At 39.1% G+C, this 72,089-nt stretch overlaps 2 protein-coding genes and 1 long non-coding RNA gene across 6 annotated transcripts; 1 reads left to right on the forward strand and 2 right to left on the reverse strand.

Annotated features, from left to right (window-relative positions):
- Positions 1-2,173: 2,173 nt before the first annotated feature.
- On the forward strand, positions 2,174-14,777 carry tnnt3a (troponin T type 3a (skeletal, fast)). Of its 4 annotated transcripts, XM_047391802.1 has the most exons (14): positions 2,174-2,291; positions 4,148-4,188; positions 4,388-4,401; positions 4,991-4,999; positions 5,407-5,559; positions 9,325-9,343; positions 9,450-9,495; positions 9,585-9,701; positions 10,283-10,360; positions 10,558-10,671; positions 10,764-10,876; positions 11,176-11,266; positions 11,900-11,940; positions 14,470-14,777. In XM_047391802.1, the coding sequence occupies exons 2-14, from the start codon at positions 4,169-4,171 to the stop codon at positions 14,504-14,506; spliced, it is 852 nt and encodes a 283-aa protein (XP_047247758.1). In that variant the 5' UTR covers positions 2,174-2,291; positions 4,148-4,168; the 3' UTR covers positions 14,507-14,777. The 4 variants fall into 4 exon arrangements, with proteins under 4 accessions (XP_047247758.1, XP_047247768.1, XP_047247776.1 ...); XM_047391812.1 differs by lacking the exon at positions 4,991-4,999; XM_047391820.1 differs by lacking the exon at positions 5,407-5,559 and having other exon boundaries at positions 2,180-2,291.
- Positions 14,778-18,413: 3,636 nt separating this feature from the next.
- Positions 18,414-21,510, reverse strand: myod1 (myogenic differentiation 1). Its single transcript, XM_047384313.1, has 3 exons — positions 20,780-21,510; positions 20,089-20,158; positions 18,414-19,726 (listed from the first exon to the last, which is right to left on the reverse strand). The coding sequence occupies exons 1-3, from the start codon at positions 21,365-21,367 to the stop codon at positions 19,500-19,502; spliced, it is 885 nt and encodes a 294-aa protein (XP_047240269.1). The 5' UTR covers positions 21,368-21,510; the 3' UTR covers positions 18,414-19,499.
- A 13,351-nt stretch (positions 21,511-34,861) lies between these two features.
- On the reverse strand, positions 34,862-37,167 carry LOC124882327. Its single transcript, XR_007041868.1, has 3 exons — positions 37,082-37,167; positions 35,906-35,954; positions 34,862-34,986 (listed from the first exon to the last, which is right to left on the reverse strand). It is a non-coding gene; the product is annotated as an uncharacterized LOC124882327 (long non-coding RNA).
- Between the last annotated feature and the right edge of the window lie 34,922 nt (positions 37,168-72,089).

A 72,089-nucleotide genomic window follows, 5' to 3' on the forward strand; every position in this document is an offset into this window, starting at 1 on the left:
ACTGTCGCTGCTGGGTAGTTCCCCTGGGACTCTCCACTGCTCTTCTCTGGGGGGGTTGCGGTAGTCCCGGCGGTGGTTCTCCTGGGGTTCTTGTGCTTTGGGGGGCCTTTAGATGTCTGTGACTCTGTTCTCCTCAGTGTCCGTCCAGGGACCATGGGGCAGGCCTGTGGGTCCTCACACTCGCTATTGCATATTTTTGTGGAGAAACCTTGTATACAAAAGCGCGTCCACACTCATACTCACAGGTGTTAAGCTTCAGGTGTTGACAGATACACAGATGTTCTATTTTGGGCAGCACCTCTCACTAAGTACATTTTACATTTTACACTCTTTCCTCCTTTTCTCCCCTTTTTCCCCATCTCTCTCTTTTTTGAGCTTAATTTTTCCTTTTCATTTCAGTCTCCGTGTCCGTAACAATTGAAATATTCCCAAAGAAGTTTATAATAAAGTTTCTTCTATAAATATCAAGCAGAGCTTTAAAGCATTAGCTGTGATGCTCTGCTTGTGAAAGTAAATCTGTTGGGCAATTTCTTGGCACTCAGACAACAATTCTGAGCGATACTCTGCCGGACAGGACACGGTAAAAAAAAAAAAGAAACAATCATCTCATCTTGAACGTGAATAAAACAAAGGAGATGATTGTAGATATCAAGAGATACAAGAATAGGTCAAACACTATTTCCATCATGGGAGAAGAAGTGGAGGTGGTGTAGGAGTATAAATACCTCGTCGTTCCCCTGGACAACAGACTGGAGTGGAGATGCAACTGTGAAGCCATCTACAAGAAGGGACAGAGCAGACTGCACTTATTGAGAAAGCTTAGGTCCGTCGGTGTTTGCAGCAAGATGCTGCATATCTTCTATAAGTCTGTTGTGGAAAGTGTGATCTCTTCTGCCATCATCTGCTGGGGAAGCAGCATCAGAGCCAGGGACTTATAAAAGCTCAACAAGCTAATAAAGAAGGCTGGCTCTGTTCTGGGGACTCCTCTGGAACCTCCGGAGATCATTGTGCAAGGAAGAATTCTTCATAAAATGAAGAAAATTATGGAGAACCCTGAGCATCCTCTTCATGAGACTGTTGTACACCAACAGAGTGTCTTCCGTCAGAGGCTTCTTCAGATCTGCTGTAAGACAGACCGCTACAGGAGATCCTTCCTGCGCACAGCCATCAGCATCTACAACGGCTCTTTGAAGAATCCTCCATAATATGAGCTAAACCAACATTTAATTTCCCATTGGGATTAATAAAGTATTTTTGAATCAAATTGAATTGAATTTGAATTGAATATCTACAGGGCTATGTGTAGGTTGGTGTTTCTCCAGACCATCGTCAGAATCCCCACCTGATCAGCACTTTGTTTCCCTGCTCTCCTTTTACTATTGTGCTTTGTTTTCATTAGCATGGTAACAGTGTGACTCCTAGTTCTAATTCTATTATTGCAGTACCATCTGGTGGAAAGTATACTAAAATTTAATGTGAGAAGATTTTACAAACCCAACCATATGCTATATACCACGGATGAGATTGCGGGATGCTTCAAGCTGCAGCTCATTTGGACCCTGAGAGATCATCAGAAATGCATTTGTAACACATCAAACTGATACTGGTGATGATTGCTATCATCCCTGTATTCATAAAACAATACCAGTAGAAGATTAACACCTCCACATTAGTCATCAAAAAAAATTAGGTTAACTTATGTCAGTCAAATGAAACCTGAGATGAGAATGAATCCCTACCATCATTCAACATCATATAAAATATTACTGAAAAAGACACATAAACATTACAAGCAAAGAACAACCAAACGAGAAGGTTCAACTTGTTTTAAGAAAATCTTGGTCAAAAAATATTCTGAATATTATTTTCTTTTATGTAAACTGTACATTGTGATTGTGTGACTTAGGTTCTGAAACACCACCTGCCGTGCTCCCTGACGTTCAGCTCTCATCTCTCTCAGATGAAATTTGCTTGCCTAATGTAGCAGTACCAGAATAGTATCCTGTAGGCATCTTTTCTGTTGCTCTCACCAAACTAGAGCCTCCCTCCTTAACATTCGACCCTTCCATCTCCTTATTGAGCACTTGTGTATGGGGTGGGTGTATACTAAAGACATGGATCCTGCCCCATGACAGGGACAGACGTATCTTGAAGTCCAGTCTTTGGCCAATAGGGACGTTGAACGGATCAAGTGTCACTATAACAGAAGGACATAATCATCGTGGTAAGTTTGCAGAACCCTACAGCCTGTCTCGGCCAACAGGGAGCTCACTTCATTCAGCTTTTCTGAGGTAAGGCAAAACCAGAGTGACTGGGTGTGTGGATGATAATGGAAGCTCAAGTGTAATGTCCCTAAAAATCCCCCAAAGTCAGGTGAAAACTAAGTCCATGTGTCTTAAAATCACTGTCACCACCAATTGAGACAGCTAGAAGATCAGTGCTAAAACAGGTTTAACAGATATTTGAGTAATGGATTAATTAGAGACAACGGAATTAAATTTAAACACTACTGTAAGACATTTTTGTGTTTAAGACCTGTTAAGCAAATATCAGATGTGTGCTCCATGCCAGAAGTGCTGATGTTCAATGGGTTTATTGTACTGAGGTCTCTTACTTTGCAGTTGGACGAAATTTTATTTAGTACTTTTAATGAAGTCACAATGAAACCAACTAATACTGAAGTAAAATAAAATCTTATTCTTTCTTGGGAGATATGTAGCTGGACTTTGTTGTTGTTTTTGTGTTGACCTGGTTGGAGTTCAATTTGAGCCAGTGGGGCTGCATGCCTGAGGGATTTACAGATGACTTAAAAACTTTGAAGAAGCTTTCCACTGCAGGACACAGAAGATAAATAATAAACTTATGTGAAATATATGGTGGATGATTTGGTAATTCTCCTTATTTTATGTCAGGACCAACTTTTTCTATACTGCAAGGTTTATCAAACAATTTTCCCTGCGGGCAATGATGCAAGGAGGCATATTAGTTGTATAGATTAAGGCTTACTTGGGATACTTTAACATAATACACTGGTCATAAGAGCTGGACTCAAGACTAAATGTGTTGGCATCATCCAAATGTGGAGCATTATACCTAGGTTACAAATTTATATCAGTGCGTGTAATCTAGGCAACAGACCCTTAACCTTCCTAACCTTACAGGACTTGTTGTAAATCTCAAGTAAAGCAGCACCAGTCAACAGGGCGCCTGGAGGATGATTGAAGGAAGCATGTGAGAGCAGATAAAACACATAAAGGAATGATGCTGGTAGTGGTCCAGGGGACGGAACCCAATCTTTAACATCGTGCAAAGTGAAACTGGATCTGAAACCTTGCAGCTGTTGTATAAAAAAGTTGTAATGTCAAGGAGTTTTCATGGTGGCCGCATACCGAAGAGATTTATAACATAACAAGGCAAATAAACTACAATCTCATCAGGAATTAATTAATCAGTGAGTAACTTCGATTACTGTGTATTATGTCTTTGTTGTTGGGTTTTGATCACACACTGCACTGAGTCAGCTGACTTGCTCCCAGATGAAATGCTGAAACAGATTATAAATGTGAAAGAAATTATGTAAGCCAAGGTAACTTGTAGATGCTAGCTTCATTAACGGCCTAAGATAAAATCATCTTTAACACATTAGATGACAGCTATATTAAGGTGATGGGAGAGGACAGGAGGTTGACATGTAACACTATCACTGGGAGACCATTTTTTCTCCACTGCAATATCTATCTTCTCACTCAGTAGTTAAAAACAGACTATTGGCATAAATCTATGTTTAGTCTACTTCTCACTTATCATGGGAGAAGCAGATTCATGACGGAGGCTCAAATTTCAGTCCAACGTTTTACACTAATTATAAAGCCAAGATGTCTGGATATCAGTATTTTAGGAAACATTGACAATATAGCTTCCTTGGGAAAAACATTTAAAATAAATCAGATGTAATCATGTTTGTTCTATTTATTTTAATTGTGGAGAAATATGTGAAACTAAAGGTTGAAGCTCATTTAGGGTGGGGCATATAGCACATATTTAAGGCATCTGCAACTTAATCCTGTGCTATAAATAAAACAGGCCGGGCAGTTGCTCCTTAAAGAGAGACTTTAATCTTCTGGCTTCTCTTTTCTCTGGTTTTAAGGTTTTAAAGTCCACTGCCACCATGTCTGACACAGAAGAAGTGTAAGTCTTCTCCCATTTCCTCTCGGAAATTCCTTCTTTTTCAGTACTTTTGTGATTATTTTGACACAAAAACTCAGCTTACTTTAAAACAGCTTTTAATTCTTCTTGAGGAAATTTGTCAACATACTTCTATAAACATATTGTCTTATTCTGTAGTGGTATTGTTAATGCTAACTTGTCTTGGTCTTATGTTTTGCAGTGAGCAGGTCGGGGGTAAGTGACTACATTTTCCATATTTGAAAACATTAATTGTCAAGTAATCTTGCCCAGGTACAATTGGGAGCTCCATGCTAAATATAGATGATGTTTCTGGACATTCTCTAACTGACTTTCCATCTCCTATAGAAAGTTAGCCGTGAGCATTGGACAGTTTTGTCTGTTTGCAGGTTTGGCTTGACTCCTCCAGATTGAAACTGTGCAGACAGAAAATAAATGTTACTGTTACTGTAGCATTCTTGCTGGTTGCAACACTGGCAGAAAATGTTCACCATGCTGCTTGATATCAAATTAAAATTCAAATCACTTGGATTTCACTGCCCTTTTTGCAAATAGTCTTTTAGCTCTGCATGACTATCTGCAGTTTGAGCCATCCTTCTGAGCTGAGCACACTTTCATATGAACCAAAAATATTTTGTACACCTGAAGGCCTGCCTTAAAGCTCTGATCAGCCCAAAAGGACTGCTTTGTTTTGCTTAGCATGGATTCCCACTGTACCCATAATTTACATTTATGTTGTATTTGAAATGGGTACAAATGGGATGATATGATAATATTCTTCTGCTCCCTCCTTTCTCGGATGAAGAATACGATGGTAAGACAGTCGGCAAACTACCAACCATAACATTAAATAACTAATTTATGACCCACTTCTTCCAGATATACTTTATGTAGCATGTTACCATTAACAGTCTTTGTGATAAGAAAATAAATAAAAATGTTAAAAACACAGGTGGCAGTGCTGCTACCGTTCCATTTCATCCATCAATGGTATCTTTTTCTCTTTACAATGCTTGCTGGCACACATGCTTTAGCGCCATCTTGTGGAAACTGACCAAACAGTGGCGTCATTAACCTCTGTTTTCTCACGTTCCCTTTCATCTACAGAACTTAAAACATCCACCTCTTTCCCCTTTCCCCTCTCCCCTGCTTCCATTAAATCTCTTGCTACCCCCCTCCCGCCACCTCCATCTCCCCGGTGATTTGCTGCATGTTGTTTAGCTGTAGAAGAGGAGGTAGTACAGGAGGTAGAGGTCGCCCCTGAGGCGGTCCCTGAGCCAGAGCCTGAGCCTGAGCCTGAACCAGTACCAGAACCAGAACCAGTGGTAGAACCAGAGCCAGAACCAGAGCCAGAACCAGAGCTTGAGCCTGAAGGTATGTGACAAGAAGGGGGAGGGGGTATTTTATCATCCCTTTCCATGCTTCAGGTGCAAAAACCCCACAAATATTTTGATTAAGTCTGCACATGAAACCTTCCTTTCACCTCTGGACAAGCTCAAACACATGGCTTTAACTTACCGCTGAAACTGTGCAGGTTGAATGACCTTTGAAGAAATAAACATACATATATTATATCATTTTCCGATTATATGACTTATATTGAAGATTTAGTTTGCATTGTTGTAAAGGGAGGTTCTGTGAAATAAATATCAGTAATAGTTCCCTTACCTGTAGTAGAAACATCTCATTATCCCACTAAGTTTTTTTAGATGTAAGTACATCCTTTGAATGTTAGCTAGTTAGTTGTATGCCAACTGTTTTAACTGACTTTAGCTATTTAAATTATCTTAAAATAAAGCTGTTCATATCAGCAGGACACAGTGTTATGCTACTGGATATTAACAGTCTACAAGTTCCAACAGACTATAGTTACATTCGGTGCTGTCTTGTTCAGCCTAACAGCATCTGTGTTTCTATATAATGTTTTTATGTGGAGGTACCTTGGATTTGGGGATGGGGGTGGTACCAGCCAGACACCAGTCCATCCATGATAGGGCTTCACAATTCAATTCAATTCAGTTTATTCATATAGCGCCAATTCACAACACATGTTGTCTCAAGGCACTTCACAAAAGTCAGGTAAATACATTCCAATTAATTCTAACCATTGAACAGTGCAGTCATATTCAGTTATTTATTCAAATTGGATAAAACGTTTTTCTGTCTAAGGAAACCCAGCAGATTGCATCGAGTCAGAGACTTGTAGCATTCACTCCTCCTGGATGAGCATGCAGAGACAGTGGACAGTCACTGGCATTGACTTTGCAGCAATCCCTCATACTGAGCATGCATGTAGCGACACTGGAGAGGAAAAACTCCCTTTTAACAGGAAGAAACCTCCAGCAGAACCAGGCTCAGTGTGAACCTCCATCTGCCACGACCGACTTAGGGTTTGAGAGAACAGAGCAGAGACACAAAGCATACAGAAGCACTGATCAAGGAGTACTTTCTATGGGAAGGAAAAGTAAATGTTAGTGGATGTAGCTCCTTTAGTTGTTTCATCTAGAAAGAAAGAACAGATAATCTCTGAGCCAGTTTTCAAGGTTAGAGTCTAAAAGAAAGCACATAGAGTTAACAGCGCTTTGAGTGTCTCGTTGCTGAAAAGTGCTATATAAATAAACTTACCTTACCTTAGTCACAGTAGAAGCTCAGTCAGTAGCCATGTCTAGGAGAGAGAAAGGGTTAAACACTGAAAGACAGGGCCAAGTGGATCATCTGTAGAATATGAGCATTAAGTTGTTGCCAGCAGAAGCTTGGACAATGCCCCTCTCCAGAAAGGTGTCACAGGTAGACACAGAGTCAGGCCAGGTGTAGCTTCTAGGAAGAGAATAGAGAGAGAACAAGAAGTTAAAAAAGCAAAATTGGAGAGTAGTTTGAGAATGTAGCGAAGAGAATGAAGGTGGTCATTATGTCCTCCAGCAGCCTAAGCCTATAGCAGCATAACTACACAGATAGTTTCAGTTTATTTATTTATATACCGCTTATTTACAATGTTGTCTCAAGGCACCCCACAAAGGATCCGGAACGGCACGGGGCCGCCGGGGAGGCCAGACCAAACCACCGAGTGCCAGAGCCCGGCCACGCCAAAACGGGCCACGTGTAGGGACACTAAGTAAAATAATAAACTGATAAAGTTTACAGAGACCTAATGGCAATTTCACAGTGACCAGTTACCCTTACTGGTTAACCTACCGATTAACTGGTCACTCCATTAGTAGCTTGAGAAAACTCATGTATGCGCGGGGAGAATATGCTAAACCCATGCAGACGACCCCTGCCCAGATCCAAATCTAGGAGCCATTGCAAGGCAGCAGTGCTAACAACTGTGTCGCCTAGTTGAGAATCCCAACTCCCAAATAAGTTTTCCGTGTGCTTTCATGTTGGAATACAAGCACCACAGTTCTTGGTTAGCAGGAAAAAAAGGCTTTAACTGATATGTATACCAGCTAAGACTTATATTCTGGTCACATTTTGTATGGCCTAACTGACAACACACCTACAAAAGAAGACAAAACATTTGCTTCCTGTGTACTTCTAGTAGGTTGACCCTGAGGCATCCTGCAATCGAACCACAGATTAAATTACCTTTACTTGCAAACCTGGAGGATGTTTTAAAAGAATTTTATAATTTTCAAATTATTTCAAAGGTCGAACATCTAATTTGATTGTAGACCTATTTAATTATGCAAACCTACTTACACTACTAAATGACATGCACTCAGAATGCTTGATGTACATGTTTGTTTTATTCACCATACTGACAGAAATTAATATATTTTATTGCTTTGGATAAAAGCTTATGTTCAACCTCTATACTATCTAACATTTAGAAGTGTTGCACTTATTGTACGTATTTATCCAAAAATAAAAAACAACAACAGAAGTGTAGTCTCACTTAGCCATTGTAAACCACCCAGCTTCCATATCTAATTTATCGGAATGTTTTGAGAATTGTTTCTGAATTGTACTAAATCTTATTTAATATTGTTGCGCTTCAGGATAGTTTTTTGTTTTCTATAGTTTGAATAAAAGTTTTTTTTGTTTGTTTTTTTGGCTTTTTGCTTTTTTAATGCTTGTTGCATGCTGAAGTTGTTGAGTTGAAGAGGAAGGTATGGGGCTTTAACAAACATTCGATGGATATGAAATGGATTCTTCTGGTTTTGGTGGGTTGTCAGTGTTCTGGTTTGAGGCTTGTTTCTGTCAGCAGTTGCTAAGTCAGTCCAAGCGCACTAACTAGTTAATAAGGTACTGGGGTTAAGACATCAGGTTTTCAACCATATAACAAAATTCCTTTTTAGAAGGTTTGTAGAGAAAATTGAAAGTGTTATGAGAGGAAAAGTACAAAAGGATATGGATTATGATTATGAATTGCTTTTCTGCACATCAAACCTAGGGGGCTTTCAAACCCAAAGCAGCACATCAGCCCTGTACCTCAAAATCTATTTGTTTGTATTTTGTACACACACTGCATTGCTGTGTTTGTTCCTGCAGCCAAAAGACACCAGATATCTCATCTTGTTAACAGGACTGAACATAGCTGGCCAAAAACAGAGCTCCTGCTGCAGTTTTATATTATTCTCTAATTTCAATTAAAACATATTTCTCCTGTATCCGTAAAACTCAGCTGAACAGGGTTCTCCCGCTGAAGCCATTTGGTCTGGAAGCCCATCAACATTTGCTCTGTAGCTCATCATATGCATGGTTCAGAGCAACCAGAGTATGGTTTGATAGAAAGAAAACAGAGAAATAATGCTTGTTTTAAATAGTTATGGGGTCAAGCCAAAAAGAAGAAAGAAAGAAAGAAAGAAAGAAAGAAAGAAAGAAACTAACAGATATTTGTTGTATTAACAGTTCAGATTTAACTGCCTCTTGATTCTCACACACTTTTTAATCCATGCTTAAAGTTCAGAGTTCTGCTTTTTTCATCTATCTGTTTAAATTAATTTAGTTTTATTTCCCCTTTGTGACTCTAACCTTTAAGTTAATAAGTCTAGTTTTTCAGAAATTAATCTCATCGCCTATTTAAAATCCCAACCATGCAGTGTGATCTGTGTAATACCTAAATGAACTGAAGTATAGTCTGTGTCCCTCCTAACCCAATGACATGTACTCATCCCCTCTTCATTTCTTAACCTGCAGAGGAGAAGCCAAAGTTCAAGTAAGTTTCCTTACTATGTTCATGTGTGATTATGTTACCCATTAGCCAGAAAGTAACAGTGATAACAAATATTACACACGTCAAAAATGAATCCATTTTGTTTTAGGCCCAGCGCTCCAAAGATTCCAGACGGTGAGAAAGTGGACTTTGATGTAAGTGTGACTGAAATGAGAATAAGAAGGTTTTTGGTTTATCTGCGGTGTTTCCTGCTGACTGCTGGGTCATTTTCTTCACTGTGCAGGACATCCAGAAGAAACGTCAGAACAAGGATCTGGTAGAGCTGCAGGCTCTGATTGATGCTCACTTCGAGTGCAGGAAAAAGGAGGAGGAGGAGCTGATTGCACTCAAGGAGAGGATTGTGAGTCTGACTTGTTAACTTAAGTTCATAATAACTGGAATTGAGGCATACAGAGGAAGTCCAAGAATACATCCACAAAACACTATGCACCTTTGCTGCAGACTACTCAAATTATTAGTTTAAACTAATTATAAATAAACATGACTTTTTCCATTATCTATCTCATTGCTGTATGATCAGCAAACATTTGTTCAGATTAAAAAAATACTTTTTTGATAACCTGACAGTAACAGAAGGAACATAATCTCTTAAGTGCACAGTGTACTAAACCACACTACATTGATTAATACATGCCTTCACTTCCTCATCCCTTCACAAATGGTTCACTTGTTGAGTTTCTCAGTAACATTGCTTTATTTGTATGACGTTTTAAAGAGTTAGTGTTGACTGGTGATGGACGTTACTGAAAACTGTCCGATCACTGACAACATGGGCTTAGATTTCTCTTCGTAAGAGAATGTTGTCCGTTCTACTTGGCATTTCCAAACTCTCTCCGGTTTTTGTTGAACCCTTACCTGCAGCCAGTTTTACAGTGCTGCATCACTGTGACCTCATTGAGTATGTGTTTTGTGACTCTGCAGGAGAAGCGTCGTGCTGAGAGGGCTGATCAGCAGAGGGTCCGTGCTGAGAAAGATAAAGAGCGCCAGGCCAAACGTGAGGTTCGTTGTTTTTAACAGAGGTAGTATTTTTACACATGACCTTTAGCTTTGTGTTCATCATTTCATATATTACGTTTTATACTATGCACACATTGAAAGTATGTGTTCATTAATATCTGTAGCTATGGTATCACCTTGTGGGCTAGCAACTACGAAGCACTGTGGTCTCACTGTGGTTTTATTTTTTGTGAACCTAGGAGGAGAGGCGGATGAGGGAGGAGATTGATGCCAAGAAGAAGGCTGGTGAGGATGCTAAGAAGAAGTCGGCGCTGTCCAACATGGGCTCCAACTACAGCAGCCACCTGCAGAGGGTCAGTACATACATGTTCACACTTTCCATGACAGAAATGGAATCTTTATCCACTCTGAGCCTTCATCTGTATCTATGCATCACACTGAACAGGCTGACCAGAAGAGAGGAGGAAAGAAAGAGACTGAGAGGGAAAAGAAGAAGAAGATCCTGGCCGCCAGGCGCAAGGCACTCAACATTGATCACCTGAGCGAGGACAAGTTGAAGTATGATTCATTTTCTGTCCCAAGAGGCTTCTCTTTGTCTAAACACACTTATTATCTAGGAGTACAACAAACAGAAGTCATTAAAGCTGCAAATGGACACATGAGAACTGATGCTGTAAAACAATATGCTGTAAACATGCTTAGAAACTAATAATGCTTCTACTGAGTAACATTTAGATGTCTGCTCTGACATTTACTACTATTTGCTGTTTACTCTTTCACTTTTGCTTTACATAATGACAACGATGATGAGAGCTTTTGTGACTTCTTTTCTCTAAAGCTAATTGGTTTTCCTGCAGGGATAAAATCAATGAATTTTATGACTGGATGCGCCAGCTGGAGTCTGAGAAGTTCGACCACATGGAGAGACTGAAACTGCAGAAGTACGAGGTGAGACGAGTCTGCATCATTTTCACTGTTTGCTGCCCTAAAGAACGAACTTTTCTTGCTAAGGGGTACATAACAGACTCAAACGAGCAATAAAGCTTAGAATATGGCATCATTGAAATGCAGAATTAATTATTTAAACACAGGTTTTACTTCTTTATCCTATTAGAACAAAACTATTTACTCAACTTAATTGAGTTTATTTATACAGCAGCAATTCACAACAAATGTCACCTCAATGCACTTAAAGTCAGTCAGATCTGATTTATATATAGAAAGTAATCATTAAATCAATCCAATCATATAGACAGATTAAAATCCATTTACAGACATTTCAATTCAATCCTAGTAATTATGTAGGCATCTAAAACTAAATGATTTATATGTCATATGTTTACTGACTTTTTTATGCGATATACAATATAAAAATTAAATCCGGTTATTTTTATGTATTATGTCTGTTTTGACCTTTTGCTGTTTTGTTTTAAGAATATATTATAAAACGGAACTGAACTCTCATATAAAAGGCTACTTCCTTAGTGGAGCATTTGGTTTGCTTTTAAAGGGTTAGTCCTAGGGCAAACTTTTCATCATCTTCAGAGCTTAAAATCTTCTGCATTATTTTATTCTCTCCAGGTGACCAGAATGCGTAAGAGAGTGGAGGAGCTCAGTAAATTGTAAGTCAAAAAACGAAAGTTCTTGTTCACCAGCTTTACTGCATGTAAGCATGAAAGAATGTTAGAGAACAATGTGCTGCCCCTGCAGAGAGAGACACCATAGACATTCCCAAAATCACTTTGTTGTCCTGGGGTCTAAACCCCAAGCATGAGTTAGACAAAACAGCTTGTAATCTGGAGGTTTTGGGTTCCGTTCCAACCTCCTCTTGTCACATGTTAATGTGAACCTGGGCAAGGCACTTAACCCCAGGTTGCATATTTACGAGTTCAATTGGGTGAAAGCGACTTTTGTCTACAGTGCTTTGATTGGCTGGTATGACTCAAAGTGGGTTACATATATTCAGTCTGATTACAATTTAATCATCTTTGTTGACTCAAAATTGTTTGTTTTCAAAACAGGACAGCTGCTGTAGCTGAGAACATCTTTGCATTTATTGCAATTCACGTATTATTTTAAAGGGATAATTGCATCAAAAACTGTCTTTTTGTGTGTCCCTTTTAAAAGAAATGTGGCAAGGTGTTGCAGCACCAAAGTTAAGCCTGTATCTCCTCTTTTAGAATCAAACGTTTAGTCACGAGTCATGTATGCTGGCAGGGACTCAGACACAGCCTGCTGAGGTTTTCACAGCACAGGCAAAACTGGCTGTTGGTTTGTTTTTGAGAAAGCAAGGGTGGAATTGTTTTGTATTTTAAGATTGATGTATTAGGCATAGGCTGCACGGTGGCGCAGTTGGTAGCACTGTTGCCTTGCAGCAAGAAGGTCCTGGGTTTGATTCCTGGCCGGGGGTCTTTCTGCATGGAGTTTGCATGTTCTCCCCGTGCATGCATGGGTTCTCACCGGGTACTCCGGCTTCCTCCCACAGTCCAAAGACATGACTGTTAGGTTAATTGGTAACTCTAAATTGCCCTTAGGTGTATGAATGAGTGTGTGTTTGGTTGTTTGTGTGTTGCCCTGCGATGGACTGGCGACCTGTCCAGGGTGTACCCTGCCTCTCGCCCATAGACTGCTGGAGATAGGCACCAGCTCCCCCGCGACCCACTATGGAATAAGCGGTAGAAAATGACTGACTGACTGTATTAGACATTATATTACTTTTTTGTTTTACACTATAAACCCAGATTTTGATTCAACTCAAAAAGATTGAGTTCCTATTACCTAAATGTGTCAAATCTATTGACATTACTTTTTGATTCAGATTAAGCTGAACTTTTTCATGTCCTTTCTATTGTAATTGTCCAATCAATAGTTTCTATTCAAACAAACTGAGTTTATATTAGTTAAACATGTGTCATTTCTTTTGGGGTCGCTGAGTAAACTGTACTTTTTAATGGCCTATCTTACTGTAATTATATGTTTGAGCTCAAACAACTCAATATCATCAGGTTTTGCCTGTTACCAATGCATTGACTTCACCCACCTGCCAAAATCTAGTTTAAACCAGTTTTAACAGAGTGTTACTGATGAGATCTAAACTTTGGAGACATAACTGAGACAAAGAATGCAAGTGTATTTAAAGTTTCAACCAGTAAAGTTTTAGTAGGTTAGTTATTCGACCCAAGTTTGAGGCCTTTAGTGAATAATCTGACTTCAGCCACAAAATGGTAAATTGGAACTCTTCAAGGTGTAGTAACTAATGTTAGCTTGTTGGCTATTTTGTTCATTTGGAAAATCACACTGCAGTGGTACACAGATTACGGTGACAGTGGTAATAGGGGTTCATCTTGTAATTGGTGGGTTACTGGTTCAAACCTTGGGCAGGACACTTCATGAAAGACATATTTTGAATTTCAGGAACTGAAAAAGTTAAGTTAGGTCATTTCAAATAAACATTTTATATTAATTGTTAAAACTAAGTATCTTCAGCTACTGTAACTTGGCTATTAGTAAATTAAACTCAATTGTTCTCTTCCATTCCATAAGGGCCTCAAGTACATTGAACGCAGGCCACTTCACTTATTCTACTGTTTCATTACTTAAAGTTTTTAAGGCAACAACTTACCTTCATTTTTTAATGCAGATTCTACTTATCTGGGTTTACAGTGTACTCAATTTTAGACCAACTGGGTATCAATATTTCCTAACACAGAAGTGACAAATGGATGAATCTTCAGATCTTTCAAAACTCGCAGTCAGATATTATGACTTTCATATGAATAAATAAACGTGACAGTCTGAAAATAAAGATTCCATAAAATAAAATCTGGATATTTATCATACTACGCAAGTACATTTTCACATTTACTTTATTTCTGTATTTCAGGGTCTTTTCCTCACTTGTCATACTGTATTTTGGCAATTTTTATATTATTTTGTAAATAATAAACAAAAGGCTGGTCCATGTGTATTGGAAGTAACTGTTCTGACACTAAAGATAGTATCTATTTAGTTCACAAAACTACCACTGATGAACGAGAAACAATGGGGTCTCAAGACATCTTCACTCAAAATCTGCCATAATTTGCTTCTATTTAGAACAATGTAAAGCCACAGCTCTGACATGTCTCCATATAATGTGTTTGAAATTACAGCAGCAAGAAGGGAGCTGCAGCCCGCCGCAGAAAGTAGATTGGCTGAACCCACTAGTGCTTGCAAACCAAACTGCCATCATCATGGACACATACAGAATGAAGCAAAGCGCATGGTGGAGAAGGTTGCACCTCTGAAGAAACTAGTAATGCTGAGGTACACCATGTGGTTTCTCAGCCAAGTCCTGAAGCAACCAGGAGCCTTTAGCTGCTGTTTAATTGGAAGAAAAACTACTCAACGTGCCATCATGCTTCATAACCCTTAACTCTGTGGTTCTCAGTAATTTTGTAAATAAAGTGTAACTCTTCAAGCCATGTCTGTAGTTATTCAGAAGTCAATAAAGTTCTGTCTTTTCAGATCTGGAATCTTAAAGTCGTCAGTTTTGAACTGTTTTCTTTTAGCTATGCTGATTCTAGCTATCAGTTAAATGTCTCAGTCATCCTGAAATACAGCTAACTGCATTCAAAGCTTCAAAGGTTTGATTACTGGATCAGTTTAATTCAAAACGTAATGTTGTGTACAAGTAGGAATGGAACATTAAACTTGGTTCTCAGTGTCTCTCAGTGTTACATGGTTGACATATGAAAAGCAGACAATCTGCAACTAAAAGAAAGAAAGAAAGAAAGAAAGAAAGAAAGAAAGAAAGAAAGAAAGAAAAAAAGAAAGAAAGAAAGAAACTTAAATTAGTCTAAATATATGTAGACTTATTTAAATATATATTAAACATAAATATTTCAAATCAGTCAAGTCAAAGTACTGGATGTGCTGTTTAAACGATGGCCTATAGCTGATTCCTATCAAAATTAAAGTTCAAAGAGAACAGAGATGTTTTTATCGCTCTATTGTTGAATGATACCACATTCTACCTAACCAAAAAACACTCGTACTCGTACTCATCGTCTTCCGCTTATCCGGGACCGGGTCGCGGAGGCAGCAGACTCAGCAGAGACACCCAGACGTCCCTCTCCCCAGACACCTCCTCCAGCTCCTCCGTGGGGGAGCCCAGGCCAGCCGAGAGACATAGTCCCTCCAGCACGTCCTGGGCCGTCCCCTGGGCCTCCTCCCGGTAGGACGTGCCTGGAACACCTCCCGAGGAAGTCCAGGAGGCATCCGGTATAGATGCCCAAGCCACCTCAACTGGCTCCTCTCGATGTGGAGGAGAAACGGCTCTACTCTGAGCCCCTCCCGGATGGCCGAGCTCCTCACCCTATCTCTGAGGGAGTGCCCGCCATACTACGGAGGAAGTTCATTTCAGCCGCTTCTATCCGGGATCTCGCTCTTTTGGTCATGACCCAAAGTTCATGGCCATAGGTGAGGGTAGGAACGTAGACCGACCGGTAAATCGAGAGCTTTGCTTTTCGGCTCAGCTCTTTCTTCACCCCCATTACTGCGGCAGCCGCACCGATCCGTCTGTCGATCTCCCGCTCCATTCTTCCCTCACTTGTGAACAAGACCCCGAGATACTTAAACTCCTCCACTTGAGGCAGGAACTCCCCTCCAACCTGAAGAGGACAAGCCACCCTTTTCCGGTCGAGTTCCATGGCATCGGACTTGGAGGAGCTGATCCTCATCCCAGCCGCTTCACACTCGGCCGCGAACTGCCCCAGCGCATGCTGTAGTTCTTGGCTAGAGGGGGCCAGCAGGACCACGTCATCCGCAAAAAGAAGAGACGAAATCCACTGGTCCCCAAACCAGACCCCCTCCGGCCCTTGGCTGCGCCTAGAAATCCTGTCCATAAAAGTTATGAACAGGACCGGTGACAAAGGGCAGCCCTGCCGGAGTCCAACAAGCACCAAGAACTAATTCGACTTAGTGCCAGCAAACCAAACTCCTGCTCTGCTTGGACATAGACCGAATGGCCCCTGATAAAGGGCCCCCGATTCCATACTCCTGGTGCACCCCCGACAGGGCATCGCAAGGGACACAGTCGAATTCTTTCTCCAGCTCCACAAAACACATGTAGACCGGTTGGGCAAACTCCCATGAACCCTCGAGTACCCTGTAGAGGGTATAGAGCTGGTCCAGTGTTCCACAGCCGGGACGAAAACCACACTGCTCCTCCTGAAGCCGAGGTTCGACTATCAGCCAGACTCTCCTCTCCAATACCCTGGCGTAGCCCTTACCAGGGAGGCTGAGGAGTGTGATCCCCTTGTAGTTGGAGCACACCCTCCGGGAGACCACCACCCCAGTCTGCCAGTCCAGAGGCACTGTCCCCGACCACCAAGCAATGTTGAGGAGGCGTGTCAACCATGACAGCCCCAAAACATCCAGAGAACATCCAGAGAAACACACTAAATAAATATCTAAATAAGTTTTGTTTTTGTTTTGTTTTTATCTTACATGACTTGTAGGCTACTTTAGAGACATGTTAAACTTAAATTTCAAGTTTTGGCCGATTACGTCACAGACAATTACGTCACAAACACTAGGGATGGGTACCGAATTCGGTACTTTTATCGGTACCAACCGAATTCCGTCCGTACTACTGAGTGTCGATTCACGTAAAATCGAACGGTACCATGTTTCGGTACCTAAACGCATCATTGTGACACTGAGGAATTGGAAGAATGCCATGCAGAATACGCTCGCTGCAATATTTGTGACGCAAAGTGCAAGACCAGCAGCGGGAATACTTCTAATCTGAGGAAGTTCCTACAGCGTTTCCCCTACCTCTATTGAATGGGGCCGCCCCGCCCCCCAAGAGGATCACGGTAGTAGGCTAATAGTACGTTTAACAGATATTGTCATTTGTTTTAATAGATCATGTCACCTGCGTCGTTGCTACTCTACTTTCTATGGCCAAACTTGACAAAAGCTGGACGAAAACACACTCCTCGGGCGCATTAAGGATTCATGAATTGGGACAGCCTTCGTCGCCGCGCTGTGACGTAATCGGCCTACAAATACGGCCTTTGAAGGATCCAGCCCCTGAATTGGGACATACCCGTGTCACCAACGCTGACTCTGCCACGGAGTTACGTGCGCTCGCACGCAGGTGAACACAGGCTCAGGACAGAAAAACATGCGCTAAAAGCTAGAAAGCAGGCAAGGATATCAGCGGTTTTAAAAAGTGCCAAATTTAGTTTTGATGGCAGCACTTTCTCATGCGAGCAGCAGCAGCAGGTCTAACTTTCCTACTCCTGGTACATATGGCGAAGGTACAAATACACAAAATAGCCCTAGTGTTTCATGCCCTGCCCCTGCTAAAGTCCAGTCACCACCCAATAAAAGATTCTGACCCGGCTTGGCTGTCGGAGGTGAAATTATCCCCCTGGATCTATAAGACTGAGCTTGGTGATTAAATACATACATGATAGATAGAGAAAAGAAAGAAAGAAAGAAAGAAAGAAAGAAAGAAAGGGATAAAAGCAGATAAACGATTTGATAAAGAGACAGAAAGATGGAAAAATAAGAAAGATGGAGAGACAAAGATAAAAAAGATAGACATAATATATAAATACAGTAGTTTGTTTTTTTCTTCGTATTGTTCAGGAAACATTGGGAAGAGTTTATGTTGCCTGGGTTTTTCACCCAAAATCTTTACCTTTATAAAACATTATTTATTCAAAAAGGTTATAGTTGGGTGTCGATGTAGCATCGTATTAATCTATTGCTTTTCAAACACACATCAGTGTGATATGACCTCCAAAACATTTAGGCTGCATTGTTAAACAGCCTCATTTTATACCCACTTACCTGAAATGCTAAACTAGTATGGCAGTGAAAAAAGTACCGGTTCAGTTTTCTCAGCAAATGATATTATTAACATCTCTCCTTTACCTGCTTATGCAGCGCCGCCCTGGGGCCGGATCAAGTTTATTATATTAAAATAAATCATTTAATCTTACAATAAAATCTCTTTTTACTTTAAAACAAAAAGACAGTTATTATTATCAATTTGAGTGTTTAGTGTAAAATAAAAAAATGTCAAAGTTAGGCTTCTTTGTATAAATAAGCCAGTGGATTTTTTATTTATTTTGAATTTATCTTCAGAATTTCACACAATTTTCAGCAGTATAAATATAAAGGTGGCAATTTCTTCACAACAAACAATAAAAACAAACATTAAATACAAATGAATAACTTCACATGAAACAAATCAGCTCTTATTTACATATGTACAGAAACAGAAAAATGGTTCTGTGCTGCAGTGGCTGAAAGAGACTTCTGAATCTGGATCTGACAGGATGCAGACGTGGCCCTGCAGAGGGGATGTAAAAACAATCTCTAGATTCCTTCTCCAAATGCTGCTTAATATGTCGCTCGCCATCATTTTGTCATCAGGTTTAGCTGCAGCAGTGTGTGCTGTGGTTGTATTTTGACTTTAGATGGAAGGGTGAAAATGGAGGAATGTCAGCGGATGGTTTTTTGGCCTCGGTTCATAAAATGAATAAACTGAGTCTTTTTTTTTTTTTTTTACTTAAAAAACAATGTACTGGAGGCTATTGGTTAAACAGTATTGGATCCCTTAACTTTACCAAGCAGTGGAATAATGTAGTCTTTGGAGCGCATCTGTGGTGGAAAGTAAATTATTCTTATCAGTTTAGGGTTTATGCAATCAACCTCATTTGTGTTGCAAACCACTGACAAGTTTCTACTTAGTTCCCTCTTTTACAGGGATGTAAAATGTAAATACTACTACTATAATACCAATAATTATCATTATTATCGTTATTATATAATAGAATATTCTGTTTGCTCTTTTAATTTCGTTTTTTAGTTTTTTTTGACTTGGAACAAATACAAAAATGTTTACGTTTATCAATATATTTAAAATTTAAATTAAGACTAGAGAAATATAAAAAGTACATTTTATTATTTTTAAATTAATATCAAAACTAATAAAAAAAATGCCCAGTGACGAAAACTTTGACAGGCTTAAATGAACAAGTTTTTTTTTTTCCGAGCAGGAATGAGCTTTGACATTATTCAGGCTTCCAGCTGGTTAGGAAATGGAGATGATGACTTATTGTTACAGCATCTTTGTGTAAGACAGGGTGTTCATTTCCAAGCTGGGGTTGTGTAGGAGGCTCTACAGGACTTGGTAGATACGGTTTGGGTCCTGGATGTCGGCGGGGGAGGGGTTCTGAATGGGCTCTGGGGCCTTTCCTGCCTCGCTGAGCGGAGCTGAGGTGGCTGAGGAACCGGAGCCGTCAGCCGCGGGCTGCAGGTTGCTGCTGTCCGTGGAGATCCGCTCCACAATGCTGGACAGGCAATCCAAACTGGAGACCACGGAGTTGCGCTCCCTCTTTGGACCAGCTGCCCATGGAAAAGAACAAACATACATTTTATAGAAATGCTAATATATATTTTTATGGACTTTTACTGTGAATTACTTTATTTCATCTTTCTATAAACGTACTTTAGTTTTTATCTGGTAATATACTATTGATCTATTCAAGCATCTGTTAAAATCGGACTTTATTTCGTTATATTGATTCAAAACATCTTCACTTTAAATTTTCAGCTTATTTAAATTAGTTTGGAATTAGGCGACTGTGCGTAGCTTCATTTCAGGTCCAGTTAAATAAAATATTCCCTAAGACTCATTGTTTGTTTGATCGCGTTTACATTAAGCTCTTTCAAAGCCCCTGATAAAGTGTCTAGCTGTGTGTTCTCACCGTTTGGCGTCTCAGAGTAAAAAGACCTGCTGTCAAAACGTTTTGTTCTGCTCGGCCCATTAAAATCCATCTGAAAGGAGAAGAATTTTTGACATCAGTTCTCAACACGGAACGGCTCCAAAAACCACAAGACCGGCTTTATCATCCGCTTCAATGTTTGACTTTGTCCAAATAATAAAACAGACTACAATCTACGGTGCTTAAGAAAAAAAAGACGCGTTTTAAAATAAAACACTAATGACTGGCGTACTACTGTTTACAAATCAGGTCGCATTTTTATGTCTCATTAATCTGTCTCTGCTGTCACAAAACGTACTTTAAAAAAATATTTTTACAGTTTTCTCAACACTTTCTCCATAAATCTTTATTGTAAACACGCATTTTTAAATAGCATTTTAATTAATCCAGAATACACCAATCAAAAAGAAATATGCGAAAGACATAATAACAATAATAGAAATGTATTATTATTATTATTATTATTATTAGTCTAATATTAAATATTATCTGTCTGTGCTGCAGATAATATCTGTCTGTTTTATAAATCTTCTACTGTGTTAAAAAGAAACGAAATCAGGACAAACAATTCCACGTTAAAGTTAAGATTGTATAACAGGAAAGAAAATCACAGCTGGCCACAGGACGAGTCAGGTGAGCAAAGAAAGTTGGTGGGTGAAAATCCTTAACTCACCATTCCATCGGAGCAGTTGGAGCGGGGACTGGACGCGTCAGAGTCCCCGCTGTAATGCTCCAGCACCGTGTAGAAGCCGTCCTCCTGGCCGCCGCGCAGCAGCGCCTGCAGGGACTCGATGTAGCTGATGGCGTTCCGCAAGATCTCCACCTTGGGCAACCTCTGGTTGGGGTTGGCCGTCGTACAGCGCTTCAGTGTCTCGAATGCGTCGTTAACTTTGCTGAGCCGCCGACGCTCACGCAGCGTGGCCGCCTTCCGCCTGTCCGCGTTGGTAGTTTTCCGTTTGCAAGCTTTGCAGGCCCAAAGCAGGCAGCGGCCGGCCTGGTGGTGCCCGCTGGGGGCGCGGACGTGCTCGTCTTCCTCTGCTTCTGGGTGCTGAAGGTGGTGATGCAGGTGGGAGGACGGTGAGGGGGATGATGATGATAAGGAGGAGGAGGGGGATGAGGAGTCCTCAGGTTTCAGCGGGGCCACATGAACCAGCCGCGGGTCCAGGTCCTCGAAGAAGTGCATGTCACTGGTGTTAAAGCAGGGGTCATCATAGAAATCATCAGCGGCAGGGATGGGGAAGGAGATATCCGACAACTCCATAAGTGAGTCCAACTCAGAGCAGAAGCCAGATCCGCTGAAGCAGAAACAAACAGCCCACTTCCAGCCGATGCAAAGTATTCAGGCTACAGCAAAGACGAAGAAGTTATGTTTGATTCCTGTTCTCATAGCAGCTGTCAGCCGGGGTCCCCTGCGTCTTATACATGGCTCGACCACAGCGGGCAGGGTCAGGGTACTGGGGGTCCACCCGGATCTGACCAATCTACTGCCAGCAGGAGGGGTTTACAGCTTCACGGTAATTAGCTCAGTCCTACAATTAACCCAAGCGGAGGTAAAAAGCGCAGAAAGTGTCAGAAACCTGCAGCTGTAGCCTCCTACACACATTTCATATTGGTCTTGCGTTTTGTTTCATGCTGCAATAATTTCACTATGAGTCTGTTACCTACAGCAATATAAAGAGCTGGAAATAAAAACCGAATAAAGCGTCCAAGGGCTCCAAGAGCAAGTGGATTGCTTTTTTCTAGTTTCTTTATTTTTTTATCATGATTTTAAAACTGACTATGAGTACAAATCGAGTTTAATCGGAGAACATGCTTCAACTGGAAAAACAAACAGTATTTCATTCTGACAAAATTGATTGATATATGATTAAAATATAAACTATAAAAACATTATTATATCCAAATAGCCAACAAAAAATGTCTTCCAGTATAATGGTAAATACGGGGAGAAACAGGAAAAGTTTTAGATAAAACAACAAAACGCTGTGGAAAATTGTTTTTAGTACCTAACGCTGTATTACTTACAGATACAATTAAATTAATTACTTGTTAGCCACCACTAAAGTCAATGTCCATTCCATCCCTCAACAATACACGTGTTCATATGGGAAAACATAGCGAATGTAAATACTGCATGAAAAAATCAAATGTCAGAGCGTATTTTTAGACAGATGAAGGGTTTCTCCCTTGCTTTCTGTCGGGGGTCGTTCTCCTCCCCAGCTCTCATCTCTGCCGTCCACCACTCAGCTGTTACTGCTGCAACTCCACCCCGAAAATTTTAAATGTGGATCTATTTTTCCTTTCCACCCCAGTACAAAGTACACACAGGTCTTCCTGCCGCACCACACACATACAACAGCTGGAGGACGCTGCAACCGACGAGCCCGGGACTCTGCAAAGGTGGCCTAAATGGACTGGGACTGATCCCCCTTGGACCGCGCTACATTCAGGTGTGAATGCAATAAGGACTGACTGAGTGAGGATGTTTTATTCTCCACCTCCTGCAAGGGGTTATCCTGTTAAAAAACAAGAACAACAAAGTGTTCAACGTCTCCTGACAATAAATAAAACCACTTAGAAAGAGGAATTTACTGGTGACCAATAATAATGATTGCATGTTTGTTAATTCATGTTTTCTGACATAAAAATGAATGATCTTGTCTGAACAGCTTCTGGCAGTTACTGTTTGACCTTTATTGATCATCTAAACCGGACAAACAAACACTTTTTCCCCAACCAGAGACACAGATAAACAAATAAAATGCAATCAGCTAAACTTTAGATGGTATCCCAGGGAAAAGAATTCAAATTTTATTGAAAATTTATTTACATTTTGAATAATATATTTCCAATGTACTAACAAAAATATATATTCTGAAAACATATAAAAATATATTAGTTTTACACTTCTACTGTAACACTTTTAATGTACTTTAACATTGTTGCATTAAAGTCTTTGATAGCATATTAAAGGAAAATATACTTTAAATGTAATTTTCTGAAAGTAAATTTATTTTAGGCTTCTTGTAAAATATACCTCTATATGTTAAAATAAAGGGTGATTATAATTATTTTTTAACACACAGATATTGCATTTGTGAAAAAGGGATTTTAAAAGGCCTGAATTTATTTAAAATACATTTAAATGAAATTTTAAATACACGTCCTGTTTCTGCATATTATTAACATTTTCCAGATACTGTGAGGGGCTTAGATAAAGTTCAGACACTCAACAATTCTCTCAGTGTATTAGTAACAGATTTAAATGATGTTGAAAGAAATGTTCTTTCCCGTTTAAACCATAGAAATCTGCTCATCAGCCAGAGAATGGGCCCATCTTAGCTTGTGAAAGTTCTGTCCTCAGTTCTACAAGCCACCTAACTTAAATGCTGAATGCATTATTCCAAGGCCAAATGGGTTCAAGTGTGAGGTAAAGGCAGAGATGTTCATGTTTTGTCCAAGTCAAGTCTGTAATGACTGAAACAAACATTTTCCTGTCAAATCCATGACATCTAGTGCAACTCCAAACCTGCATTGCTCAAGGTTAGGTTTCCAAACCGGTACTGTTTCTCCTTAGGCCTAAAATAAAACATGAACATTTCATAATTATCTTTCAGTCTATTAATATTTATTAGCAGTTATCTTCTGATATTTAAATTGCCATCCAAAAGGCTGCTTTATGTTATATTATAAATTGATCAAATCTAATATTTACCCTATTAGAAATATAAATATGCTCTAAGAAAAAATTGTGAAAAGAGATTCAGACCTGTAATTTTATATTCCTGAAGGAATCAAATAAATTGCTTCTTGTCTTTGTAATGACTAGGTTAACATCTGTTAATCTCTGTTTTCATAATGTCCACTCCATTATATATCGCATTAACAGGGTTTTCTTCTCTTCACGCTCAGCTGGAAAATATTGTACATTCATAATATTTATATTTATATTTGTTTTTTTTAATTCTAAATAGTAAGGATGTTCAGATTTAGGACATCAATTACAACAGAATGTTCTAGGTGACTATTTGAGTTTTAAACGTCTGAATGAACAAAACAGGTAGTGCTTCTAGCTTGATATGATGAAGAAAATGTCAGGAAATCCTTTGAGCGTCTGGTGTTGAAGCATCTGAACGACATCACAGGCCCTCTCCTGGACCTCCTGCAGTTTGCTTACCGGCAAACAGGTCAGCAAATGATGCAGTCAACCTGGCTCTGCACTTTATCATACACCACCTCGACCACCTAGGGACAAACACTACGATCCTGTTTTTAGGTTTCAGCTCAGCCTTCAACATCATAAACTTAGACGGCCTTCACCAAAAGCTCACCAAACTCACAGTGCCACCCTACACTGTTGGTGGATCACCAGCTTCCTGACTGACCGGCAGCAGCAGTTGAGGCTGGGCAGCAGTGGCGATCCGACAAGCCCAACATTATCATCAACCAGCAAACAAAGGAGAAAAAAATAGTCTACAACAGTTTTTGCAGGAGTTGCAAGAGTTCAAGCGCAAGTAGCCAATGCACTTTTCTGTTTTCCCTGCAGTCTTTTCAAAAGTGCCAAAAATGATTTAATGTGGACACAGTCGGGACAAACCGACTTGAAGCATCTCTCCAAACGCATTAAGAAGCATGAAGAATCAAGAGTTCATATGGAAAACCTATCAAGCTAGCTGTGCTAGGAAAGATTAGCATAGGCACAACTAAGAGGTTGTTAAGAATCGTCCTATTTTACCTAAACTCTTTGACTGTATTAAGTTTTGTGGTGCTTTTGGCAACTGGCATTGCACAGGCATGATGAAAGGGATGTTTCGTGTCTTCGTCATCTCACTGTTGATTCCATTTCCATTAGGGCAGCGCCTGTGAGTGGGCAGCAAAGCCTCGGTGACCCGTCCCCCCTTGGATGGGTTGTACTGGAATTCTAATTTCCCCTCGGGGATCAATAAAGTATCTTTGAATTGAATTGAATTTCAAATATTGGAGTAGGTAAAGAAATGTATTGTTACATCAGCCTTACCAAGAATATTTTTCACCAGCAGCTACTGCTGGGGAGCATCTTCTCCCACTAAAGAACCATCAGCACTGACACCCCCCAGGGATGTGTTCTCTCCCCACTCCTCTTCTCTCTGTTTACAAATGACTGTTGAAGTTTGCAGATGACTGTCATTGGTTTCCAGTGGTCTGATCCAGGACAATAATGAGTCTACTTACAGACAGAAGGTGGATCAGCTGGTCCACTGGTGCACTCAGAACCACCTGGAGCTAAACCCGTTAAAGACAGTGGAGATGATGGACTTCCAGAGAACACCCTTATATTGCCTCCCCTCACCATCCTCAACAGCAGTGTCCACTGTGGATCACTTCTGGATCCTAGAAACCACACTTTCTTGAGACCGGAGGGGTCCTCACACATAGACACTGTTCAGAACAAGGCTCAACAGAGACTGTACTTGCTACAGCAACTTAAGAAGTACAACCTTCCACAGGAGCTCCTGGTCATCTTCTACATTGCCATCATTCAGACTGTCCTGTGTTCGTTAATCACTGTGTGGTTTGGCTAATCTACAAATAAGGACAGGTCTAAACTTCAATAAACAATTAGATCTGCAGAGAGAACCATTAGCTGACTATCCCTCTATCGAGGACTTAAACAGGTCTAGAGTCAGCTAACATCTCTGCAGACCCCACACATCCTGGACACAAACTGTTTAGACTGTTACCTTCAGGTTTGCGTTACAGAGCACTAATGCCAAGAAACAGCCGCCACAAAGACAGTTTCTCCCCCCATGCTGGTTCTTTGATGAACACAATGAACACCTCACAGCCCGAAAATTCAGCTCTACTCTGGTGGAAACAAATAAGCTTATTTGCATTATCACAATCTGTCTTCCATCTTTTATGTACATAAAAAATTGTACATACTGTTCTTTGTTTTTATTTATTTATTTTTAAACGTTGTGGTTGCTGTTTGGACTAAAGATGATATGCGATGTGAGTGATAGAAACCAAAGTTAAATTACTTGTTTATTCTGATTGTGATATATTTTCAGCCTTAAGTGTCCTTGTAATGTCACAGCTAGCTTAGCAGTGAGAGCATGTAGAAAGTTATTTTTTCATTTCTAGAGACATTCAAGTGGTCATTATTGTGAGGCTACAGTTAACTTGAGCAGATTGTTATGAGCCATTACAGTCTATAATTAAGGAGCATCAGTGGCTAATAGTCAAGCGCATCTTTTCACCGAAAAACATGGCAGGAGCTGCAGCCTTACACCATGGGGACGCTACATATTTTTCACTGTATAGTGTTTCCACAGAGTTCTTAAGTCCTGTGAGGTGAGGGTTAGTAAATAGCAGACTGGTGAGGAGAATCTGCTTTTATGAGGCAAGCACACAGTAATCACAGAAGAATGGCAACAAAATAAACAATTTTGCACAACACCGGCTTTCTTTCAATCTTCATTGCATGAGAAAAAAAAAATTGTTAATAACACTGGATTCCCAGACAAGGAGTCCAAGTCAAGGTTTAAGTCTTTAGGCCAAAAGTCCAAGCCAACTCACTTTTGGGTCTTAAGTGCGACTAGAGTGCACCTAGAGTGCGACTCTCAAACTCAAGTCGCCATCTCTGGCTAAAGATGATGTTTGGTGAGTATACACACACGCTTCAAGCACTGTCCAAAAAATGTCAATAATAGTGCCACGGATGGCCGCATCTCCTCCATACTACGCTCGCTCACACTTGTGTTTTTTTTCTGTATTTACACTGAACTTTGCTTCTGTACTACAGTCGCTTTCAACAAAGAGCAGCTCCTAATCACGACACAGTCCTGTTTAAGCAGTTTTGCTCTGGCTTTCATCAATCCAGAGAATTTTTCTGAGATTCTGGTTTGAAGCTTAGCAGCTCTCTGTGGGATTTACAAGAGACTTAGACCAGGAGACGTGCACGTATCCTTGTCAAGCTCGGCCAACGAGTTACACTTCAGTCTACATTATCCACATGGCAAATGTCCGCTCCCTAGCAAACAAAACAGACAAGCTGCTCCTTCTCAGCACAAGAAACTCTGACTTCCAAAAATCATTGCTTTGTATCTCGTTACTAAAAGAATAAATTAAATGATTAGTGATCACACTAATATGATTACTTATCAAGGAACACAGTAACAAATATGAAATTTAACCTCTTAAAGGAAATTAAGACGGTTGGAGAATGATCATCCAGGTTTTTTTTAGTTGAAAAGGCATTATTAAATGGTCTCATGGTCGTTTTTCATGTGTCTTGTCTTTGGCACAAAACTCATCTACTATTGTTATTGTCTCTGGAAGAAATGGGTTTGCATTTTTCGAATAAGAGAGACACATCAATAACATATAAAAGAAATTGAGAGGTTATATCTGATGTTTGATTTTTATTCATATATTTGTAATGGTGAACTGCAGCCACCAGAGCTTCAATGAATAGTTAATTGAATATAGCAAATAGTGAGGGGAAGATTGAACAGCCCTGTCTGGTGCCTTTCTTGGAAAAAATCCTAAACCTGGAGATCAGGAGCAAGAAAACAACATCATCATAAGGCAAGAAGGAGTACCTGCAGGTCGGCAGGACGCCCTTTACTTTCTTGAAACCAGCTCTCTTAGCTTTGTTGCTCAAACCCTGGATCACCAGTAACCTGAAGGAACTGCTTAACAAAAAAAAATTGCTTTCTTTGAGGGAGACAGGGAATTATAGAAATTCAATTTAAGGCCAAGATTGGAAACAGCAAGAAGGCATAAAAGCAGGAGAGTATAACGGTATAACGGTAAAAGACGTGTTTTGTCAAGAATGAAGAAGTTCATGGACTTCAGATAGAAGGAGGATCAGCTCAAGGAAAGTCTGGACAGAGCCCATAAACCAAACACCTGCTTCATTTGGTTCAGTTTGGGAACAGGCTCAACATCCTCCTTTCCTGCCCCCAGCCAAACAAGTCTCCCATTCCCTCTTGACTCACAGCTTTTCTGTCACACCTCAAATGTTTTATCTGACAAGTTGGTCATGGAGCTACTGCCCCATCATTGTGTTTTACCAAATCAGGTGTTCTCTTCATCTCCTCCCCTCTGTCTCTCAAAGGCAAGTGAAAATGGAGCTGAAGCGACTGAACCAAAACAAAGCTGCAGGTCATGATGGTGCCAACCCCTGGAAGTCTGTGTGGACCCGCTATGTAGCATTCTGAAGCACCTCTTCAACCTTAGCCCGACCAAGGAGAAGGTTTCAGTGCTGAACAAGACATTCTGCTTTATTCCAGTACCTAAGAAAGCTTATCCATTGGTCATCAACAAATATAGATCTGTTGCCCTGACATCCCACATAATGAAGGTCCTGGAGAGACTCCTTTGGATAACCAGAGTAAGCAATCAAACACCCTTCAGGACCCTCTATAGTTTGCTTATTGCTGAGACTTTGGAGTTGACGTTGCCATCATACATCTGCTTACATAAACCCTGGAAACTATGGAGAAAATAGGCAGTACTTTGAGGATCCTGTTATTTGATTTCTCCAATGCATTAAACAACAGTCAATTTAACTATGTCAAGGATCAAAGACTACCTGACAAACAGACCAGAGTTTACTGGTGAAAGGCTGTATGATGAACCAAGTGCTCAACACCACAGGAGCACCAGAGGAATCTGTACTCTTACTTTGCCTTTTTAATTTCAATTCAGTTTATTTACAGTATATAGTGCCAATTCACAACACATGTCGTCAATTCCAAGTCAGGTACATACATTCCAATTGATCCTAGTTATCAGACAATGCAGTCAAGTTCAGTTTATTTTTCAAATTGGTTGAAAAAATTATTTATAAGGAAACAGAGCAGACTGCATCGAATCAGTAATTTGAAGCATTCACTCCTTCAGGATGAGCATGTAGTATGGGAAGAAACGTGTGCCATCAGAAACTGAATTTGAATTGTTCAGACTGAATCTGTATTTGTGTAATTTTGTGTAATTTGAAATTAAATGCATTGGTTTGAAAATGAATTTCACTAAACTGAAACTGAATGTAATGGTTTGAAACTGAATTTATTTGCTTTGAAACTGAATTTGTTGGGTTTGAAAATTGCTTTGGTTTGTATTGAAAATTCAGTTTAATTATGTTCACTTTAAGTTCTATAATTTAATTTCAGTTCCAAAATTCAGTTGTTTTTTTTTTGTGTGTGTCACACATCCGGGTCCTTGAAGCCACAGATTAATCAAACACAGATTTACCGATTTATGGATGTCATTCACTATTGCTATGTCCACCTTCAGGGACTGCATCCTTTGAAGGTCGGGTTTGTAGGCCGATAACTATGGAAGCAAATTGTTACCATATTTAAAAAAAAAAAAAGCATTTCCACAAATGCTTTTTCATTTTAAGAATGTGGCTGCATTATTTGACCCATAAATAAAATTAGTAATCAATCATCTTATTTGCATTTGCATTTTCTTCTTCACGACTGCACATTTATGCCATAATCAAAAAGAAAACAAAGCAGACATTGCTTTTTCGTTTTCGTAGTCTGCCTGCAAAGTACTGCCCAGAACTTGAAAACAAAAAAGCATTCCGAGCGGCAGGCGCAGCAGAGTGACGTCAGCTGCCGCTCTTTCTCAGCTCCCTGCTGACCGAGCTACCCATCTTGTTCGGTAGGGGGCGCTGTGCACGTCTGCATTGCATTACATTGCAAACGTGCCGAGAAATTGATTGAATTGTGGCAATTTGTGGCAGTGGCAGGCAGAACTGGTAGTTCCGGTGGCAGGCTGTGGTATCCTCGTGGCAGCCTTATGGCCTGGAACATCCAGCGTGTTTTTAAGCATTTATTTATAATTTTCTGTGAGTGACAATTCAGAATAGCTGCTCGTGCTCTATAATAAACCGGCTGTTTGTGCAATACATTTTCGTCATCCTTTCAACACGTCACACATACACATAGTGCTATTTATTTTCCATGTCAAGTAAATACAGTCACCTTATGTTATGGGTCTAAAGCTGTTTATTAAATAATAATCAATAATGAAATCATTATTTAAAGGTAACAGGCTATAACAACAATGACATCCCATTTGCCAATAATCAGTATCAGATTCCACAAAAACAGCGGCAACCGCATTGGCAAGCTTTTACGGCCGGTGTGGCACCTTCTGGCATCCTCGCAGAATCCCCTGCCACCCTGCGGCAGACTGTGGCCGCAGGGTGGCCACAGTCTGCCACCCTGGAACTGTGGCAGTTCCAGTGGCAGCTTCGGTGGCAGGCTGTGGCGGCTACCGGAACTACCAGTTCTGCCTGCCAATGCCACAAACTGAGCTCGGCCCTGCTGCAATTCAATCAATTTCTCGGCACGTTTGCAATGTAATGCAATCCAGACGTGCACACCGCCCCCTACCGAACAAGATGGGTAGCTCGGTCAGCAGGGAGCTGAGGAAGAGCGGCTGCTGACGTCCCTCTGCTGCGCCCGCCGCTCGGAATGCTTTTTCGTTTTCGAGTTCTGGGCAGTACTTTGCGGGCAGACTACGAAAACGAAAAAGCAATGTCTGCTTTGTTTTCTTTTTGATTATGGCATAAAATTTGCAGTCGTGAAGAAGAAAATGCAAATAAGATGATTGATTACTAATTTTATTTATGAGTCAAACAATGCAGCCACATTCTTAAAATGAAAAAGCATTTCTGAAAATGCTTTTTCATTTGAAATATGGTAACGATTTGCTTCCATAGATAACGTCCTGGTGAGGCAACGAAGGCTATCCAACTTCGAAGGCTCCTTCAAATGCGGCCGACAAATGCGTCCTTCTTTTCCCCACATTTGAAGGATGGGTCCGATGTATCCTCCGTGGCCCACCCTATCCCATGATTCATTGCAGGTTGAAGTAGATTGTTCAAATGGCAGTAGCAAAGGCCGGATATATTCCGCATTCTCTGAAACAAAATTAACTTTTACAATATTTTTAGACGAGACCGTAGCTGTGTAAACCTAAAATATCTGCTCGGTGTAACAAGATTAATTGCACAAGTACTTTGACGTGTTCGGAGACGTCCACTGCTCTAGCAGCCGACTCGCCAGCTGTCAGCTGACCGGCTGGTTGAGGTGCGCTAAACCCCAAGAGAACGGCTGACTCCCGGCACAATGTTTTCAAAATCCCGCTGGGTTTTACCAATGGGTGGAAGTTAAACAGATATATTTCAGTCAGACGATATCCAATATAAATGTTTGGTTTATTTATTATAATAATAGTTGTGACATAATAATAACTAATACTTATTATTATTATTCTCCTTTATTTGCTCTACAAATAAACTGATTTAAACTTTGTTACTAAAGTTAATATGTTAGTGTTAAGTTGTTTAAAGCTTTACAAATAATTGAAACAAATGGTATTTGTCATCAATGTATTTTATTTAGTGTTAGATTTTTATATCAATGAACACAAAAATTATTTTGAACATTTAAACAGCTGAATAATGAATAAGATCATAAAACAATAACATTTTAAAACAAAACAGCATTATAAGCCATTAGCAATATGTTAAAGGGTAAATAAAAACCGTGTAGTTATTTACAGTAGAGACAGCGTCATTAACCTTCAGGCTCCATTTGTTCGGCTTCACAGCTCTGTGCTTCACGCTAACACGGTTGCTAGGCAACCTAACTTACGCTGAGGTAAGGGCAAGAGAAACACAGACTAATGTAACACCAGCGGCACACTATGCTAACCTGTCATGTTTAGCTAATAGCTACAGGTAGCATAAATGTTACTGTTTGACCATCATTTGTTTACATGACGCTTCTTATAGACGCTCATTTGACTTGGTAATTGACATCCGCCAAGCTCCTGTATGCTGCGCTGCTCCAGCTCAACATGCCGTAAAGGAAGTTTAACCTGATGGATGTGTGACACAAAAAATTTAATTTCAGACCTGAGTGAAGTAGTCAAACTAAATTTGTAATACAGCGAAATACATTTTAAATTGAAATGAATTCAGTTTCAAACCATTAAATTCAGTTTTAGTTTAGTGAAATTAATTTTCAAACCAATGTATTTAATTTCAAATTACACAAATGCAGATTAAGTCTGAGCAATTCAACTTCAGTTTCTGGCACAAGTTTATGGCACAAGTTTCTTCCCATAATGTAGCGACAGTGGACAGTCGCTTGCATTGTTGTCATTGACTTTGCAGCAATCCCGCATACTGAGCATGCATGTAGCGACAGTGAAAAGGAAAACTCTAACAGGAAGAAACCTTCAGCAGAACCAGGCTCAGTGTCAGTGGCTGAGTGCCACGACCGCCTGGGGATTTGTACACCTCAGCTGTCAAGTACAAGTCAGAGTTCTGTCATATATAGAAATACTCAGAAGACTGTGCAGTTCTCATGTGTATCAGAGAAAACGAGAGAATGAATACAGAGCTGATGGACTGCTTTGGTGGTTTTTGTTTGTTGGAAACAAAACAAAGTCATGGCCAAGGGCGATGTCATATGCAGAAGGACTCCTACAAAGGAAATCAGCACTTTTATTTAACCAAATTCCATTTTATGGGGTAAAAAACACATTGACACAGCTTTGGCACATTTGGCCAAATTGCCAGCTCCGCCTGGCACATTGCCCACTAAACATTTTGTGGAACAAATATGCTTCAACTGATTCAGTCCAAATTTGCTGCAGTTATAGTCAAGATGCTGATGAATACAATCCGAGGCTTCTCCTAGGATTTCAAATTGATTTTCATGGTGTTTTGCAATGTTCATTTAGAAGATGTATTCAGCAAGGCTCAACAAATGTGATTTTTCTTTTTGTTTTGTTTGTTTTATCACAAATAAATCAGACATAGTAACAGTTGCAACAGTGGTTCCACTGGAAAGCAATTTATTATGTCTTACCTTTATACAGGTACCAAAAGTTTGGATTTAGACTTTATAAATGTGAAGCTATACTTGATTTATTTGAGTTTTCCAATTTCATGGGGAAATTGCCTCTAAAATCCCTCAGGGCTGAACAGGTTAAGGATTTGTTTATACTGGGAGATTCCAGGGGAACTAAACAGCAAAGCGCAGACACGCATGTGAGTACTTAAACTGAATGCATGAGGGAGGGCTGGCAGGTTAGGTCCAGGTCAGTATTAGAGAAGAAACGGCATCCGAAAGATAGGCTGGTGGAAAACTCCTTAGTAAAGGTAGGTTTATGGTGAGGGCTCAAGGGCTGGTTTCAGAAGCATGGTCAGTTCTTCCGAAGGTCAGAAGGATGACGGTAGCATAACCAGAAGGGCAGAAAATGGGGAGGTAGTTAGAGAACAGATGCAAATTACAGAAACAATAAAACCAAACACCCTTGATCATGACATTATAACCCTTAAAGCCAAAGTTCACCATATGTTCCTTACAAATCTTCCTACATCCTCAGCTTCTTCACTGTCTCAACTCATCACAACATGAGGAGCAGGCTCCCTTTCAGTCAGATGTCTATATCCAGGGTTTCCTTTCAACATTATTTTTCATTGGTCACTCCAACAAACCTCATTTCAACTCTAAACCCAAATGCTAATCAGAAGTAGTTTTATTATAGAAGGAAAACTGTGATGACTAGTGGGAATTCATTGCGAGGAGACCTTTCACCCTCAAAGACTTCATTACAAAAGAGCTCATCACTTAAGATCGTTAAAATATCAGTGGAAACATGCAAAAAGATTTTCATAACAATGATTTGATTGCTGTAGTGTCAATAAAGATTTTTCAGTTGATTGTCAAGAAGGTAATAACATTTCTTTTCAATATGTAATTTTTTAATAAAATGCAAATAATACCAGACAATGTACAGATTTGTCACCATCCCGGTAGATAGAATCTAACTATTAGGGTTTGATTTCATTTTTGTAAATGTATAATAACACACAGAGTGAGAACTAAGTTTCACACTCGGTTTTTTTTTTTTTGCTCCGGTGAACAATGCTAACAAAAGAACATTAGTATTCTCTGTGTCCTTGTGGATCTTAACCGATTGAATTTTTAGACATACAAGTAATCCATTCTTATTCATTTTTTTTTTACACGGTGACAAAACCCACTGTAGAAAGCAAATCCTGAATTCATGTGTAACTGGTAATTTAGAAGTGAAAAGTTTAATGCACCCTAATTTAGGAAGTGATTTGTTCCTCTCCACTGTTGCCTGCCATTACATGTATGCTGCAGATGTGTATTCGATTTAATACCTTTTTGTAACTAGTCATATAATGTTTAGTTTTACTATAGTATAGTGTTAAATCTAAATTATTTTCTGTTCTTATTTGTAGAAATAAACTATATTCTAATAAGGTAAGTGAAGTATTATTTGGTATAATGTTGTGGTAAAAAAAAAAGGTTTTTTGATATTTACAACAAGTCTTCATAGTTCGAAAAATCCAGTATATAGATGATATAGGACGATTAGGAAATTAGGTATTGACATTAAAGTCAGGTCTAAGCCCATGTTTACTGTTTGTTTACAGCACATAACATCTGAAATGATCTGATGTTTCATAGACACTTCATTTAATCTTAGAATCTTCTGTGGATGTGTCAATACTGAGCTTGTCAAATGGACGTATGGAGGTGTTAAACTGACAAATTCTGCACCATTTGTACAAATAAAAACTGTAGCAAAGTGTCAGGACCACTAAGGCAAAGAAGGCAGGACCCCCCAAGAGCCACTGCTAGTAGCTAACAACAGAGGTGGGTCCAGCCTTTAAACTCTTCAGTCCTGGAACCGTGTTTGGGTTGTTATCAGCTGCTGGCCATGTCAAAGTCCATAGGGCTCCCTCATACTGTGATCCTCAGCCCTGGGTGAGCAGCAATCAGTTGTCAATCTGAGGTTGCAGAGACCAGCAGGAAGAGAAAAATTGTTCTGTGCAAAAAAAAAGCAAATAAAAAAGCAGAACCCCCATGAAATACCTCTCTAGTTTATTCTTTGGATCTCAGTTTTCTTATGAAGCCTGATGAGGGTACACCCCATCTCTCCCTCCTTTATCACTCTTATCACTGCACTGCCCCTTAAGACCCTGGGCATGTTTAAGCAATAAAGTGGATGAAGTAGAAATGTTAAATGGATGGATTTTAATATCATCTTGAAAAGATTAATTAATTTGAGTTAATAAATAATTTCCTAGGAATTATTTAATTGGAAGATTAAAAATTAAATATATGAAGATTTTCAATTTCTTTTTTTGTGCTTTATAGCATATAATTGAGTATTTTTAATAAACCTTCAACTCTAAACACAATAACAATCCTGTATCCTATTTTCAGTTACAGTAGGATATCTTGTACCTCCACAGTTTGAAAACGTCTCCTTCGGTTACCAGTTAGGACTAGCAGGAAAAATTAAATCATTTCTTCAGCTCAGAAACACGGACTTGTCCATAAAATTTCCCCCGAAGTTTGACATGTAATAGTGTTGTACTCATTGTACCTCAGAAGTGGGAAATCCCTTTGGGGTGATATTTCCATCAAATCCTCTAAAATGTTACTTCAGTTAAGTGTACAATATGCAAAGCTAATTACCAATCGTTTGTCTAGCGCTTTGTATTCCACTAAGACAAATTACTTGATGTAGGATGAATATCTGTTTTGTCTGTGAAATGAAATATGCCAAACCACATCTCTGTTAAATTCTTGCAAAAATAAGCAACAGATTTGAAAGGGTGATCTATTTACAGAAGAAATGTTTAGTACTGTCACAGACATTTCAGTAAGACATCAAGAAACTCAACTTGTCAGTTATAATGTCATTAAACATCTTTAAAACTCTATTAAATTATAAGTACCTTACACTGATGTGATGTGGCTCCCCGCAGCAGTGTTAATTGGACCACTCTGTAGAAAACAAAGAAAAAAAAGATGTCAGCTTATTTAAAACATCTATTAAAACGTTTCTGGAATACTTTACTTTTTTTTTCAGATTAAAATGTATTTGTTGGAACCCTCCTTATTGGAAAAAGATGATCTCTTACCACTCGCAGTTTTGCCAATCAGTGGTCAGGACCTTCATGGGTAAATGCATTTCTCTCTAAGCTGACTGAATCTGCTGAGGTTGTCACATTTTAAAATTATTTGTGCACAGACCAACATATCTGGAATGTCCACTTTATGCTGGGCCATGTGTATAATGCTGTTTTATTGGTCAAAATCTCCATCTGCTGATGCTTTATGAAGTTCCGCAATTAGCTATTTATTTTCTGCTTCCTCTCTCGTATCATGTCAGTTAAACTACAAAATTAAACAAATAAAGTGCTGAAATGACAGCAAGTAAGCATCTCTATGCCACCCCAACCCATGTATTAATAGTTCAAGTGATTTAAAGTATCTGTGGTGTTCCAGAAACATCAGAGGACCTGTTAATTGTTGAGCTGACTGCCTGTGATGTGACTATGAGTTTATTTGCATGTGAAAAGGGGGGTTCTGATCAGATCAGAGGCTTGAATGCCAGGTGTAAATTGTCAGAATAGTCTAAATTATACCTGGTCTACTTACAATCAGATCAGGCAGGACGCAGGTCTGTACAGTGCCTTAGGTCATTCATGTCATGCAAGTAGATCCACTGAGATTACAGGGCTGTGTGTGCTTTCAGATCATGTAGCTGGGATTGCAGAATGACTGAGGTGGGGCATGTTACTCAGCAGCATTCACCTGAGCAGTTTGTATCAGATGCATGTCAGAGATTTACCCTAGATCTCGCTGAACTCAGAGTGACGGTCCACCTAAAGGCTTTCCAAATGCATTCGGTGTTTAAAATTCAAGAAAAGTTGCTATGCTCCAACCTCAACAGATTTGCATTAGATCCTGCTAACATATTTCATAGACAACACTGGAGAGTCATCTGGTTTCTCTGTCTATGATGCTGCTATCTTTATGTTATGATTAGGTTTTTGAGGACTCAAACACAGAGCAGAGCAGGATTCTGTTTGAATGATTTAATGATATGAAATAGGAAAAAAACGTACAAAAACAGATCTTAAAGAGATGTGGATGGGAGCACCAGGAACACAGAGCAACAGAGGCATGAAGTCACCAGGAGGATCCATTGGAGAGCAAACAGAACCAATGAGTATATATACACTGAAGCAAGGGCAGAGAAATGACAGACAAACCAGAATAGCTAATCAGAAGGAATGAATTACAGCTGAGGCAGAGAGAAAGCAGAGCAATCAGAGGATAAGTGGAGCAGCTGAGACAGAAGAAAAGAGCAGAGAAGGGGTAAAAACACAAATAAACATGTATGGTGCTAAACAAGAAAACCTGGGGAAAATGTCAAACAAAGATCTATCAGGAATCAATCAAAATGCAAAAGAATCACAAGAGAAACAAAAAGGAACTAAAGGAATACACCTAACGACAATGAGAGCAAGGAATTGAACTATATGGCAAAACCCAAATGGCAAAAATAAAAATATAATCTGGCAAGATCTACAGAACATAATAAACATCTAGGAAAATGCTGGAAAAACATGAACAAAAAAGAAAACCAAACCTAACACCTCAGCATTGTGTCACTTTATCATAAAAATACGGTGAGACGTCTTTTTCCTCATGGTGTCCCTCGACTGTGGACCAGCCCCACTCAAGACCTGAAGGTAGCCGAGAAACTAAAGATGTATCTATTCAGTTTAGCTTACACTTTGGTTTTTTCAGTGCCAGCAACCTTTCTTTATAATGTTCTTGCTGTGATAGTTGTTAATGATCATAGCCCCTACTGCTATATGTTTTAAGAATATAGTTTTTTGCTGTTTTAGATTCTAGATTATGTTTTACATTATAAATGTTTATTATGTATTGTCACAACTTTAGTGTGTATTTAGTCATTTTACTTTTTTGTTTATACAATAAACCTACCTTCAGTGTATCCTCGCTGATGTAATTTTCATGGTTGTGTTTTCACAGTTCCTCCTTCTCTATAATTGATTAGTTTCTCTCACTTATTATTTCTCATTGCTTTATCACTAAGGATTACTTGTCTTTTTCTTGGTTTCTACTTGATTTGATCATTGTGAATATTTCATTGCGCTTATCTTTAGTAGTAAAATGTCCCTCGCAAGATGGATCAATGGTGTTTACTTTAACCCCCCAATATTACTTAATATTACTTTTTATTTAATTATGAGGTCTATAGAACATGTAGATCGTGGATTGAAAGTATTGTTTGAAATATACTATTGCCAATTATTGGGTTAAGTTTCACTTTTAATGAGAGCAAGATGATTTCTTTACACTTCAAGAAAAGTCCTTGGACAATGGCCATTCTGAGCTGAATTAACTTTGTCACTTTGCTGGTCAGCTGAAGGATGATGTTTGGTCTGTTTAATGTGTGAAGAGCAGCAGTCAGGACACAGAGACCGAGTGTGTTGATTCAGACAGTGAAGGTCCTCAGGCCAGCAGGTTAAAGGGTGACAGACCACACAGAGAGCTGGGTACTTCATGACCACACACACACACACACACACATACACTCAGAGAGAGAGAGATGCACACACAGAGACAATGACATAGCAAAGTTCACAAATTTGAAATGTAATTTAAGTGTCATTAGTGTGTAAAGGGTTCATATGATCTAAAGTATGATATAGATGACATTAACTAATGTGTGACACACTAGCAGAGTGTTTAACACCACATGCAAACATGCTGATACCATTAAGATGCATAGTTCTTCTCAAACAAGGATGCTGACAACAGACTGAAAATATATTACCCTTATGGATTAGGATTTGTCTGTGGTTTCTTATCAGTCCCACACATTGCTATTTAAGATACTTCCATATAAAAAGTGAGACATCCCTTTCCACTGCTGCCACCATGCTCAGGAGAAGACATTTTACAGAGAAGACTGCATTTTACTAGATTCTAACTAGGTTTAAACTGTAATGCATGTAATTGATTTTGAATCTTTCTATATTATTGGAATTATTTGATAAAATATTTCAGGATACATTCGGATGACATTTGTTCTGGATTGGCGCTATATACTGTATATAAGTTAAGATAATGTAATAGACTACAGAAAAAATAAATAGAAATAATTATCAGATACAAAAATACATAATGTAAATAGTAACCAATAGTTTAGAAAGCAGGGTCGATGATTTGTAGTACTGTGCAAACGTTTTAGGCAGGTGTGAAAAAATGCTGTAAACAAAGAACACTTTCAGAAATATAAATGATGATTGTTTATTTTTATCAGTTAACAAAATGTTAAGTTAACTGTCATAATGCAGCGTTTCTTTTAACTCTGAGCAGAACACAACCACAAATTCAGGGTAGCGTTTTAACAGATTTATTTTGTGAAGTGAATGAACAGAGGCAAGACAGAAATCCAGACAACGACAGCAAGGGACTGGTTCTTCTCTGGAAAGGAAGGTGACAGGGTTATTGATATCCCAGGAGTATTGGAAGGTGTTTCTTTCTGGAGGATTTATATAGGGACTTACAGCCAGAATGATAGTGGTTTCGCTGGGGAGGTAAGTCCTTCCTCTGTGAAGGAGGTTGGCAGAATGTGTGCAGTCAGCAGCAGTTTTTTTCCCTTAGTTCTCTTGTATAGCTCGAGGTCTCAGTTTGAGTATTCCCACGTAGGAGGGTGGACAGGCAGGTGACAGCAGGAGAATGGTTCTCCGTAAAGATCTTTCCCGAGCCGGGGCCTGAAGCGGAAGAGGCAGGGGGACTCACAGTAGGAGACGAGGAACAAAACTTGAAGCTCACTCGGAACCAGGTCACAGGACCAGGAGCCGTAAAAAACCAACAGGCAAGGTCTAATGAGAAAAAGACAAAAAAACAAAAAAAACAATGAGACTCAGGTTAAATGTATGCTAAAGCACTGCACACCACAGTCAGTTACCACTCAAAATGAAGCGACGGGCGGACGTCTCCCTCCTAGTCTCAGCTCCTTAAGAAGCCCAGTAATTAGGCTCTGATCAGCAACCCCTGCCAAGGAACGCTCTAGAGCTGAGGGTGAAAAGAAACACACAAACTGCACACCAACACAGAGACCTGACAAGAACAAGACTTACTGGAAGTGATGGTATGGCCCCCACAGAGCCCTGATCTCAACATCTTGGAGTGTGTCTGGGATTACATGGAGAGACAGAAGGATCTGACAAAGCCTACATCCAGAGAAGATCTGTGGTTAGTTCTCCAAGATATTTGGAACAACCAATCAACCTTGTTCCTTCAAAAACTGTGCAAGTGGACCTAGAAGAATTGATGCTGTCTTGAGGGCAAGGGGTGGTCATAGCAAATATGGATTTGATTTAGATTTCTCTTTTGTTCATTCACTGCATTTGGTTGATTGATGAAAATAAATCAACAACACTTCCATTTTTGAAAGCATTCTTTGTTTACAGCCTTTTTTACACCTGCCTAAAACTTTTTCATAGTACTGTATATGTCTGAGTTATTGCACAAAATCTTCTTTAGATCTATCAGTGGGACTAACCACGCCACTGCTTTGTATCTCAGGTCAATATAGCAATATTCTGACTGACCTGAAATCAGGTCTCAAAAGATTCAGGTAGGAATTAATATAAGAGTTTAAGGTTTTTAACAAGCCCTAGATTAGCAAAACTACTGAACTGTATTCTTGATTGTTAGGAGTTCCTTTGGTTAATGTTTGGATTGATAAAATAAACTATCTATCAAATCTGAAAAGGGCACCTTCAGTGACCAATGAGACTTCAGGGGTGGCACCCAGTCTTCACTGTGTGGCTATACAGCAGATTAAAATCAGACTCATACAGACATCCTATTAATTTAGTGCTTGGGAAATGTCATGTGTGACATTGGGTGTGTGAGTGTGAATACATGAAGGTTCATATATTTCAGTTAAGACTTGAGGCCTCTGTGCATGATACAGGTTGCTATGCTTTTGACACAGCCTATATGTGCAAAACCAATAGCACAATGCATGCTGTTTGGATGTTATGTGCTTTATCAGTATTGTTCAGTCCTCCCTTTAAATGTGGCTGTGTGTACACCTGTTGGTCCTTGTAGGAAACACCCAAATCAACTGGTGACAGTCACAACTTGTCCTGAAATGCTTGGGGTTTTGTTGCATCTGGGATATGCAGACTTTTTTAAACCGTTTGGTTTGTTTGAAAACAATAAACTGTTTATGAAGTTCCCAGTTGGCTTTTTTGAAATAAAACTTGGAAGCAGTTTGGTATCTTAAAGCTCTTGTCTATACTTACAGGAGTGGGGTTCAGTTTTCAATCTTCAGCATCACACAAGGGCCTGCAATGGTGGTTTTATTTTATTTGAACAAATTTAACAATTTACAATTTAATTAAAATGCTAGAATATGCTAATGTAATTTTTTTACACTAAATGTATTATCTGTGTAAAATAGTTAAGGCAGAAAAGAGAAGAGAGAAAAGTAAGGGGCTTTTTTGCTGTGAAATATATCTTGACAAAGCAACTATATACTTTGTTTGGCTTTTAGCAACTTCTAATAATTATAATTACTGTTTAATAATTATCAACAAAATTATAAATAAAGTTACAATTTTAAATTATGAGTCAGACTAAAAAATCAGTGCCAATCAGACCTCAGTTGGGTAACAGTGGTTGGTTTAACTATCAGCAATTATGAATGATTCTAATCAACAACTACAACTGCAAGCAGTTATGATCGGGTTCCAAGCCCCTCCCAGCAACTCCGCCCCCTGCCCCGCCCATTCCACACTACCACGTCACATGACCACATTTTCCAAAGGATCAGGTCAGATCTTGGTTGCAGAAGCACTCAGACCTCACAGGCTTAGCGGCACGCAGCACAGATGCACTATACCCAGCGGCAAGCACAGCACAAACCGCGTCCTGTCTGAAAGGCCCTTTAGGGATATTAGCAGCTATGGAGGAAGAAGGGTTCTGATACTTGTGTCAGAAAAAAGCAAAAATAAAACAGAGAGGTTACTACTGTTATTGAACCCTGGAGTCGAGAATGGTTAAGCTTAACTCTCTTAACTTTTCCCATTCATTTCCTATGGTAGTTCTTAACACTACGGATGCAATACACCTTTTGCCCACTAGCGTAATTCTGGGGGCGCTCTTTCTTCCGTTTCTAAACGGAAAGCAGTCGGCGAGTTTACAAGTGTGTATGCAGTTTATTGACGTTCCTGTAGTAGATCATTTATATATTTTAAAACCATATTATACATTACAAATGTTGGTATTTTTTCACTGTTTACAATGAAAAGGAAGCTGATCTTCCCTTGGAAAATTCAAGTCAGTTTCGGGAGAAAGGTTTGCACTGCAGTATTTGGAGCCCAGTTGTTGTCCTGTCCCTCTAGACTGGAATAAGCATAGGTCACAGAAAATCCCAGACCTTCACCACTCTGAGCAAACCCTCAAAAGAACAAAGAACTGTTTGGCTTGTGGCCAGCCAAAGTCATGTTTCCTGGGGGATGGATCCAGTATTCATTTTTTTTTTTATCAATTAGGAGACGTGAAATACTTTTACTGTTCCACTAAAGTCTATCAGACCTATGCAGCAGAGAGCCTGGCAAATCCAAGAATGCCATTTGTTGATTTTGCCTGCACTCCTATTTTCAGGAGAGAGCTTGAATTTCTATATAGAAAATTGTTATTACCTTTTACTATGAAAAAAGCATTTTAAAACATGCAGTACAAGTTGCTGTGATTTGTATTTCTTGCTGTGACCTTTTAAATAAACATAATTGAACTGAAACCAAACTATTTTCTTATAGCTGTTTTCTCATTTAAGTAAAATATTGTGCATATGTATATGATTCGTCAAAGGATTTATTCGTAATGCTTTATATAATACAAACTTTAATTTGGTTTTTTGACTTAGCACTAATTCACAACAAAGGTACATTATAAAAAAAATAGGGCCATTAGATATCCTGTCCAAATTCAATTTGTTGTAATCCAAACATGCCATAACAGATAGAATCTGATTTGATTCTAATTCAATACAAAAACTTTCAAAACATTGGATCAAAGAGTAAGTATTTATTTAATGATATTCTTTCAATTTCTATCTAAAAATAAGACATATTTATTGTATAAAAACTACGTTTCAGTTCCTGCCATGACCGGGATTCGAACCCGCGTCAGACAGCGGGCACAGTTTTCATGGCAATCAGTTCTGAACACTACGAATGTAATACACCTTTTGGCCACTAGGGTAACCCTGGGGGCGCTGTTTCTTCCGCGAGCGGCAGATACGATAGCGAGCTTTCTGCAGAATCCATATTTCATCAAACAATTACCAGGGCTGCTTCATTAAAAATGTCCAAAATATTCTCAGTTAACTCTGTTTATATCTGCAATAACATGCATTGTTTATAATGTCCCGAGATGTAATGGGTTTAAAAAAAAAATGTGTTTGATTAACAGGCAGCATTGCGTCTGATACTTGTGTGAGAAAAAAAACACCAATAAAAGGATGGATACACCTGTCATAACAGGGGGAAATGTTGACACATGTACTGAGTTCATTATTCCCTATGACAGTACTTTGACAGTACAAAAGTTTGTTTGTTATTTGTCATACAAATTACCAAAATATCCTCATTTAAACCTGTGTATATCTACGATAATATATATTGTTAATAATGTCCCTAAATGTAATAGTCCTTGATCAAAAAGTGAAAAGGCTTTGTTTATACATTAACAACCTATAATGAACCAAATTTAAATATTTATTAAAAATCAAAATTTCATCACAAAATTCCCAAAATATTCTTAGATCTCCGAGACTATAGAAGAAACAATATAACTATTTATTCAAGTGCCTAAATTAATTATCTTTTATACCAAAAATAATTGACTGTCATGTCCGTAGTAGTTAGCCAAATTGTTTAATTTATATAAAATATATGGTATTTCATAAAATTCCCTAAATATTCTCAGAAAACCACATCTATATGTGGAATGATATTGTTTGTCATGTCTCTAATTTTAATGATTGTTTTAAAAGAAAATGTTAACTATAATTTCAATGATATTAGTAATACTGACCAAAATTGAAAAATTCACATAAAATCCATCCTGTCAGAAAAATCTCAACATATTCACCAAGAACCTCGTTCATATGTAGAATAGGCCTGATTTTCTTCAGCCACCACACTTTAATGGGTTCATCAAAATTAATTTATAACCACCATTGTTGATTAGCATATATCTTTATGAATTAATTGTGCACAAGTGGGCAGTCCAAACTGAACAATGTTTATAGGGAATTATAGGCATTGTCTACTTAAGTAGTGTGCAAAATTACATGGCATTTGGCCCAACAGAACCTGAGATACATCTGCTAGCTTTATTACCAAACTTTGTACACTGTAGTGACGCGCTTTGGGATAGAGCTTCAGCTAGAATAGGTACTTTTCAGGATTATGCACAGAACATATCCTAAAGGTTTGGGCTCTCTAGGTACCACGAGTGATTTTTGGAGAAGTTCTTGATTGAGCTCAAAATGTCGGAGGACTTGTGGAAAATAGATTTTGCCTTTGTCGCAACGTAGCAAAAAATGTAGTTAGGCAGAAGTGGGCGTGGTCAATTACAAAGTGATGAAGAATCATCCAATGAACACGGTAATATAAATCTTTGGAGTGTAGGACTTCCACACATTGCCACTAGGAGGGACTGTGAGCGACATGTCATATGATCTTCGCTCATGCACAGTTTTGGTCTGGCGAGAAGCATTCAAAATTTGGAGTAAATCGGACCTTCCTAGTGGAACCTATACTCATTTGTCTCTTAGTGGGCGGGGCTAAAGTGATGTCATCTATTGACTGTCAACATGTCCATTATTAACTCATGATCACGTATACAACATTTCAAGTGGATCCGATTATGTATGATGGAGATATAGCCCTCGAAATGTCCTAGGGGGAGCTACTGATCTAAATTTCAATGTAATCCAATAGAGCTGTTTGGGGGCTGACAAAGATCAACCATATTCACTTTAGAGTGAATCGGACCATTCATGTGTAATTTAGAGCCAAACGTATGGCCGTGGCGTGACATCAGAATTCGCTATGACGCATAGCCACACCCTCCAGCCAAACCAGTCAGTACTAGACACAAACTTAGACGATCATGTTATCTGTCAATGGGACAGTTTCATGTTGATTAGTTGGAGGGGATCAAACATGTACCACACAAAGTGAAACATTACACTTCCTGTTCTCAGGGGGCGGGGCTTCGATGATGTCAGCATCTGATCAGTGAATATTGTTCAAGGCCAGAGGCAGATCAATCTCAGAAGGTTTCAGGTCTCTGTGACTTTCCGTGTAGGAGCCATATTAATTTAGTCTTTTATGGCGAGAAGTCATATTTTAAGCCGTGGCCACGCCCACATGCTTTCATGTATGCAAAAGCTTTTGATACATTTTGATACCCAATGCCTTAAGAGTATACTAAGATTTTCAAGGCTCTAAGTCAAAAGCTATAGGAGGAGTTTGCTCAGATACATGGGCTAGAAACAGAAAAAATGGGGTCAAAATGGCAACTTCAATCCAAAATGGCCGACTTCCTGTCGGGTTTTGACCAATGTTCCAAGAGACTTTTTGGTAGGTCCTGACAAGTTACATATGTGTACCAAATTTCACATTCCTCATTCAAAGCATGGCTTGGGGCCGATTTTTTAAAAGTTTCTAGGGGGCGCTGTGGACGAACTAGGTCACGCCCACCAAATATGTCATCAGATCTCTGTTGGGGACTGGACTAGCATCAATCACATTGAATTTGGTGCAGATCAGATGATGTATCTGGAAATGAAAGCCAAACGTATGGCCATGGCGTGACGTCAAACTTCGCCGTGCCACCACGACCACGCTCTTTTATGAAAAGTTACTGTGCTTCAAACGAAGTTAGACCCACTTGTTATCTGTCTTCTGACACACTTTCAAGTTGGTTGGGTCAAGAGGGTCAAAGAGGCACCTTTCCAAGTGAAAAAAGTCACTTCCTGTTCTCAGGGGTCGTGGCTTTGATGATGTCGGCATATGACACCATAGGATCATCGGGAACCCGAAGGTCCTCCTTCATGCCAACTTTGGTGTGATTTGGCATTTTTTTGGGAAAGTTATTGCATCTTTTTACTTTGGGCATGAACGCCAAGTTCATGTCCCGGCCACGCCCCTTAAACATGGCCGAAAACTCACGAATTTGTTAAATGTTAATCCCCCATGCATTAATTGCATAATGTTCAAATTTCAAGGCGATAGCTCAAAATCCCTAGGAAGAGTTTGTTAAAGCTCGAGGTGAGTAAAATTGAATTGGCATTTGACCCAAAATGGCTGACTTTCTGTACATTTTAGGGCATACCCTCAAGAGACATTTTTTCTTGGTTTGAGGAGTTCTACCAATGTGCCAAATTTCAGATCTGTACGACTTGCGGTTCGGCCTATCTCACATTTGGGGGCGTGGCTAAGAAGTTTGGTCACACCCACTGACAATGACATTAAGGAACAAGAATTTCACGCGGGGGACAATTTTGGGTAAAATCTTGTGAGTTTTCGTGCATGGCAAAGTCCCCAAATTGCCCCGCAAAGAGGCAACGGAAGAAAGAAAGAATAATTAAAGCTGCAAGCAGCATCGAAGGCCCTCGCACCTCTGCGCAACTCGGCCTGTGCAGCGACCGCGGGAGCCTGGCATCGCCAGCTGCGCATGACCAACGAGGCTGCCATTATGTTCCACACATTGCCACTAGGAGGGACTCTGAGCGACATGTCATATGATCTACGGTCATGCAGAGTTCTCATCTGGCGAGAAGCATTTAAAATTTGGGGGAAATCCGACCTTCCAGATGGAAGCTGCACTGAGTTTTTTATTAGTGGGTGGAGCTGAAATGATATCATGAACTGACTGTGTCAACATGTTCAGCATTGATCAGTCATGATGTATACTGACAAAGATCAACCATATTCAATTTGAAGTGAATCGGACCTTCCATATGGAAGCTACACTCATTTATTTATTAGTGGGCGGGGCTAAAGTGATGTCATCTTTTTCCCTCTCAGGAACAGGAGATCTCGGTACCCTCAGTTCAGCATCATCTTAGGCGCTGTAGGAGGTTTTGGAGGCAGACAAGGGAGGCTCTTGGGAGGTCGTTGGAACAGAATAAGAGACTAGCAGATCGTCATTGGACTCCAACTCCTCAATTCAGGGTGGGTCAGAAGGTATGGTTATCCACCCATGATATACACCTGAAAGATTTTTCCAAGAAGTTGGCTCTTCGATTCAGTGGACCTTTTCCTATCACTAAAATCATAAACCCTTCTGCTGTCAGGCTGCAACTCCCCAGAGCTATGCACATCCATCCTACGTTCCATGTCTCTCAAATTAAACCTGTCATTCAGAGCACTTTAAACCCCAGCAACCATGACCCAACACCTCCTCGGTTGGTAGATGATCAGCCGGTGTACACCGTGAGACGGATCCTTAATGTCCGTAGGAGAGGTCGTGGACACCAGTTCCTGGTCGATTGGGAGGGCTACGGACCTGAGGAAAGAGCATGGATTCCCAGATCTTTTATATTGGACCCCAGTCTCATTACGGACTTCTACAAGGCTCATCCGGAGAAGCGTTCTGGTTCGCCTTGGGGCGACACTTGAGGGGGAGGTACTGTTAGGATTGTGTTCTGTTTGGTGGATCTGTTTGTGTTCACTTACCTTCCAGAGTCAGAGTGGCATGGGTGGAGTTTTCCAATCTACGCACCTGTCCTGGATTCTGCTGATGAGAGCAGTTGGCATTTAAGCTCCTGGAAGTGATCCATTCCTCGCCGGATTATTCAGTGGCACTGGTACTGAGTGAGACAGCCAATAATTTATCTTTGAGACCTTGAGTAACCTGGTGATTTTTATGTTTTCTAAGGACACTTATTGGAGTGTGGAACTCGCCTTTTGCCGGAGCTTAAGGACTCGTGTATTTGGATTCCTCTCCTGGAAACTCTCACCTGGAAACCAACCATCCCCCGTCCTGCCACTCTCTCTCTCTCTCTCTCTCTCTCCCTTGGACCTGGAACACAAATGGACACCGAAACCTGGAACACTTACCTCCTGGATTTCCCTTGCTTCCTCCTCCGAGCTGACCTCCCTCCCAAGAGCCTGTAAGAAAGAAAGGAACAATCTCCTAATTATACTTACCATTACTCCTGTGGATTACCAGCCAACTTCTTCGTATTCCTTTGCAGGACGAACCCACCGCTTTGCATTCACTGTAAATAAACATCATTTAACTTTTCATCTTGTCTCTGTGTCATTATGTTTTTGCCTGAACTTGGGTACTCTTCTTGTTAAACCCCAACATCCTGAGGTTATTGCCTACTGTAAAAGGTTTCAGTCTGTTAGAACTATATTTTCAAATATTATACAATGTTTTCAGATTACATGTGGTCTATGTTTGTTAGTGTAATGTATTTATCAGTATGAAAAAGCTCAGAAAGCTCACAAGAAATGTCAATGGGTGCCCATGAGTTATTTTGACTCATTGAAAGAGTCTGGTTCTTACAGCTTCTTCTTCTCTTTCATCATTAGGACCCCACTCTCTCTCTGGCTCACACCCTTCCACAGATAAAAATCTCTGTCTGTTTCTGTTGTGCTTGAGCATTTAGAGGCACCATTATGTATGCTGTAGAGTCCACACTGAAAAAATCACTGTAAGCATTTGGGATAAGTTACTATTGTGGAAAAATATAGCTAAGGATACTGTTAAGAGAACTAACAAATGCCTGGGCACCCTATGACTTATGCCTTCAAGTCTGTAACGAGGAAAAACCCAATGCAAACTTAACTTTGCATAAAGTAGCCCCAGGGTTCATTGAGGCGATGCAATCCTTGGAGTCGTGGGAGACGATTAGCTTTGCCTGCTGATTTACCTGTGTGTATGTGTCCATATACAGGAGTTGGACAATGAAACTGAAACACCTGGTTTTAGACCACAATAATTTATTAGTATGGTGTAGGGCCTCCTTTTGCGACTTGTATATGACATATACAAGTCCTGCACAGTGGTCAGAGGGATTTTAAGCCATTCTTCATGCAGGATAGTGGCCAGGTCACTACGTGATACTGGTGGAGGAAAACGTTTCCTGACTCGCTCCTCCAAAACACCCCAAAGTGGCTGAATAATATTTAGATCTGGTGACTGTGCAGGCCATGGGAGATGTTCAACTTCACTTTCATGTTCATCAAACCAATCTTTCACCAGTCTTGCTGTGTGTACTGGTGCATTGTCATCCTGATACACGGCAACGCCTTCAGGATATAATGTTTGAACCATTGGATTCACATGGTCCTCAAGAATGGTTCGGTAGTCCTTGGCAGTGACGCACCCATCTAGCACAAGTATTGGGGCAAGGGAATGCCATGATATGGCAGCCCAAACCATCACTGATCCACCCCCATGCTTCACTCTGGGCATGCAATAGTCTGGGTGGTATGCTTCTTTGGGGCTTCTCCACACCGTAACTGTAACACACCGTATGCTGACATTACCCTGGATACCGTGGCTCTTGATACATCACAAAGACTTGCTGTCTTGGTCACAGATGCGCCAGCAAGACGTGCACCAACAATTTGTCCTCTTTTGAACTCTGGTATGTCACCCATAATGTTGTGTGCATTTCAATATTTTGAGCAAAACTGTGCTCTTACCCTGCTAATTGAACCTTCACACTGCTCTTACTGGTGCAATGTGCAATCAACGAAGACTGGCTACCAGGCTGGTCCAATTTAGCCATGAAACCTCCCACACTAAAATGACAGGTGTTTCAGTTTCATTGTCCAACCCCTGTACAGGTCCTTCTCAAAATATTAGCATATTGTGATAAAGTTCATTATTTTCCATAATGTCATGATGAAAATTTAACATTCATATATTTTAGATTCATTGCACACTAACTGAAATATTTCAGGTCTTTTATTGTCTTAATACGGAGGATTTTGGCATACAGCTCATGAAAACCCAAAATTCCTATCTCACAAAATTAGCATATCATTTAAAGGGTCTCTAAACGAGCTATGAACCTAATCATCTGAATCAACGAGTTAACTCTAAACACCTGCAAAAGATTCCTGAGGCCTTTAAAACTCCCAGCCTGGTTCATCACTCAAAACCCCAATCATGGGTAAGACTGCCGACCTGACTGCTGTCCAGAAGGCCACTATTGACACCCTCAAGCAAGAGGGTAAGACACAGAAAGACATTTCTGAACGAATAGGCTGTTCCCAGAGTGCTGTATCAAGGCACCTCAGTGGGAAGTCTGTGGGAAGGAAAAAGTGTGGCAGAAAACGCTGCACAACGAGAAGAGGTGACCGGACCCTGAGGAAGATTGTGGAGAAGAGCCGATTCCAGACCTTGGGGACCTGCGGAAGCAGTGGACTGAGTCTGGAGTATAAACATCCTGAGCCACCGTGCACAGGCGTGTGCAGGAAATGGGCTACAGGTGCCGCATTCCCCAGGTCAAGCCACCTTTGAACCAGAAACAGCGGCAGAAGTGCCTGACCTGGGCTACAGAGAAGCAGCACTGGACTGTTGCTCAGTGGTCCAAAGTACTTTTTTCGGATGAAAGCAAATTCTGCATGTCATTCGGAAATCAAGGTGCCAGAGTCTGGAGGAAGACTGGGGAGAAGGAAATGCCAAAATGCCAGAAGTCCAGTGTCAAGTACCCACAGTCAGTGATGGTCTGGGGTGCCGTGTCAGCTGCTGGTGTTGGTCCACTGTGTTTTATCAAGGGCAGGGTCAATGCAGCTAGCTATCAGGAGATTTTGGAGCACTTCATGCTTCCATCTGCTGAAAATCTTTATGGAGATGAAGATTTCATTTTTCAGCACGACCTGGCACCTGCTCACAGTGCCAAAACCACTGGTAAATGGTTTACTGACCATGGTATCACTGTGCTCAATTGGCCTGCCAACTCTCCTGACCTGAACCCCATAGAGAATATGTGGGATATTGTGAAGAGAACGTTGAGATACTCAAGACCCAACACTCTGGATGAGCTAAAGGCCGCTATCGAAGCATCCTGGGCCTCCATAAGACCTCAGCAGTGCCACAGGCTGATTGCCTCCATGCCACGCCGCATTGAAGCAGTCATTTCTGCAAAAGGATTCCCGACCAAGTATTGGGTGCATATCTGTACATGATTATTTGAAGGTTGACGTTTTTTGTATTAAAAACACTTTTCTTTTATTGGTCGGATGAAATATGCTAATTTTGTGAGATAGGAATTTTGGGTTTTCATGAGCTGTATGCCAAAATCATCCATATTAAGACAATAAAAGACCTGAAATATTTCAGTTAGGGTGCAATGAATCTAAAATATAAGAATGTTAAATTTTCATCATGACATTATGGAAAATAATGAACTTTATCACAATATGCTAATATTTTGAGAAGGACCTGTATATACAATGGGGAGATCAAGTATTTGATACACTGCCAATTTTTCGATTGAGTGTGTGGACAGGTGTCTTTTATATAGATTACAAGTTCAAACAGGTGCAGTTAATATGATTTTCTGGATTTTTGTTTTAGATTCCGTCACTCACCGTTAAAGAGTACCTATTATAAAAATTAAAGCCTTCTACATGCTTTACAAGTGGGAAAACCAGAAATCGGCAATGTATCAAATACTTGTTCTCCACACTGTATATATGTCCATATAAGTGTCCATTTTTTCCAGGAACTGGTCATGTTGAGGTTTTTCTTATAGAGAGAGTGTGACAGAAGCCAAATGGAGATGACAGCCAACTGGTTCAACCTTCTCAGCTACCTTCTGCACACTCACACAGCCCCTTCTCCTTTTTTCCAACTTCCATAATTATGTTTTGGAAAAACACGGGTTCATGTTTCATCTCTGTGAGAGCTCTAAAATGTTAATGTCTGTCCTACTCTGTCCCTCTGCTGCTTAAGGACCCCTCCTTGGTTGAAGGCAGAATTTGACAGGCAGGCATGTATGTGCGTTTTTGGTTTTGGTAGGTTCAGTGATTCAGCTTTTGAAGAAATCTTTTAAAATAACTATTTGCTTTTTTAGTAAAAAATATGTCATTAGAGCACATTTTCTTTCTGACACATGGTAGGAACTGTAGGAAACACCAGTAAACCTGCAGTCTGAGAGGGTGTTCTTTTGTGAACAGATGGAGCAATCAGATCTCATATTTATGACGGAGCTGGACTACTAAGGACTTTATATGTGAGAAGAAGAATTTTAAATTCGATTAAACAGAGAGCAAATGAAGAGAAGCTAAAATTGGATAAATATGACCTCTTTTTCATTTCACTGAACTGTTTTAGATCAGCTGAGGGCTTTTAATTGAGTATTTGTCAGACTTCCAGATGGTAAAGAATTACAATAACCAAGCCATGAAATAAAAAATGCATTGACTAGTATTTCTGCATCACTCTGGGACAGAATCTTAATTTGTTTTTCTCTGCTTGAAGTATAAACCTCTTGCTCAAAGACAGCACATAATTTAGAAAATAATGTGAAAAGAACGTCACAAGAGGCTAAAGAAGCCCTACAAGGTTTTTGTAAGCTACAAACTGCCACCTGAAAATGACATCAATGCAGTGTGTGACTGAATAAAGTTCTTTATGGTGAACACCGTCCCCATCAGAACAGGGACATGATTCCCATATAACAAACCCTGGATCACCAGTGACATAAAGAAACTACTAAACAAAATAAAAAAAACCTTCAGGGAGGAAGACAGGAAATTATTGAGGGGTATACAAATGCAACTTACAGTCAAGATCAGAGACAGCAGGGAGGTGTTAAGGAAGAAGCTGGACAGCAAGCTCCAGCAGAACCATACAAGAGATGTGTGACAAGGGATGGTGGAAATATCTTGGAGAACGTCCAGGACTGTGTTTTAGTCTCACTCTTCCCATGTATCTCAATCAGCACATAAACATTACTTAGAGTCTGTTTTTCCTCTTTTTAAATTTGTACTTTGTTAATTTTTGGTTAATTTTCTGGCTCTAGCTTGACTCTAGCTTGTGTTATCATATCTTAAAAGAAGTATTAATATTTCAAACAATTCTTCCTGGTTATATCATCCTTTCCCTTCCCTGGCACTTTTCCCTGAGGTCTGAATTCTGGCAGTTGTCCCTCTACCTTGCAGTGTCCATGCTGTGGCCTTCTGTTTGTCAGAGTATAGGCTGGAGCAATGTCAGAATTGGAAATAAATGGAGTTTCCAGATGCATTGCTATTGTGGACTGCTGACACTGCAGATCATCTGCCTGTGTGCTCCTAGGACTATGATTTATGTGTTTTATTGTCAGAGTCCCTTGTATTTACGTTTTTTCTTCTGTTTAAAATAGACCTGTTCTATATAAAGAACCAGCATTTTTCTTGTTCTCTTAATCCAAGTTTAAAAACTATTTTGGCAAATGAGATATTTTTGAAGCTGTAAATTAATGAATAATATTCACGTTGAATGCCAAGCTCAACAATTCAAAATTTTATGTCATATTTTATATTTTAAGTCTCTGTTTTACAGTGAAAGAACAATTTTTCTAATTTGGCATTGCTTAAATGTTTTTACAACTCTATGCATCTTGAGTTTTTTACATTTCCATTTTTTTTGATTGAGCATTTTATGCTTTCCAGCTAACTGGTTAGAATGGTTTTATTTATTTATCAAATAAATATATTTGTGCCAAATTAATCTTTTTGTGTCTGTATAGAAGATGTTCAGAGTGTTTTTACTTTCAGATGACCTCTAACGTGCTTACTCAGGGCCATTGTCTAAGTTGGACAGGTGTGTTCCCCATCTGTGAAACTTATAACACCCTTGTTTCTCTCTGAAACCAAGTAATACTCATTCCCCATGCACAGTCTCAACTCCTTTGTCTATGGAGGTCAACAGGTGCAAACACATGAATGATGCAAACTCCAGAATTTATGAATGATGCAAACTCCAAACCACACAGACACAAAAAACAATGCAACAGAAAAACACTGCAAAAATGCTGCAATCACAGAAAAAACAAACAGCAGCATATATAAGTTGGTAATATTAGTGGTCAACCCCTCCTAGAGGTCTGGTGAACTTATATATATATATATATATATATATATATATATATTTACTATTTCATTTAAAGTTCTGTTGTCCTATTCTGTTAAGAGTAAGGATGTGACAAAAAAAATCAGAATATTTTTTAAAATATATTTAGGATAGCAGAGAAGGTGAAAAGCTTCATCTTGCATGTTTTATCTTTTCCAGCTAAGAAGTCCTAGAAGATACAAAAGTGGCCTGATTTGAAATCTATGTAAAATCCCAAATGGGATTTGAAAAAGGCGAATGCAGCACGCAGGAACTGGCCAAGATTCCTGAAGCTGGTGCTAGGTTATAAGCAGGTTATTTCTAATAGGGGACATAATAGTTCCCTATTAGTTCCTGGAATTAATAGGGAACTATTATGTCCCCTATTAGTTCATCTCAGGAACTATTATGTCCCCTGTTAGTTCCTGAGAGGAACTAATAGGGGACATAGTAATTTAAAAAATGTTTTTTGAATAGACCTTAAAGAAATCAACATAAAATCTTGAAGTTATATCTGAATTCTGTTTATTATTTAATAACTTTCTAAAGAAATAAACCAACCACTGAGTTAGAATTAGGATTTTCCATTTTATTTGAAAGTCAGCATCATATTTCATTCTGTTCTGTTTCTAGGCATAGGCACACATATGCCTCTATTAGCTCTGTGACTGGTATTCCTTCTTCAAAATCATCAGAGGGTCTCTAGTAACTTCTACAATAAAAGGCACCAATCGCATAATTCATTTAAGTGGGTGAACTTTGCAATCTTAAGGTTTATGACAAGTTCTGCTCCCTCTAGGGACAACCTGTCACTGCTGCAGTCTGTATGGTTTCATCCACTGAGTCGACTGAGACTCAGGATGCAACCCCAAGAATAATTAATGAATTAGGACCTTTGCCCATGAGGAATGGGTGCTAAGATTCCAGAAGATGATGTTGGGTAATAAATCACCTTCGTAGAAAAGATGGATGTCATGAAAAGGTTGAATAATGTTGAAACTGCAGTAGTTATTGAAGGTGGCAGTTTGTGTTGAATTTCTAGAAACAATTTGTATATAAGTTATTTCAAGCTTTTTAAATTAATTTAGTTTGATTTTGTTATCAGAAACAGCTGCTAATTTGTATATTTTTCCAGTAAACCTAACTTACAGTGAGATTTAAATAATATTTTTTCACATGAACTCATCAACTGGGAGAAATTTTGGGATTGAGGCTATGTTCAGAATCTCCGTTGCAGATGACGGCTCCAGGAGGTATAGCCTGAATCTCATTGGCGTCCATCATGCAAGGAACCAGTGGATATTTTGGTAGACACTACAAATGACAGAAGCCATCAAGCTGAAGTAGAAGTGCTGTGGGGTTTCACTGACCTTTGGGACTCCAAAGTGGAAGGCAGGTTCCAGATAGCCAGAAGGACTGTGTTTTCTTCATGCAGAGGCAAAACCTTGAACAGGAGGGTTTCATCAAGGCTATAGCTAAGGATTCAAGCAAATTCTGGCAGCAGATATAGAAAGGAAAAACTGGGCATATCCCAGGATGTGTTTGGCTTGGAGGGGAGTAGGAGTACTTCGAGGATCTCCTTAATTTAATCACAAATAGTCCTCTGAGAACTTGGGGGGGGGGAGGCTTCTTTACTGTGACAGAGGTTGTGAATAACTTTAAAAGCTCCTAAGTGGCAGGGTGTCAGGAGTAGACAAAAATTCTCCTGAGAGCAAAAGAAACTTTCAGAGGCAGAATGGTACCAGACACTTACAACAAGAATGCTGGATTTGATGTTACATTGGATAACAAGAAAGAAGTAATCAAAAGCACAAGGGAAGCTACTTTAACCAAATAAAAAGTGACATACACAGATAAATATAAGAACCAAAAACGTCTTGTTCAGAAAAAAACTGGTAAACATGACTATAAAAGTCTGAAACATAAACCATGAGTGACATCTATAGTTGCCTGTTCCCACCTCCTGCTTTGCAGCTATCAGCTGCAGCATTCCCAAATATCACACCAAATTCCATTATAGTGTTTGGTTTGGTGTAGAGATTTGAACAGGTTTTGTAGACAAACACAAAGTCAATATGTTGTTTGCATATATTCCTTCTTCAAGTAGGTCCTGTTGCATACCTGGTTTTATTTTTATTTCTTTTTTATATTTTCCAGTTTTATTTATAAAAAGCAAAATGAATTGTAAATCTTGACTGAAAGACTGCCTCTTAACACTATATTTAATAGTATTAAACACTTTCAAAGTACCTTAAGATAGGTGTACCATTAGCTGTCAAAATTATTGCTGAGCTATTATTAAGACTTTATTATTAACCTATTTGATGGTAAAAAAAAAAAAGTTAGAAGTGACCAGAAGAAAATGCATCTTCTCTACTGTACATGCAAACCCACCTGGAGACTCCCTTCCGGCAAGCAGACTCGCACACCAAGGGCAAAACCTTGGTGCAAAAATTAACTGGTTAAATAAGATAAGCTTAAAGTGAAGAGGAAGGCATTATATACAGTCTCAAATTGATGGAAGAGATATTTTTGTTTATCAATACAGGCTCCACAAAGACACATATGTGTGTATATACCTGAACTGACGCGAACAGCAGTCACCCAGCTCTCGCCTCTTAGAGGAAATGTTTTAGCCCTTTTTTATAGCTTAGATTTGCCTCCAGAAAAATCTGAACTTACATCTTTTGTTCACTCCTTACGTCCATTCGAATTGTTCTGCCTGAAACTATATGAAATAAATACTTTTTTTTTCAGCTTTTATTTTGACATCCAGAACTTTATTTTAATTGGTCATCTTCTTATCACCAGTAACTGATGTGCTGAAGTGCTCGGCTTGTATTTCTGGTCTTAGACTTTTTCAAACTACTGTCATTTAGTAGTATTTTTGTGTTTGGTGGTTAACAATTTTATCCATTGTTCAGATTTCATTAATTATTTTACACCCTGTGTATAGGTTTCTCCCAAAATCTTTAGTTATTGCCCATTGCAAATATTGATGCTGCCCTTATCTGCTGTTTTCTCAAAGAGAAACATAACTGCTCCTCATTTTTTGTTTTGGAACTGACTTTGTTAAAAGTGACTTGGGGGTCAGTCTATATACTTAGTGAGGTGGTGATTAAGAACAGATATATCACGATACACAAAATATCTAGTGCATCACTACAGATGCCAAATACATTGTGATAATATTTTAGGATCATATTGCCCAGCCTTAGCTACACTACCTTTCAAATTTTCAGCGTTTATGTGTTTTTTAGAGATCAACCACCATAGGTATTCCTTTACCATTTTGCCAGAGTTTTGATTTGTTGTATGTCATCATTAAAGTGTTAAATGGTGTAGTACTTCACAATAAAAATAACATAATATATGAAATTAAAAACTTTAATGCAAAATTGCATATGAGCATTGTCTGAAATAAAATGTGATTCTTTAAGGTAAATTATACACAACAATAAAATAGAACTTTTAAACATGGGTTTTAGTGTTTAAGAGTTATAAAACTGAATCCCTGAGTTGATCTTTCTAAAAGTAACGTAAATAAGTGGAAGATGGGTGTAGGGTTTTAGCCAAATAACACACACCACCACAGTAAAAATGTATGGGTGGCTGAACTGTCAGCAGGAGGCTGACCTTCATTCTGAGTGCTTTGGGCTGTAAAAGGAGAAAAGCTGAGCCTCAACTTGTTGAAAAGCTCATTTAAGGCTTCTGACTATGGTACACATGACTATTTCATTTTAAAGAATCTCTTTTCACACTTGGTCAAGAGGTCCAGGAATATGAGTGCTGCAGTATGAGTTGGTTTCAAGTTATAAATGGCTCCCAGGGGCCTGCTCTCAACTGACGAGGGCCAACCTTTGCAATGGGAGCTGATGATTAGCAGGCAGGCATCCACTGGACTAACGCTACTGAAGACCTGAAACCCGAGGTCCACTGATGGATTGAACAAGAATGATACTGAATCCCCAACCATGTGGAATGTCATCATTGTTTTAGATGTGTGATAGCTAAAACAACTAAGTTAGATGTCAAACTGGTCTCTCGAAAAAAACAAATCAGCTTCGAACAGATGCTATTAAAAGCTTTTTGAAAGATCATAAATTGTAAAGGTAACATTAGCAGCTCCCACATTAATGTTTTAAGTCAGAACTTTATGCTAAAATGAAACAAGTGTTTTAAAGTACAACAAATGGGAAAATAATTCCCAACCCAAAATATACTGAAAACAGTTGTCTATTCTAAGAGAGAGCAAAAACCTAAAACCTCAGACAACCTGAAATAGCATCAGGTGTTCTGAGTGTTTCATGAATGTTCTTGGATAGGGTTTAGGTTCAGCTTTGTCAAGTCACTGGCTGACCTTTTAGTCACACATAACAGATCATAAGATTATGAGGGAGGGGACATAAACAGAAGGTCATCATCTGTCTGCTAACACAGTACCTCCTTGTCAGTCAGAGTATATGATATAAGAAGAATTGTAGAGTTATGTGTGGGTCTACTGCATACATAAGCACCTGAATAGGTTTGCTGCCCCTGTTTTTCCTGAGGTGAGGCTACGGCCAGACTGAAAGTGATACTCCAACTCATGTTTGCTCAACTGTTGTATCCTAAGCCCTGCACCTACATAGGTTCCTCTAATGATACACCTTAATACTGACAAATAACTTTCTGACCAAGAGGGCCAAGAAACAGGCATGGGATTTGGATTTTTCTTTTGATAGAATGTTGGAATGAAAACAATCCTTGTTATTGTAATTCAACAGTTTATGAAATATCTTGGTAGAATTGTGCAGTTAGACTAAGAAGCCTTAGTCTAACTGTTGATACAGCCTTGTATCAACGGTTCAGGCTGGTGGTGGTGGTGTAATGGTGTGAAGGATATTTTCTTGGCACACTTTGGGCCCCTTAGTACCAATTGAGCATCGCGTCGCAGTACATTACATCCTATAGATTTGTTCTGTGATTGGCTCATTCAGATTCTCACATACATAATGTAATGTCAAAGTTCAATGAGATGCCAGAAGGGATTCATGCCAGAGCTATAATAATAATACTAAAATATGTAGGTGGCATTAATAGAGAACAAATGTGGTTCACATTTATTTGGAGCATTGCAGGATTAAATTTGTTACATTGCACATCGGCGACACACTCATCTGTCTCTACATCCTTCTTGTTTGAATTTATTTTGATATTCTTTAATGTAATTGGTTTTGACGTTATGTAAAGTTACATTTGTGTCTCATAGTTGAGATTGATGTGTGCATGTATAATAATCTAAGAAACAATGATTTGTCCAGTATGCAGTCAAGTATGATTCTACGCTTGGTAGGTGGCTTTTCCCTTATAATTACGTTCATCCGTTTTTGCCACTGTCCAGCTCACCCCAGATATCACTGCACTGGTGATGGTTCAATGGTTGAAGCATGGCTGGGTCCCGGAAGAGATGTAGAGGCGTTTGATAGCCGAACTGGTAGCTTATTCATGATGTGTGGTCTGTGTGCACTGACATAGTTTATTTATAAGATAATATGGATCAGGATTGGCCAATCTGCTCTCATGTCAAGGCAGCAATCTTATCCTGCCCACACTGGCTGGCAGCGTGCGTCCCTAGTGATTTATTTGTTCACCTGTTTTCAACAAAAGACTGTGAAGAAAAGGATCATTAGGAACATGAGAAGGGAGTCCACAGAGGGTGAAGGAGATAAAAAAAGGGGAAAGCTTGAATCACACAGAAAATATGCATACAAAAGATGATTTTCTTTATCAAATAAAAGATGTTTAGAAGTTATGGTGACCCAGAGGTCTCAGGCTAAATACAAAAGTCAAAGCACATATACTAAAGCCACAACGGAAGTGACCTGCAGCAGAAGTGACGGTACCGATGTTGCACCAAAATCAGTGACCCATCACAATCTGTAGCTTCGTCCTTCGAAGGACTGCTGTAAATGGGCCGGGTCCTTCCATGGCCACAAAACCACGTAGACGGGAAGTGATTGGCTGTTCCTGCCCTTACCGCTGCATAACTTCTGTTGCCTAGCAACCATGACAGCTGTGAATATATGAAGCCCGAAGGTTAATCCCACTGTTTCCACAGTAAATAACTGTACATGGTTTTTATTTACGTCTTTACATATTCCTGATGGCTTATACAACTATTTTATTTTAAATGTTCTTGTTTTATTACCTTTTTTATTTTGTTCTCGTTCCGCCATTTAAAATGTTTAGAATAATTTTTATGTTCAGATATAAAAATATAACACTATAAATAAAAAACATTGATGACAACTCCTTTTTGTTTAATTTATTCGTAAAACTTAAACAGTAACATATTAACTTTAGGAACAAAGTTTAAATCAGTTTATTTGTAGAGCATATTAATAATAACCTAACCAAAAATTAACAGTTAAATATCATCAGACTGAGTTATATCTGTGTTTAACTTCCACTCATTGGACAAAGTCAGCGGGAGAATGAAATCGATGTAGTCCTCTACCAAACCTGGACTGCCCAGTCAGCTGACAGCGGGCGAGGCGAGCAGGCTGTTTTCCGAACATGTTGAAGCACTTTCCGATTAAGCAATATCTCTGTAAACCAAGCAAAACAAGCAAAACATTGTAAAAGTTTATTTTGTTTCACAGAAAGTGTAATATATCCAACTTTATTCACAGCTTACTCTCTCCTCCACCATTGCCACTTCTGTTTGAACAATCCACTTAATGAATCATGGGACCATGAAACCTCCCACAATAAAATGACAGGTGTTTCAGTTTAATTGTCCAACCCCTGTAGGTGTACCGTCACTCCCACTCCGGGTCACCTTTGTTGTGGCTTTTGTATATGGCCTGAGACCTCAGACCTCTGGGCCACCGTAAAAAGTTATTCATTCTGTCAGCCCCCAGTACTGCACTGTACTTTACTGTGGATTACATTTATTTCTATCAACTAACAATTTAGGGTTCAGGATGGCCAAGGTGGATGACACTCTATATTCACTTAGGAAACAGATAAAGGAATTTTGAGAAGGTTTATGGTCAACTGAAATTGAAGCCATTATGGTATCTGATCACACAATTTACTATTACCTGATCCCCTCCCAGCCATTTTCTGCCGCTCCTTGCCAGATTTCTCTGTATTCCAGCCTGTTTCAAGTCTGATCTCTACGGTTTATGAAATATCTTGTCATCCCTGTCTTTAGATTTTCTAGGACTTTTGTTTTTGCAGGTTTCTTTTACTTCTTCACCTGCATCAAGATCCTTCTGTTGTTCTGTCTTGATTTGGGTCCTACAAATACTCCACCAAACAGGACAGACATATCTATGGGATGAGTATAGAGGTATTGTTCATTTTACTGTACATCTCCTATTCACATATATTCCTGTTTAATCAAATACAATGAGAAAGCCTCCTTTTAGTGGACAGCAGTTTAACAGAAAAGTCCAGTCAGGAACAACTCTCTTAAAGAGCTTATTTAGAACACAAACAGTTTTCCAAACAAGCATGTTGTTTGCATTCAAAATGTGGGAAAATGCACGTGTGTGTCCCTTTAAACCATACAGGAACAAAACATTAGATGCGCCATCCTTTCACACCTGTCTCTTTGTATTGGTGTCTGTCTAAAGAAGACTTCAGTTTTTCCCATGGCTTTCCTCTGATTAAATCAGCACTTTTCCCTCTGTGGAGGTCACAAGTTCCCAGGTCAATACATAATCAGAGGTGTAGGTCACTTCCTGAAGAACAGATGTCATGGCCTCTCACTACTGCATCTCTTCATTCACACTTTACACATTGTTCTTTGATAAACCACACTGTAAAGACATGAAGCATTTTAAAATATTTCAATTACACCTGAGCTTTAAAATTGATATATATTTTCCTTCCTTACCATTTTTATTGCATTTTCTTATATAAACAAAATCAATTGTCACAATCTAGAGGTGTTTGGGTCGTTATTTTTTGTGTGTATTTTGATTATCCTGTTACGTTCCTTTGGTCTTGCCTTCTTTTCCATGTGCTCATTAATATTAGGTGTTTTCAATATTAGTTCATTCTTTTATTGGTGGCTTCCTAGTTTATTCTTATGTTCGTTGTACATTTAGAGTTATTTTCTATTTGTTTTGTGTTAAATTTGTCCCCTCAGTTTCTGTGTATCTCGGTTCAGCCATATTCATGCTAATTAGTCACCTTCCCTCAGTTTCCTACTTTTATTCTCCCCCAGCTGCTCTGCATTTTGTTCATGGTACTCACCTGGTTTTGATGTAGCTCATCTCAGCTCCTTGTATATATGCTCATCAGTTCTCATTGTTCCCTGCTGGATCCTTCCATTTCCATGTCCGTTGTTTTGTTCCGCATTCCTTTTCCATGCCTGTTACTTCCCAGTGTTCCATGTCTGTTGCTCAGTCCATGTTCCAAGTCCTGATCTACTCGTGCCATGCAGTAAGTTTTTGTTTTCTTTTTGTTTCCATTAAACACACTATGCTGCTACTGAGACCCTATCTGCACATTGGTCCACCTCAAAAACCGTACATTTTGACATCATTCTCGAGTTTGATCATTTGTGTCTTAAAAATCAAGAGTGGCCTGTAAAACTGATGACAAAAACATCAGCATTAGATTATATGTGTTCTATTTGGATGATTATTATAGCTGGATATCAAACCACACAAATAAGCTCTGGAAAGAACAGGCCTTGTGCACAGTTCCTGTGAGCTGGTTTAGAGAGGCCTGACTCTACTCCCAGCAGGTACTTTTCATGGCCAACTGTCAGTGTGGAGTCAGATCCAGTGTTATGTTTACTTGTTGTTGAATTGATAGAGAACCTTTTCCTCTGCCACAGTGGGACTGAAGGAATGGTGTTTACTGCACTGAGCCAACTGGCCTTTGAGATTATTACACACACTGCAGTACTGCCATTAAAACCCAAACTAGGCTTCAGAAAGTACCTGAAACACTGGAAAATAATTCTGCTGGTTTTGTAGCTTCTTTCTGGGCATATCTTGGCACATTTCCTTAAATAACTGACTTCAGTGTTTTCATTTCATACCAAGACACACACACACACACACACACACATCATGCAACACACATACATGACAACACTCCAGACCCCTCCACTCCACACCCAATCCTCATTGGCTAAATGTGTCGTCACAGAGACAACAGCTGTTTCCAGGATGAAGAAGCTACTTTGAGGGTGCCAGCCAGTCTGCAGGCCTGCAATTGGAGACTCCCTTGGGTCTATCATGGCCTTCAAAACGCACACTGACACACGTGCACGCTTTTACACACAGGCAGCACAACTGTACTAGCTCCCTCTAGAGAGGATAGAAAAAACTCTGTTCATTCTTTAACTCAGTCCTGTTAGTAGGAAGATACCCTCAGTTAGTTCTCAAAAGGTATTTCTAGGAGCATGTATGTATGTTTTCATGCCAAAGGTTTACAGCTGGTAGTGGTACTTTATATAAGAAGACATAAACAGGTTTATAGGATGATTCTTTTACAGTATTTGCTCTTAACAACAGACGTCTGAAATCTAATTATATTTACCAGAAACCAGAAATAACAAAAAAGGTTTTGTGGTGTAGTTGTCGTGACAGAATGTAATGTGTAGATTGCAAGGTCAGAACTCTCTTTAGGAGGTAAAGCAGTCCAGTATTTGATAGACTTTTAATTCTGCCTTGCTATAACTAATGCACTGAAAGAACATAGCAGCATGAAAGAAATGCAACCCACAGTTTCAATTGGATGTTTAGTTTCTGATGACCCTGGTATAAGAAAACGTTAGCATGTTGGTTAAAACTGGGTTCCAAGCTCGATTTAAATAATAATAAATAATTTAAAATGAAACTTTTCAGAATGGCAGAAATAACTCGTTGGCTAGGAAAAAGATAAACAAATTCTCATCAGATTTGAGTTCTATCAATATTTGCTATTAGTTCAAATTTTATTTTGTCAACTGAAACCTGTTTCTTACCACTGTTGCCTTGACTTGCACTACTAGTTAAAATATAAAAATCATCCCATCATATATAATGGAGATGTAGGAGTTGCCACTACTGTGTGCTTTTCAAGTGATACATTTGAACAAAATAACCTTTTTCTTTCAAAATAAAAGTGCTGAAATCTGACTTACTTAATATTCTGTTTAAAACAGTCAAAAGGCAGTTTACCTATCCGAGAATCCCAGGAACATTACCTCAAAGACAGCATTCCTCAATTATGAAGCAGCATCAAACAGAGTTCATCACACATCCCACCTTCCCGAAACACAATAATGCAATACATTAAGACACATTTTATCAGTCAGATTACATTTTTTCCCAAGTTTTTATATTTTTTTCAGTGACTTTGATTGTTATCCCCAAATCCGATTTGTCACCCTGGATTCCATAACTCCATCCTACATTTGAGAAGGCAAGATGTTTCTGGAGTGTCTAAAGATGCATTTCCACTGCAGGAACCTTTTCAGGAACCATGGTAGTTTTCTGGGGTAGCTTTTCACTCTCCCCCATTTCCACTTCAGGAACCAGGACCAAAATCAGACAAAAGACAGTAAAAATCCAAGCCCAAAAGACCCTGGTAGAGAGGTTGGACCCTGGATGGACCCTCAACTACAGATGGAGCTTTGCTAATCATATCTCATTGGTCAAATAATCCCAGTGTTTTGTTTTAGTCATGTTCCAGTTTATTCTTGTCTGCAGTTATTATTTTCTGTTAACTTTAAATTATACGACAGTGAGTTCTGTATTTTTGATTACATTTCAACCCAGCCACCCACACTGAACATCACATTGTTTTACATAGTTTATATTGAGATAAACTGCTAAAATCAGCCAACCTTTGTGGAAGTAATTAATTAAAGAAAGGATAGCTTTCAGTATCTCTGTGAAGATGGAGAGAGGGAGAGAGAGAGAGAGAGAGAGATAGGGACAGAGAGACAGAGAGAGAGAAAATGAGATAGAGAGATGAAGAGAGAAAGCAATGCTCTTATCAAAACCAAGACATTTTACCCAGGAAAGTAAAGATACCTTTTTGCATTTAGTCTTTGAGACTCAGGTTAAAGCAACCAGAAATGATCAGAATTGATCATCATTCACTGATTTTAAGTTTGAATTGAGGAAACGTACTTACTAAGAGACACATTTCGCAGGCTTTAATTATTAAAGATTTGCGGACTATAAACCACTTTTTTGTGAGATAAAGGATTATAATTCAATTCTAGAGATTAACTCTAAAATAGTCCTCAATTGTTTTTTCAGATAATCAATTGTGATCCTGATCAGAGCCCTGCTTTTTTCTTCCTACGTCCAGTCAGGATTCAGGATCAGCACAGTTTCTGTATAATCTATTCTAACTACACATTTTTACCTAGCTCAAAATAACGTCATAGGCTTATAAAGTATGGAAAAATCCTCAGAATAAAGCTATGATGGTCTGATTTAATGTTTTTGAAACACTCTGTTTGCCATTGCGGTGGGTGACCCCAGATCGCAGCAGTACTCCTGCAAAGAGGAGGAGCGCTCAGCATCATGGAATGTATACATAAATGACCCAGTAAGGTAGAAACACAAATGAAAACTCTAGAAGATGAAAAGGAGTGGAGTTCCAGAAAAAGAAAAAAAACATTCTGGAACCTTTAGTTGAAATGCTTAAGATGCACTTTGGTGAATTCAACATGACTTTGTGCCCATCACATTTTCTTTAGAGTGTAAGGTAATTTAGAGAGCCCTCTTATCCAAACCTATATAAGCACCATATTCAACAAAACCAAATTCTAATGAAAACATTTTGTGTAAAGATTATTTCCAAATGATTCTTTTTCTTCACTGTAGGTAATAAACTCTGTAGTGATTTAACTGATGGTCAGTAAACATCATCGTCTGAAATTAATGTGCAATATTGTCTTTCTTTCAATTAGTAGTCTGTTTTTTGTGGATATTATGAAAACTAAAATAGTTATTGTACTACCAAATAATGTTTTGTTAAAGCTGTAGTAGTTTTAAACGAGAACACACTGTGAACACACACTGTAGCTGCTTTGTCTTGGGGACGTGTTGCATGTGTTGTTTTGAGTTAACTGCAACTGTCATTACAACCAGCCGTCTTATCTGCACCTGCTACTGACACGGCAAATGCATGTCCACACACAAACACACAGGAGTACAATGTCCAATTGATCAGCTGCAAGGAACACTGGGAGACTGACATTCAGCTATCTATTAATCAACTGAGAAATGTAGTGGCCATCAGTGTTTGTGTTTTCTCTTTTTTTTGTAGCTGTTAAGATAATTTGGGAAATTATTAAAGGTTCATTGTTTTACACTGCTTTTCAAACATATAGAATCTAGGAAGAATTAGCTAATTATTATTGTGACTGTGTAACAGTGTAGCACACAAACATGTTCATCTACTCACAGAAGCACTGAGCACAAGTGAAAAACCTGAGCGAAATACATGACAAACACTGAAAAAAGTATGTTTTGTCTCTCCAGCATATTTGTCTGGCTTCTCAATCCAAATCTTTAAAACTCTCATCTCATTCACAAAAACACCCCCCACACACAGCATTCTCACTGCAAACACACACTTGTGGCTGCATGCTGACTGACAGGCGTGGCAGGTGTGGCTCCTCAGTAGCAGTGTCCCACCTGTTGACCCCAACCCCCTTCATGCCCACAAACATGCTCCCTTATAACTGCTTTGCCCGCCCCCTCAACTTCTGACCCCATGACCAACTTCCTATCCCCATGGGCAAGGTAACTGCTCTCCTGTCTGTACCAGCAACCATGATCCCAGCTTCATAAATAAAACCTGATCTGTCCCTGCCTGATGAAGCCCACCACTACCATTCACAGGCACTCCTGCCACCTATGACCCCATCCCTGACACCTCTGCTGAGGAATAAAGAAACACCTTCAAGTCCTCCTATTAAAACTTAATATATATTAATAACAGAATGATAACAGCAATGGTTTAGTGTTTGAATGTCAGACTTCCTTGTTCGTTTACATTCCACCATAAAAGATAAAACATAGGAAAAAGATTAGACAAGAATACAAATAGGATCATTACATTCCCTGTACATTTGATGTACCATAATCCTTTAAACTAGCAGCAATGTTTTTTTTTTATTGTAATAAAAAAACACATTGGATAATGTTCTGATATTATGACAAATATAAACATGACAATATATTTTTATAGTTAATTACTTTTACTTATTTTTTTACATCATATGTTTCATAATATATTAGATTTTAGTATATCAACTTCTATTCTTTGGGTATTTCTTTACACAAAGTGATCCCTCATTTTTCCAGCTATAACGGCTTGAACTCTTCTCCCCAGGGTTTAGGGTACAGTTTACAGGATTCTTTGTTTCCATTCTTACAGAAGTGCATTTGTGAGGTCTGACACTGATGTTGGGTGAGAAAGTCTGGCCAAAAGTTTCAGCTATTTTTCATCCCAAACCTGTTTTGCTGGGTTAAGGTCAGGATTCTAAAATTGGGAGCATACAATTATTTAATATATGAATATGAAGCATAAAAAATTTCCCCCTATGGAACTAGGAGGCTGGGCTCAGCTCCTGAAATACAAACCCACAGTATAATCCCCTGTACCCCGCACATTACACTTAACACAATGGAGACAGGAAATTGCCATTCCTCTGGTGACTACCAACTCATCCATTAGATTGCAAGACATAGAGGCAAGATTCATCATTTCAGAGAGCACTTTTCCATGTGTTCTCTGGCATAAGCCAGTGGATAATGCTATGGACCATCCTTGGTACAGCATATTAAACTTCTTCCTGTAAGGGCGATAATAAAACAGCTCAGTGTCTGGCACCTGTATGTTAATACATTACACGCACTGTGTGACAACTCTACCAGTGGGTTATGTCTTTTAAAACCCTTTCAGAAAACTGCAGTTGCAATTCAGCAATAATTTACAAACATCTTTGAACTTAAAATATTTTAACTTCATCTATTTATCCTTTTATTCCATGTGATCATAACTCAATTGTCCTAATTTATTAAATTTCAAGTTATTGCTGTCTTGAAATTATTGGTATTTATCACAGTTGGTCTAATCACTGATAAACAAATACAGTAATAAACCTGAACACTGAAAATATGTTTTGAACCATACAGACTAACTATGAAAAGGAAGAGGGAATCATGGTTCAAATGCACTTTTGTACTCTTACTCTGAAAATGCAGACTGGAAGTCACATATTGCCGCCGTAGGCAATGATTGGTCAGCACCACGGTTAACATCCCTAACGCTGGAGGACATTATTCCTACAGGCTTAGTGCTTTTATTGTGATTTATGTGGATGTGTTCATACTTTCCCTGAAGTGCAGGGAAATTGTACAGAGAGGGCTTTTAAAAGTTGTTCAATTTTGACCAACAAGATGTAAAATGAGAATAATAATCCTCAAATCAAGAATATAGCCAATTTTGTCAGTGTAATGTTTAAAAGAGAAGGTGAAGAAATGTGTGATATGATGTGAGGAAAATGATCACATCCCTTCAAATTTTCTATTTCAAATATTAGCTCAAAAGAAATCTTCTAGTGAATCAAAAGAGGAGTCTATTAAGATCTTACTGCACAAATTCACAATACTAAAACTAAAGTTTAATGATGAATCATTTCTTAGAATTACAATGAGCATTCAAAATTTCTTACAGGACATACAACTCTGAGATGGTCAGCAGACAGTCAAAATGTCAGTATAAATAAGCCAAAACAAAATCCTGTACATTTTGGTGGTGCTTTGGTCAAAGCGAAAAACATACTTATTTTCACTGTTTGTCTGTCTGTGATGCTGCTTAAAAATTAAGATTATTTTAAAAAGTTATTTAATAACAATAACACTGCCTATTGATGATGTCGCCCCACACATTCAGCCTCAACATTAATGTGACATTTTTGCATTTCTTCTATATATCATGCAATGTACTGAATAACTGTACTGGATAACCTTTATATACTCACATCGAATCCTGTTTTTTTCTTGCATGTTAAGCTTAAAAAAATGTGACTGATTATATCACTGTTTATCAAATGAAAAATTAAGTTGCAACTTTTAATATACTAAATTAATGCTACTTAATGTGTGCAGGTATATGTAACTTAATTAACATTTTAAATTTTTTAACATGGTGGATTTCAATGTTTATATGACATGTTGCCTAAAGCCTATTTCAGGACAGCACAGAGACACACAACAAACATTCATGCACACACAAACTCACTTCTAAGATCATTTAGAGACACCAAAAAAACTTACATGTACGTTTTTGGACTGTGGGAGGAAGCTGAAGAAAACCCATGCACACAGGATTAACATGTGAACTCCCTGGAGATTTGAGCCCAGAACCTACTTGCTGCAAATGCAGCAGTGCTATACAGTGCAATTTGATCTTAAAAATTTATTTTCTATGGAAAGAACAGGGAAGAGCCTACTGAAGCATCAGCATTGGGGGGTGCTCCATGAGGCATACAAGACTTTTACCCTGAGATGGAAAAAGACGTGTGAAATTGTTAGGGACGTGAAAATAAACTGACAAAGTTTTTGAGGCTGTGGTGAGAGGAGTGTGTTGGCTGTTGCCATGCATGCCGCTGTGTGTAAGCTGATATGTTCGCTTGTGTGTGAGTATGTTCCGTCAGTAGTCCAGCCAACAGAGCCTTCTTTGAGTCAGTTGGTTTCCAGCAGGCTGTGGGTTCAGAGAGTTGTGATCACAATGATAACAGGTGCTGGGACTGGGAAACACAATCAGTTCAACACATAGCAGATGTATGCTGTAATTGATTACAACGAGTCAGCCCTCAGACATCCAGTCACAGCTCATGCCTCATGGTTATTCTTTTTTACCAAGACTTCATTTCAGGATCTGTGGATCTTTATTTAACTCATTGGGAAATACTAACAATGACAAATGATTGTGAATGTTTCTGGCTTCGTCAGATTGGGCTGTCTTGGTTATGTTTAAGAAAGAATTGTGAGAGAGATTTTAAAGTAAGTACATGCTTAAGATCAAAGCTTATGGTTAGGGAAGAAATCAGATTGAGAACCCTTTAACCTGCTGTGCTTCTTGAAGTATTATGATTATTTTTGGTACTTAATGAACTGGGAATCCAGCAAACACTGATACCTTATTATTTAAATGTGTGTAAAGATGTATACTTGCAATCTAAGGGTACCCATGCTGTGTATGATGAACAGAATGGAACAAAATTATGTAAATATATGGATCAGAATGGCTTAAATATTCATGTTTTCTAAAGGTAAAGACAACAACCACAATGTTGACGGGAGTACTGATATGTACTTTCTTGCACATCCTCTTGTTATTATTAGTTTGATGTTTTATGTGTATCATTGAATTACATTTTTTGTTTCAGCCTTTTATGTGTTACATAAAACGGTAAAAGGAGGTGAGAAAAGTATGTGTTGCATATAAATTATGATTAAAATGAGCCAAAAGAGATGTGTTTTCTTGACTTAATCCCTTTTTTAATATGAGGCAAATTTTGTTGTTGTATTAGTAACATATGCAATATTCTCTCCAAAAAGCCCGTTGTGATCATGTCGCACTAGGCTAGGCTTCAAAAGGATCTGCAAGGTGTTTAATCTTCACCTGATATTGCGTTGGTAAACAAGCATTCTTGAAGTTATGTTTTTTCTTTATCTGAAATACTTACCTTCAAACTTACTTCCACAAGCATGTACAACATGATCCATCAATAGTCTTGTCTCCATTACCATTCTGCCTCTTCACCCTCACTCCAAACACACCTGTATGGAACACCTCTCATCCAGTTACCTGGACAACAGTGACTTCAGCCTCTCCATCTTCTGAACTTCTCCTAGCAGTACTTCACTTGCCAGACCAAGAAAGACCAGATCCATTTACCCACAGCAAATCTACCTGCTCATACTCTAATGTCCCACTCTTTTGCCATTGATCAATATCTCTATTTTAATCAGAAACTCAACAGGCCAAGAGTAGGCACCTTTTTGCTTGATTATTAAAATTATAGGTTTTATAGGTTTTGAACATAAGCATTCATATTATTTGACATTTGACACATTATTACATTGTTATTTCTCATGGTTTTTGACAACCTACCTAAGTTTTTGAATGACACAGTAGGTCTTAGAAGGTCCACAGTAGAGCTTGACATCAGTTGATAGAAACACTCGATGAATTTATTTCACAGATATGTGATTCTTTTTTAAAGTCATACATTATACTGATAATTTCCCCTCACCATTTTTTTTTTTTTTTCCTCAAGTAAAATCAAACTTAATAGAGACAAGTTTCGGCTGTGTAGAGATTTTTTTTGTAGCATAAGATGGTATATTTATGGTGATGAAGCTGTTTTTGTTTGTTCAGTTCACTGAACTCCTTTTCACTTCCTCCTTTGCTCATCTCTCTGAGCAATCATTTTTCTTTCAACAGGCCAATTAGAGGAACTGAAGAGAACAAACTGTTCACTGGGACTTGGCTGGACGTGTCAACAGGTCTGTTTTGATCAGGGGATGAGAGTGTCTTGGTTGCAGAGCTTAAAGGATTGGTGAAGAATGTAAATTCAGGCCCGCTGTTGTGAGGGGTCACCATGGACAGAAGGGGAGGGGGTGACCACAATCAGGTTACTGAGAGGCAAATCAATGTCAAGGGTGGGGTCACAGAACACAAACAGCAAATGTTTTGGAATAGAAGGTAAGCTACAAACTCAAAGCCAACATTCCTTCATGACAATAAGGTAAAAGAGTGATCAAGTCCTTGCTGCTCAGTCGTGAGCAGGAACATGTTCATTAGTGTGGTTAACTTTCTGGAGAACTTTAAACGTAACAGTGCTCCCTGGCATCAGAAAAACAGCATTATGGTAGTCATAACATTTCCCCTCAAAGCCAAGAGTTTTGT

This window comes from Girardinichthys multiradiatus, chromosome 2 (assembly GCF_021462225.1).
Source record: "Girardinichthys multiradiatus isolate DD_20200921_A chromosome 2, DD_fGirMul_XY1, whole genome shotgun sequence".
In the NCBI taxonomy this organism is placed as follows: Eukaryota; Metazoa; Chordata; class Actinopteri; order Cyprinodontiformes; family Goodeidae; genus Girardinichthys; species Girardinichthys multiradiatus.

Bases quoted from the DNA above. Each gene is read 5' to 3' on its own strand.
- myod1 (XM_047384313.1), bottom strand. From the start codon at position 21,367: ATGGAGTTGTCGGATATCTCCTTCCCCATCCCTGCCGCTGATGATTTC. The intron at 20,159-20,779 runs GTGAGTTAAGGA...TTCTCCTTTCAG, and splicing joins CCAACTGCTCCGATGGAATG to ATGGATTTTAATGGGCCGAG. The intron at 19,727-20,088 runs GTGAGAACACAC...TTCCATGGGCAG, and splicing joins TTACTCTGAGACGCCAAACG to CTGGTCCAAAGAGGGAGCGC.
- tnnt3a (XM_047391802.1), top strand. From the start codon at position 4,169: ATGTCTGACACAGAAGAAGT. The intron at 10,672-10,763 runs GTCAGTACATAC...CACACTGAACAG, and splicing joins ACAGCAGCCACCTGCAGAGG to GCTGACCAGAAGAGAGGAGG. The intron at 11,941-14,469 runs GTAAGTCAAAAA...TTGAAATTACAG, and splicing joins GTGGAGGAGCTCAGTAAATT to CAGCAAGAAGGGAGCTGCAG.